Raw genomic sequence first — 72089 nt, 5'->3', positions numbered from 1 at the left:
CGTCTCTCCACTGCTTCTGCTCTATGTATCTGCCCCATAGGAAAGTCCTGGCTTTCAGTGTGTCTAAGGACATCCTGTGCAGATGCTCAGTCATGCAGAGGGTAGCAGAGACTCACAGGTTAAGATTGTGTCCCTACGTCAAATGGAAAGAGAAAGTCCTCAGCCTACTGGGATGACAGATGGTGCTGCAAAGGGTACTGCAGAAAAGTGCCATTGGGTGAAGAAGGCAAAGCCTTCCTGCTGAGATTTACAGGATTCTTGGAAAAATACATGTGAGCCTGCAATTGAAAGCACCTGTCATGTAGTAGGCACTTTAAACAGTTGGAGAGCTTGGGCAAAATCTGGCCTTCTCAGAAACTCCTCCCAGCAGTGAAGGCTGTTGTCATAACACCTTATAGCCGTTGCTTTTTGTTGAGCACCTACTATGTAACAGTTTGTGGCAAGGATTTTAAGTGCTCTTACACATCTTGTCTTCCTCTCCTTCCTGGACACATGGGAACAGTGCAGTCCACTTGTAACGAGGAAGGGTCATGTGACTTTCCTTTTTCACTGGATCACGAGCAGAGGCCTTGTGTGTCCCATCCAGGCACTGGAGGGCCAGGGCGCCATTTCCTCGCGTTCTCCCTCCATTCCATGGCAAGCAAGGCAACTCCGTGTGAGATGGGGGAGTCACAAGGAGGAAGCAGCCTGGGCCCTCGGGTCACTTGAGAGCCCCTGACAAACCACTTCAGAATTTATATGCACGGAAAATAAGCTTTTCTTGTGTTAAGCCATTCAAATTTCAGAGTTTGTTGCATGACCTTGCGGTTACTTCAAATAATACGCAGCTACTATTTTTGGTGTCAAGATTATTTAGATATTTCAATTGCAAAGGAATAGTGCCTGTATTCTTCTTACAAAAACTTCTAAAAATATAGATGAATCACAATTCCTCTCTTTACAAAGCTCACCTACAGTTCAGTCCCCTCCTTAGAGGTCACCGCTACAGTTCATCATAATATGGGTTGCATGATTTTAAGCCTTATTCTAGGATTTTTTTAGACGTAGGTGCACTACGAAAACATACAGTGCTGTTAAATACCCACAGGTATGATGGACATATAGATCTATCACATGCCTTTGCCACTTAATAAGATGGGTGCAGGACCTTCCCCCTCATTTTGTAACTGCTCCCTAGAACTGCAAAGTAGCTGTGTGTCACAGTTAACTAAACCTTTCTTCTCCTGATGGACACATAAGCTGCTTTCCATTTGTTGCTATGATTTATAGAACTGAAATAATATCTCTGAACCTGAAATTCTTGGGCAAATACGCATGCTTTCTAATAAGAAAGATACATTAACATGGACATTGGCTGAAAGAGAAAATGGTATGAATTGCTCAACTTTTTACAAATATCGTCAAAATTTTATTCCAAACATACTGTACCAATGTATTTTCTCAGAAATGTACGTGAATATCCTACACGCTAACAAATATCTTATTTTATCAATCTTTTAAATTTTGGTGAAAATTCTGAATAAAATTTGGTGAAGAAATATTGTTTCACTGTTATTTTAATTTGCATCTCCACTGTCTCTGATGAGGTTAATTTCTCCCCCAGATGAAGCTGGATTCAGGCAGTGATGTCCTGAGTAAGACCATTCCTCTAGGCTTGATTTAAGCATCTGAAATGCCAGCGTACCTTTTCCTTTAAAGAAGGAAAGATTTTGTCAGAGTGACCAGGAGTCAGGGAAGGAGAGCAGACAGGACTCCTTGGTGAGTGATGGGTGTTGGGGCGATCCCGAGGACAGCGGTGGCCAGAGTCCAGGAGAGAGACCAGGTGCAAAGCCACGGCCACAGAGAACCAGGCAGGCTGGCACTCAGAGCTCTGGCTCCAGAGCTCAGCCCAGTGGGGGAAGGACCAGAGGGAGGGAAGGGGCAGGGAGGAAGGACGACAGGACAAGGCCCATGAATGGGCTTGGGAAATTGGGGGCCCATCGTTCGTCCCCAGCTGGAAGCTGCAGTGTGATCTGACTGGCCAGGCCTGTTCAGTGGATGCAGACACCCCAGCCCCCTTAGGAGCCCCCAGCTCTGTTGGGAAGAGCGTAGCTGGCGCCCTGCATCACTCTGGGTGAGTCCCCTCAAGTCCCTTGACCCCTCTAGTGGTCCAGTGCACCCTGGCCAGGATGCCAGGCTGGGAGCTGTCTCGACACCTGTGGGGGCCGGGGTTTCATCCCCTGTGTACCCTGGGCCCCCTGAAACTCCACTGCATGGGTGGGTGGGTTGGCGATCGATACTGACAGGTGAGACAGGCCTGGAAGAGCACTGGGCGGGGGAAGGCAACAGTGCGGCTGCTTGGAGGGGAAACTGGAGGAAGGACGGCCAGGGGTTAATCACCCCAGACTCTGCCTATGAGGGGCTGGCTGTGGACGTGCCATGACAAAGGAGGTGGCACCCTTCCTTGTCCCACTGACTGGGATGTGTGAGGCCCAGTGCAGGAAGCATCAGGCCTCATCCTACTGGCAGCATCCACACCTCCAAAGAGTGATTGGGCCTGGGGAGGAGATGTCCAGGATGACACTCTCAGGGACAGTCCAGGGGAATTCTGAAGACAGATGAGCAGTTGTGGCACGTGCCTTCCATGAAGGCAGAAGACCCAGGCGGGGGGCAGGCTCCACACTTTGAATTGGCCAACGGGACCCTCTGGTATTTTGATCCATCCATTCCTTTCTTCATTCATTCATCCAGCAAAACCTTATTGAGCATCTATTGAGGACAAACACCAAGTAAACAAAAGAAAAGAAGGGACCAGTTACTTAATTCTGTCTGCTGTGGGGAGGGTGCTGAGGTGGAGACACACGTGAGAGGTTTAGGAAGTCGGAGTCTGTGAAATGATGGCGAGAATCTTTAATGATCTGACTTTTGGGACTGCTGACTAGGTGGAAGCCGCTCCCCTTAGCTGAAGGTGAGGGGGAAGAAGGAAGAGTTGGTCGTGATGGGATGAGGAAGAGTGGGGAGGATGAGGTCAGTGGGGACTGTGCAGATCATGAGGTGCAGGACAACAGCTATGTCATAGCAGGACAACAGCTATGACAAAGAAGACAGGAACAAGGGCTCGGGAAGCACAGAGAGGAGTGCAGGTCCAGCCTAGAGGAGTCCCTGAAGATCACCCTGAGCCGGGCACAATGGCCCACACCTGTGATCCCAGCACTTTGGGAGGCTGAGGCCGCAGGATCGCTTGAGGCCAAGAGTTCAAGACCAGCCTGGGCAACATAACAAGACCCTGTCTCTGCAAAAAATAGGAAAAATTAGCTGGGTGTAGCTGAGCGCACCTGTAGTCCCAGCTACTCAGGAGGCTGAGGCAGAAGGATCACTTGAGCCTTGGAGTTTGAGTTCCAGTGAGATATGATCATGCCACTGCACACCAGCCTGGGTCAACAGAGCGAGGCCTCAACTCTACAAAAAGAGAGAGAGAGAGAGAGAGTAAGAAAGAAAGAAAGATTGATTCCGTAGTGCATGTGACAGGTAAGCTGGATCTTGTAGAATAAGGAGTCTGCTAAGAGGAGACAGGAAATAAAGGGATAGTGCTCACACCAGGATATGCAGAGGCTTAGGGGTATCCAGAGGCTTAGGAGAAAGAGTTCAGAGTAAATACGGCAAAAGATGGCTCGTAGGGTGCCATCTGGGCTCAGGGACAAGATATGATCATCGTGAAATGAAATCGAGCTTCTCGTCTGACTTAGCAGCTATTTCTGAGGCCAGAACAGTCAGTGCCTGTCTCATGTCCGTGTCCGGTTTCATTGCTTGCGGTCAAAGGCCGTTGCCCAACACATGGAGCAAAGAGCAGGAACTGCGCGATTTTTCAGAGCAACATCCAGAATAAATGCAAATCTCTGCCTCAAATGGGACATTGCAGAGCAACTTACATAAACAAAATTATCCATCCAATAGATCACAGCACTAATTGATCAAGGGATCTACAATCAGCTCAGCACTGATGTTTAAAGCAGTCCGTATCAAAGAGATATTTAAAGGTATAAAATCTAAATGCATGTTTCCCTCATTGTCCCGACATGTCATTTTCTCCCTCCTTAAACATTTGCTTTATCCTGCTGTCTACAATGTATCTTTTTAAGCTGTTTTAAACCCTTTCTTGGAAAAAGAAAAGTATACACATATACAGAGACAACTGCACACATAGATGCATGCCTGTCTGCCTCAGAAGCAGTCTATCACTTCACACCGGTGTTTCATACCACCTATACCATAAACCAAATTACCATACACACTTGAGTCTGCTTCAAGACTATTTTTTCTGTTCCAATAGTCCGTTTACTCATTCCTGGGCCTATACCAGAGTTTTTATTTACTAGGGTTCCTTTCCTTTAGCATTCAAAGACCTCAAGTGTCTCCCATTAAAAGGATAATCCCCCCATGCCACCTCCACATGGCCACTAGCTACTATCCTATCTCTTGCCACCCTTTTACAGTCAAATTTCTCAAAAAGATTCTACATATGGTCCTCTATTTCCTCACCCACTTTGCAGCCCCAAGCCACTGCAATCTGATTTCTGCTCCCGCCATGCCACAGAAATTGCTCTTGCTAAGGTCACCAATGAACTCTTTGTTGCTAAATCCAAAGGGAAAATACTAGCCTGTAGCACCTTGACACAGTTGACCATTTCCGCTCTTTTGACACACTTTCCCCTTGCACTGTCCTCTTGGGTTTCCTGCAGTCACTTTCCTTATTTTCCATCTCCCTTCTTTGAATCTCCTCCTCTTCCCATTTCTTAAACAATGAAGCTCCTGGGATTTCAGTGCAGGGCTACTTTCTCTTAGCATGATCACTATACAGCTTCCCTGGGAGCACTCCCCCTCATCTATGGTTTCCACCATTGTCTGTGAGATGGGCCATGCCAGATGTTCACCAAACACCATTTCCTTTTCCTCCTTTATGTGCAGCTGAATCACATTTCCCAGAATCCCTTTGGATTATGTGCAGTAGCCATGTGACTTGGTTCTGACCAATGGGATGTTGGGAGAAGAGATGTTTGACACTGGCAGGTCTGGCCACTCAAACTTCATGCATGATCTTCCACATTTTGTCTCCTCACTTATCTGCTGGCCAGGTGCAAAAAAGCCAGTGGAGATCTCTGAGTGCCTTGGGGCCCCTGGAGCTACTGGACAACAGGAAGCTGGGCCCCCAATAGCTAGCATAGAGCAGAGCGCAATCTCTACCCCAACCCACCTCCACCAGTTTTGAGCTATAACATGAGTGAAAAATAATCCTTTATTGAGTCAGGTCACTGAGATACAGAAATTGATGCAATTAGCCTGGCCCAACTAATACACTATCTCTTTGCTAATGACAACCAAATATTTGAATACCAGGCTTGTGCTTCCAATTGTACATCAAATAATTGACAATAGGGCCAAAACTGATAGGATAGAGAGAGATTACTAGGAAGTCACAGAGATTCATACATTCATTCATTCATCAACAAACGTTTATCAAGTGCCTGCAGTGCACCAGACGCCGTGCTAGGCACTAAGATTGCAGTGACGAGCAATGACAGAACCAGCACATGCACTTGGGAGTTTACTGCGAACTGGATGACAGCAGATCCTCCTGTCTGCTTATATTTCCAGCTGTGAGAAGCTTCACACAAGCACACCGCCTGTAACACTGGGGCTGCCCCCTGTAGTTCCTGGAATCCACTCTCTCCCTCTCTGTGAAAGGGTCCAGCTGATGTAATAGTATAACATCCCTTTCTCTTAAGAATTTTCTTCAGGTGTTTTATTGTGATAAAATATATATAACCTAATCCTTATCATTTAACCATTTGTAGGTATGTAATTCAGTGGCATGAAACATATTCACAGCGTTGTGTAGCCATCACCACTATCTATACCCCAAACTTTTCCATTACCAACAAAAACTCTACACCATTAAATAGCAACTCCTCTTTCCCCTTCGCCCCAGCCTCTGGTACCCTCTATTCTACTTTCTGTCTCTATAAATTTCCTACTCTGGGTGCCTCACGTAAGCGGAATCATTCAACATTTGTCCTCTGTGTCTGGCTGTTTTCAGCCAAGTTGACACATAAAATCAATCAACACGCTGGACATATGGGCCATTTGGGGGGCCTAAATCCATAGCAGGAGGCTGTGGTGCATTTAAGCAATTGCGCTAATGGGCAATGTAAGCCATAAAAATTCTAAGTAAGATAAATTAAGAAAAGAAAGCATGTAAGTCAAACAGGAGAGAAAGAAAAGGCAGTGCCAATGCAAGTCATGCCACCTTCCTGCTCAGAACCCCATGATGGCTCCCCATCCCCCGTGGAACTTAAGAGCTTTATGAGGCCCACCCACCCCCTGCCTCCTTCTGCCAACCACACAGGCTCCTTCATTGTTCCTCACCTGTGCCAAGCCTGTTGCTGCCTCAGGGCCTTTGCACTTGCTGCTCCCTCTGCCTCGGCAGCCTTTCCCCAGTTCTCCACAGGGCTTCAGCTCTTTGCTCAGATACCATCTCCATGGCGAGGCCTTCTCTGACCACCCCGACCAAAATAGCATCCCCTCCATCCTTTTCTACCTCCTTACCTTTCTCTGTTTTCTTGAGCTTGTTTTCTGTCTGTCCCCTTCACTACATTGTAAATCTCATGAGGCCGGAGACTTTATTTTTGTCACCGCGGAGCCTGGTCAGAATAAATGCTAAGTGAGGGAATAAATGAATGAATGCAAAAGCTAGAAGGAGAGAACAGATCTAATGATGGTTAAAAAGCACACACACAGTGATGTGGATCCTAAAGGATAATTAATTTTGGGAAGGCTGAAGCCGAAAACAAATTGAGGCCTTCAAAAAATGCTGAAGACAGAGAAGTAAAATGGCTTTAGTCAGTGTAAGGAAGTGAGAGAGCAATTTCTTGGAAGAAAATAAATTCTCTTTTGTTGGCATTTTTCCTTCAAGAAGATTGATCTTCAAGCTAAAAAAAGTTGGAGGGGAGGGAGGAGAAAGAGGGGGAAATCCAGGTGGCTGGTGAGGTTGCTGGATCCCAGAGGCTCCACGGAGCGAAGGATTGCAGGGAGCATCTAGATAGGGAGAGAGACAGCATCCTAGAGATCCCCAGGCCCCCGAGCAGCAAGGAAGTGGCAGTCTCATACCCTCAGGCATAGCATAGAAATGATGCTCGAGCTGCCTCACTGGAAAAATCCAGGCGGGACCAGGAAACAGGCAGATCTCAGGGAATGCTGGTGTGGACAAAGGATCTCAAAACCAGGTGCTCCCTCCAAACACACACACGCTACTATGGCACAATGCTATGGGTTTGCATCTTTTTCTCCATGCCCCAAATGGCCATGTCTAATTTCAGGTCAGCAGGTCTGAATCCCTTTTGGCTCATGGACTCTTTGAATAAATTTGAAAAAAATTGCTCACAAATCATGCACGTCATTTCAGAAGATTTAAGAACCTTCTCGGGGTGATTCATGGACACTTGAAGCCTGGGTACCCCAGGTTAAGAAGCTTTGTTCTAAAGACATACCCCTAAATTGCAACACTGGGATTAATGACATAACTCCTGAACCCTAGAGTTGAAGATTACAGCCAAATTCTCAATTTATTCATTCAACAAATATTTATTGTGCCAGGCTCTCTTCTAAGCTTTTTAGACATGTTAGCTTATTTAATCCCCACAACTGCCCTAGAGGTGGGTTATATTAATACCCTCCTGCCGCCTTGACAGATGAAACAAACGAGGTACTGAGGCTTTAGGTAAGCTACTGGAGGTCATTCAGTAGTGGGAGTGGAGCTAGCAATGGACCCCAGAAGTCCAGCTCCAGAGACATTTCACCACTACCCCACAATGCCTCTTACAAGATTGGTGTCTGTTCTTTCAGATAGCCTGGTTCATCCTGAAAGCATATCTCTTAAACTATATACAGCAGATTAGAAACTACAAACCTGCCACAGTGACATCCAGAGGCTCTGTCACCCTGCCTCCACTCATTCATCTTTCCCATGCTTTGCTGACTCAGTTTTTAATCATCAGTTAAAAACTGATCTATTTGCATGAGGGCCTGCACAAATGTTTTCCCACATCCAACATCTCACAAGACATGGCCTCACATACATGTTCAAGCTCAGACTCCAAGGTGAGAAAAACGAGCTTTCAGGTGGCGATGCTGCACACCCCCAGGTGCTCACTGACCTCGCAGGAGCAGCCACGTTCAGCGTCCACGGAGCAGTGTGTTCTGCAGCACAGATTCCAAGTTCAGGTTTTGTTTCCGCAGCATCACTGTGTACTCTTCTGGTCAGGAAAGTTTGGAGCTAACAGAGGGAGTTCTTCAGTAAGAGAGAAGGATGTATGCCTCTTCTGTGGCTGCCATAACAAAGTCCCACAGACTGAGGGGTGAAACAACAAAAATGGATCATCTTTCAGTTCCGGAGGCTGGAGTTCAAAGATCAAAGTGTCGGCAGGTTTGGTTCTAAGGCCTGTGAGGGAAGGATCTATTCAGGCCTCTCTCCTTGACTTGTGGATGGCCGTCTTCTCCCAGTGTCTCTTCACATCATCTGCCTCTGTGTGTGTCTGTGTCCAAATGTCCCCTTTTTATAGGGACACCAGTCATATTAGATCGGTGCCCACTGTAAAAAACTCACTTTAACTTGATTACCTCTATAAAGACCCTGTATCCAAATAAGGTCCCTGTTAGGTCTGAAGACGAGAGGGAGACACAGAAAGCCTCATGTGTAGCAAAATGCTGTTTATTTGAGCATCTGGGTGCTGATGGGTGGAGGCCTAAAGAGCATCCACACTGAGGGAGAGGAGACCCTTGGGTTTTATAGAGGGTTTTCCCGAGGGGAGTGAGCAACTGGGCCAGAACAGCTGCTGTAATAAATTCTTTTCAAACAACAGGGAGGGATAAGCATTGTCCTTATCAGGAGGGTTAAGGAAAGTAAGTTTCCCTCTCGAATTCCATTCCTTTATCTCCCAGGGGTCTGGCAAAGGCTCCTGCCTAATACATCCCTAGGAAGGGGAGAGCGGTGGGTTTTACAGGAGGTTCGGATGGAAGTTTGGGGAGGGTGAATTCTTTAAGCCTAACAGTCCCATTCTGAGGTCCTGGGGTTAGGACTCCAACATAGGTATTGAGGGGACACAATTCAACCCATAACAAGGGATAATGGTCAGGAAGAAAAAGAGCCACAAAAAGCTAGAAAATTTTAATGAGTTAATAAATCCTTGCTATAGGATCGACAAACTTAGTGAAAGAGTGATGCTTCTGATGGACGGAGTTTCGCAGCAGGCACAAAGCCCAGCTCTGAAGAAATCAAAGGCACCCCTGCTCTGCCTTGAGAAGTGCTTGGTGTAGTTGGGGAGTCTTGATAAGTCCATGTAGCAGGTAAACAATTTGGATCACACATACTCAGAAATGCAAACATGCCATTTTTCTCTCTTTTAATTAGACTTAATAGGGCATCCATCCAAATGAGCTGTCATTCCATCAGTGCCCACAGCTGGTAGCTTTTTCCAAGGGGCCCATAGCCTCGCCAAGATTCTTCCCACTGTGGCATCCTCTCCATCATGCTCCAAGGCTATTCAGGACCACAGCCCTCTAGGGGCGCCAGGAAGATCCAGCTTAAATCACTGCTGAGCTTAAGAGATTTGGATCGGCACACCTGCTGCGTGCCCACCAGGCATCAGGCTCCACACTAGGCACCCAACATCTGTTAGCTCCCTTTGACCTCACAGCACCCCCATTTTCTAGATGAGCAAACTGAGACTCAAGAGGGTTAAGTTCTCTCTCCCCAAGGCCAAAGCTGCGGAGTAGAAGAGTTAGGATTTGAGCCAGGTGTGACTGAGTCTAAAGGCCAAGCCACTTCCCTGCGCAAGATAATGGCGTGGGAAAGATGGCACTGCAGATTGTCCTGGGGAAAGACAAGACAGAGACCTCAGCTAGGAGGACATTGCAGCAATCCAAGTTTGGGTTGAGGCGGTGGCTTCAGAAATGAAAAAGGAAGGGGTGGGTCAGAGTGAATACTGTAGGGAAAGTCTTGGTGACGTAGTAGGTATCCAGAACAAAGAGGAGAAATGAGATGAAACTGACATCAGAAAGCTAAAAGCAAACATGTGGTAGTAACATTCATCAGGTGTCGGGCAGGTCGGCGAGAGGAGGGGATGGGTATATTCACACCTAATGGGGGCAGTGAGGGATGTCTGTGGTTGGGCACGCTTGGAGCTCTGACTTGGGCGGTGCAAGGCAATATAGGTAATCAAAACATTTGTACCACCGTAATATTCTGAAATTTGAAAAATAAAAAAAAATATAAATAAATAAATTGTTTAAAAGGGGAGGCTTGGAAGGCAAGAAGACTGGGAGTCAGGGGGGGAAAGCTAGAGATGAAGGTGACTTTAGCTCCAGATACATCAAGTGCTGAAGGTGATGTTCTTGGAAATGGGCCTAGAGCCCCTGTAAGAGTTTGGGGGGCTGCTGACAGAGATGTGGGTCATCAAATGTGTCTGATATGTTCCAGCACAGCACACTAGGATGGCATCACTGCTTCAGAACTGCTGTCAGTGCAGATGGACTACTTTCGCTCCAGTTGAAGATGCAGGCTGTTCCAGCGACTCCCAGCACGTAGGATGGTGAACTGAGACGTGGAGTGGAGGACACAGCACAGTGGTGATGGAGGGGCTCAAAAAGGGGCTTTTCCTGCCCTGTGAGTGAGCACCATCCTGCAGCAAGCAGTTCCAGTTTGCTTCCTTTGAGTGTACTGCCAAAATTCTAGTATTTGAAAGTGTGGCGAAAACATCAAATAAAGTTGAGCAGCCCTGGCACACAGTCGTAGTCCAGAGCAGGAGCTCCCTCAAGAGGAGAGTTTGTCTGGGACTGAGTTTTGAGATTAGCCAAAGGAGAGTCAGGGATCCTGGCACTTGAGGTTGTGTTTGGAAGGTCACACTCTTAGAAGCCAGATTTAACTTGAGGGAAATTTCTCCCAGTGAAGAGTGGAGATTCCCTTAGCCCTTTCACGTGGCCACATGGTCCCTGACAGACCTGGGTCCAACCTCACAGTCTATTTAACACTAGGCTTCCCAAAGAGGTCATTAGCCAAGAAAACAGTAACACACGTGTTCTTTTCTGTCTTTCCGGTCATCCTAGAACTTAAAATATCAAAACAGCTCAAAACAAAGAAAGTAAAATCTGGTAGAGGGTGAAAGGCCCTCCAGCGGGCCCTAGGGAAGCCAGTGTGCATTTCAGCCCTTCAGTGCTTGCCGAGGTGCTGTGTCTGGCAGTTCTTCTGCGTCTTACAGTGAGAGCAACCGAACTGCCTTCTCTCTTTAAGCAACTTCCTTGCAGTCTATTCATGCCAAGCCTGAGTGTGTCCACCAATGCATGCAGCTGTTCACAGCGGCTCTAACACTTTGCAGCAAAGAAAAGACTAATGCACTGGACGGTCCTTTCAAGGAAACACAAGCTGACCTCTGCTCCCTTGCCATCCCTGCCACTGCCCCTAGATCTCTCTGGTCCGGCCCCACAGAAACTAATTTTGGCTTGAGGCCGGGAAGTGGAAGAGCAGAGTGTGGGACGTGTCTAGCAGAAACCAGCCTGAAATCGGTTGAGCAAGAAACATGACCACTACTTGACTTTATGCGCATCATACCATCATTGTAATAAAATTATCATAAGGAACTGCCCACTCCCAGCATGCACCTGATACCAGGACAGATCCAAAAACACCAAGCAAGGTCAAGAAAGGGAAGGACCCTTTCTTGGAACCCTCCACCTATTTCTCCGCCCCCAGCTTAGCATATTAGTAGGGATTAGCATAAAATGACAGGCCCTAACCCTGGGGTGGGACTGTTCCGTCTTGGATCAATCCACTCTTATACTTTTTCTTTTTCTTTTTTTTTTTTTTTTTTTTTTTTGAGACAGAGTCTCACTCTGTTGCCCAGGCTAGAGTGAGTGCCGTGGCGTCAGCCTAGCTCACAGCAACCTCAAACTCCTGAGCTCAAGGGATCCTCCTGTCTCAGCCTCCCGAGTAGCTGGGACTACAGCATGCACCACCATGCCCGGCTAATTTTTTCTATATATATTTTTAGCTGTCCATATAATTTCTTTCTATTTTTTTTAGTAGAGATGGGGTCTCGCTCTTGCTCAGGCTGGTCTCGAACTCCTGAGCTCAAACGATCCGCCCACCTCGGCCTCCCAGAGTGCTAGGATTACAGGCGTGAGCCACCGCGCCCGGCCCACTCTTATACTTTTTCTTAAGAGTGTACTCTGCTTTCAATTAATCTATTTCTGCTTATACTTCGTGTTTATTCTTTCTCTGACTTGTGCCCCTATGCTTGAATTCCTTCTTGCGTGGAGGGCAAGGACCCTCCCTGCCGCCGCGGTGGTCTGCGCAGGTATCAGGCTCACTCTCCTTCCCCAAACCCAGTCCAATGCGAAGTGACCGCTCTTGCTCCCCAAGCCCGTGTGCTCCTCCGCGTCTCTGTGGCATCTTCACACCAACTCACCTCTGCTGCTTCTACTGTCCACTTCCCCTCGCCTCCACCCACACAGCCCTGGCCCAGCCCATGCGGAAGAACCTCTGCTCCGTCTCCCTCCCCTCTTCCCTCAGCTCCGACTGAACTCTCCGGTTCATCCTCACATGAACCAATACATGAACCAATGTCTGCCGTCTCTAGGTCAAATGCCACCCCACGCCCCTGCAGCTCTCTGGGCCAGCCCCACACGAACTGCTCTCCTCTCCCCGCCCCCGTCACCCCCAATGGCACCCCTGCTCCACTGCCCCCTGCTGCCCTGCGCAGGAACTGCCTTTGCTCTCTCTCCAGCCCAAGCCCCATGCGCAACCCAGCCGACATTTCTCTGGGCCAGCCCCGCACGAACTGCCCGTCTGCTTTCTCTCCCTCCCCTTACCCACCGCCTCCCTACACCACCTGGTCCTACCCTGCATGAGCTGACCTCAGTCCCTCTACTTCGCGATCCCCCGTGTCCTTGTGGGCCAGCCCCACATGACCTGCCCTCTGCTGGCCCTCCAGCCCAGCCCTGCCCCACTGCCCCACATCTCTCTGGCCCACCCACAAGGGCTGACCCTACACCTCTCCTTTCCTTCCCCTCCCCTCCATACGCCTCGATTCCCTCTCCTTTCCTTTGCCCCATACCCTGGCTACCTCTGCAGATACAGCCACACATAAACCACCCCGGTGGCCTCTCTTTTTCCCTCCCGCCACAGGAACTGGCCCTGACTGCCTCTCCTGTGCCACACCAGCCAACCTTCTACATCTCTTGGTCAAACAGCCACGTGAACTGACCTCTGCTTCCTCTACCTTCCCATCAGCCCTCCATGCCCCTCCAGCACCCTGGGCCAGCCCCACTTGAACTGTCCTTGCTCCCACCACATCCTTTCCCCCTGCCCCACCACCACGTGACCACCCCACACAGAAACTCTACCGCACCCTCACATGAACTCACCCCTGCTCCCTCTCACTCTCTCCCCGCCCCCCACACTCCCCTATACCCCTCAGGGACACCCCACACGCACCAACCTCTATTTCTCTGTCCCCATGCCCCACCATTCCCCTAGGTCTCCTAGTCCTGTCCTGCATGAACTGACCTCGACTCCTTCACCATCCACCTCTGCCCACCCGCCTCTGGCACTGTCTTCTGCCCCCGCACGAACTCCCCAGCTCCCTCTGCTCCATCTTCCTCACCCCCTTCAACTCCCTGGTCCAGCCCCACCTCACTGACTCACACTGACTCACTGACTCGCACTCCCTCTCCATCCCCGTGCCCTACTGAGCCACTGCAGATCTGTCTTAAGATGGCTGCCAGGCACAGATGTGGTGAGCACCTAATGCTTGTTTCTGGCCCTAGGGATAGCATGTTACTGGCCACTCTCTGTCAAGAGATTCTTAAGGGACTTTGTCTCATTTATGGGAACAATTAAGCAGGAGGAAACAAGAATGTTTCCAGGGTAATTAGCTTGATTTAGCCATTCCACAGTGTATGTGTATTGCAAAGCATCATACCATATATACAATTTTGTCAATTTTAAAAATTAATTGTTTTACTAAAAAGAATGTTTCCAGGGTTACAGTGAGCAAACGGGAGGCAGGGCCAAGTCTTTCCACTCCTTTCCAATGCTGCGTGTCTTTTACTTGACCATATGCCTCTTATTAGAAAATAGCAAGATGACAAAGGACAAATCCTCCCAGGAAATGCTGTCAACTGACTTTGGGGACACTAATTATAAAAACGTCATGAACCCACATTGAACAACAAAGCTTATGTGATAACCATAACGAGGAAGGAGAGTAAGACTGAGCATTTCTGAACCCCTTCTTCTTGAACACATTAAAGCTAGGTCCTTTGTGTAAGTTTTCATTTGGCCCTCAGTGATTCTGAGTTAAGCACGACTCTTCTCTTCATCACAGAGAGAAGAAACTCTAGGCCCGGCCAGGAAATGGGGGAGCACTGTGAGGACCCAGATTGAGGCTAGTCTGGGCTCTTTCCCCCAGTGTTTCTCAAGGAATGGTCCCTCTGCAGGAGACTCATCTGGGGGGCACAGTCAAGTTCATATTCCTGATGTGAAAAAGGACCATAGCGAACGCTGAATGTTCTCAGGGCTGTCCTGTGTAGGGATTGCCAAAGGTCTTGAAGTTTCATACTGGTTTTATGGATTTTTTTAGTACATGAACCTTGGTTAAATGGTAAAGTTTCAAACCAGTTAATATTAGGGTAGCAAATTACAGGTTGGGGCTGGTAATACAGTTTGTTGTTCCTTTATTGAAGTGATAGTTGAATGCAAAGAAGTCAAATTCCGCATGTATTTTTAAACATTTACCTTTTGAGTAAATTCTTCTGCGAATCACCTTAGTTGGGTCCTCTTTTACTCTGTGCCCAAGGCAGTCTGTTTTGTCCATAGCCTGGTGTCAATCTAACACCTTGTCAACTGTGCCTGTCATGGCCCCTGCTAGATTTCAGTTGCCATAATCCAAGAACTATACCTGAAGGAGTTTGCAAAGGAAGTACACGTGCTGGGCTGCAGGTGGGAGCCGGGAGAAGATGTGTCTCATGCCGGTCTTCAGGAACCTGCAAAGTGACTTTGCCACCAAGAGTGCCTCCGCAGGAATGACTGGCAGGAAGGGGAACAGGAGTGTCCTCTGCCTTGGGACCCGTCAGGTTTGGTAGGGGTAACATGGTGCTTCTCAGCTGCCCTTGTGCTTCAGAGGTGCCCAGAGAGGCTTAATACAATGCAGATTCCTGAGCTACCAAGTCACAATCTCCAGGGCTGGGCTCGCCCACAGATAGGGACTTTGAAAAAGGTCCCGGGGTGACTCTTTTGCACAAGCAGCACTGAGAAAGGCATGCCATAGGATAGATGCTGCAGCAACCTCCCGTGCAGCTTTAAAAACCCTTGATGTAGGAAATAATGTGCACGATGTTCTCTCTTCTGCTTCTGAGGGAATTTCCCCAGTAAATTTCCCTCTGTTTCGCTGTGTTCATCTCTCACCCCGTTTCCATGAAGAAAGATAAGAAAGGGGGAAACACGGAGGAGCGTCTCTATGCCTCTTAGACCAGTGCTGCGTATTCCTTCCTGTTGTTTAGAGGAAAATATTGTCTGCATTTCCCATTTTTCTCTATGTGCAGTAGACACGGTAAACTTACCAAAGATCTGTTCTCTTCTCTTCCTCAGAGAACCCCAATTTTGCCCAAATATCCACCCATTTCCTTAGGGCCAGTGGGTTTCAGGGGCGTCTATGGTTATCTCCAGCCCCAGAAGGAAGATCCCCACTACTCTTGCCAAGGATTGGCTTAGGCCTGGGGACGCGAGACATGGTGGGAGTTGTTAGGGGCAGCACTCTTGTTCCTCCCTCATTGTGTGGACATTGTCACATCTACGTGTTACAAAGGACTACAACAGTTGTCTGTCACCATGAAGGAAGCGAGTCAAGAACAAAAGTGGCTCATTGAGGGCTGCAGAACAGAAAGAAGGAAGGAATCTGGCTACTAATGGCTTCGAGGGGCCGCTGCATTAACAATCTCGGAGCTTCTGCCTCAGGACGCTGGTGATGTGAGAGAGCAGACCATCCATGTTGCCGGCACCACCGAGAAGTGGGCTTTCTGTTACTTGCAGCTGAAAGCGAAAGCACCTCAATCTCTTTTCCCACCCCCCTTCCCATGTAATCTTCAGCTGGCACTAAAGCTGTTGCAGTTCAGTCGGAGAGTACGTGCTCAGACCGACGGAGTGTATGGCAGTGCCCCATCAACCAAGGCTTTGCTCCAAGTTCCTGTAGGAGGAGCTGCCTACCCGGGAGAGCCTCCCTGGATTCTGGGGTCAGATAAGGAAAGAAACACTTCTTTCCTGGACTTGCTGTGGCCACCCTGGAAACATGAGTCACCAGCCTCCAAATCCACTTTATGCTCTAACCTGGCAGAGGAGCCTCAGGACCCAATAGACTTGTTGGGCAATGAAGAAGTTGGTGTTCAGAAGGATAGGTTTTGTAGTTCATGGAGTCTTTTTGTTACTTCTAGTTATCTCTAGCTAACTAGTGTCTTAGATAACAATAGATATCCCCTGAACTAATATTTCTATCAGCAATAAGAATTTTTAATTCAAAGGATGATTATTCAAAATCCTTGGATTTGACCAGTTTTCATCAGTGTATAGTCTTCAACTAGTCACTCTGGATACTTCCAGTTATTCCTAAGTTGCTAATTATTAATTACCACTAGGTATTTGTGATAATTGTGCATTATTCACACAAGCACAAAGAACTTTGAGTGAGAAGGATTTTTCTACTTTTGGCATCAAATGATTATTCTAGATATTTGTAATTATCTCTTGTTAACTATTTACCTAGGTAACACTAACCATCAATAGCATTAAATTCTCATTCCAATAAGAGATGATCATTTTGAGTTGAGAAGAATGTGATCTTCAGCCTCTAGGCTTTAACCAGTAGTTCAAGATGTCTTTTATCATTGCTCCTTAACTAATCTTCCTGGAATATCTTATTATACGGAACTAACTCATTAATTCAATAAGAAAAAACAACTTATATTTGTGAAAAATATTTTCAACTACTTGATTTCCCATTGTTATTCTAGTTCTCTCTAGCATACTACTTACGTACCTCTACTTACATACAGAAATAATTCATTATTGCATCAATACACGAGAGTTAAATGTTGCTCTAAAAAAGTGATTTTTAGATTCCTGGCTTTGATTCTAGTTATTCTAGTCATTATTAGTTATCTCTTCTCAAATAATTTCCTAAGTAACCCCACGTATATATAGTACTGGCCTACTATCCAACAAGAAGTAAGACTTTACAGCTGAGAAGAATAAAATATTTCATCATTCAGACTTCACTTATTTATTCTAATTATCTCTAGTTATGTTTAGTCATCAGCTTATCTAGGTTCCATAAGATATGTATGATGTCAATTCTTTATTCCAACAAAGATAAGAACTTTTCACAAAGAAATGATAAATGTTTGAGGTGATGGATATGCCAATTACCGTGATTTGATCATCACATAAGTATTCTAGTTATTTCTAATTTTTTCTGGTTAACTGATATCCTAGATGCAAATACTTTTCTATAGTATTAATGAAATAATCCAACAGGAAATAAAGATTTAGAGTTAAGAAGAATGTGATTTTCAGCCTCCTGCCTTTTATTGAGTATTGTGATTATATCAATTTCTTTCTATTTAAATTGTAACTAGGGAACTCTAGGTGCCTATTGTACTAAGACAGCATTCCAAAATTATATAGGAACTTAGATTTGAAAAGAATGTTTTTTCAATGCCTGTATTCAACCAGTTTTTTGAATTCTGTCTAGTCACATGGGAACCAGTACTAGAAATAGTATTAATGAATTATTTCAAACATATAAGCAACGAGATTTTACAAGTATGCATTTTCTGTTAGCTGTATCCAGTTATCTTTACTAACATCTAACTAACTCTCAAATAGTTACCTGGGTACCAGTATTTATCTCTAATGCTCATACATTATTGCAATAAGAGGTAAGAATTTAGAGTTGAGAGTTCAATGTTCAAACTCTTGGATTTCAATATGTTCTCCCAGACCTTTCTAGAATCATTTACCTAGGTAGCACTAGATATCCCTAGTATTTAAGCTTTATTATTTATTGAAATAAGTTAGATTTGAAAAGAGTGTGTACTTCAGCTTCCTGCCTAAAAAATATATTCTGGTTATCTCTAGTTTACTCTAGGTTACTAGTTACCCAGGAACTGCCAGTTATCTATGGAACTATCTCCTTACCTTGGCAAGAAATAATGTTAGATTTCAGAAGTATGTGTTTCATATTTATTTCTGGTTATCTCCAGATTCCCCTAGTTAACTAGTTACTTATGTATAGACTTTATACATCCTTACATAACTCCTTATATAAATAAGATATAAGAAGTTACAATACACACACTCACACACATATAGAGAGAGAGATTGTTTTCCCCATTATTCCACTAAGTGATAATACTTTGGAGTTGAGAAAATTGTTTTTCGACTTCCTGGATTTAACATCATTTCCTAAATATCAGTAATTATCTCTAGTAAACTAGTTACCTAAGCACCACTGATTATAGTATTAATGCATTAAGAAATAAGGAATAAGAATTATGCCTGGGAAGCACATAATCAGTCAGCATTCTTACTTCACCTATTAATTCAAATTGTGTATAGTTGTATCTATTTAAATAGCTGCTGGTCCTACAAGATACGTTGAGTAGTAACTCATTATTCAATTATGAATTCAGACTTTAGAGTTCATAAGAATGCCTTTTATTCTTCTGCACTTCCACTATTTATTGTAATTTTTTTCTAATCATAAATGAGTCAACACAGAGCTCCTCAAAGATCCCAGTGCCACCTCAGCAGCACATTTCTTATTTGAGTAGTGTCTTCTCTGCCTTCCAAGGGAACAGAGTTCAGAGGCAGGACTTTGATCTCACATAATAACTCATATCGCATACCTCCTTCCCCTAAATTTTCTCACCAATTCATCAATCCTCTGCCAGGGCAGTTCCCATATTTCCATGTCATTTACTGTAGGCTGCTGTTGTCCAAACATAAAGGGGCCACTCTAGCAGGATATTAGGCCAGCCCCAGGCATGAAACCCCACGTCCTCTGTGCTCCCATGTCAATAAGTTCTCATATTGAATTATGTTCTGTCCCCTGTCATGCTGGCTCGACATTGTCAAAATCCATTCCCACCTATGTTATCCCAGTTCATGCAGGTGCATATTAGCCAGGTCCTGCAGTTCATCTGAATATAAGGTATTTCCCACGCAAACAGAAACTGTAGAGGTCTCCTGTGCTGTGATGTGCTGTGATCTCACCTATTCTTACCTTACACTTGTCATTAGTCCAATAGCAATTAGCAGGATGGACATTGACTAAGACAAGCAACATCTTTGAGGTAGTGTCCTCAGATGAGGTCTTTGTGGGGTCTCCAGGAACAAGGAGATTGCTTCCCAATTAGCAAGGGTTGGAGGTGCCTAATGCCAGGAAAAGTGTTCAGGGAATTCCAGGTATGCACACTCGTCCTGCTCAACACCTTTGCAGGTCTCAGGCTCTGCTCTTTCCTTCTCAGCGCCTCACGTGGATGCAGAGGCCCACGAGTGCTGTGCGTGCCATCTCTGTGCGGTCCTGCCAACCCACAATTGGGACCAGGGCCTGATGTTCAGCAGTCTGTCTTAGGACTGGAGAAGGGGAGAGACCCTTAATCTATTGGGTCAGGGTAGGTGGTGACCTGGGCTTTCCCATCAGACAGACAGACAGACAGACACACACACACACACACACACACACACACAGCCCTGTGATAGAGATCTGGGTTAGGGCACTCACAGAGTGGCCCTAGCAACTGCTTCTACTGCCAGGGAACTCAGAGTCCACACAGCCATCAATCCACCCCCACGCCCCAAATGCCTTTCAATGACCCTGATTCCAAAAGGAGGTGAACAGATGCTCGTGCGAGGCATGTCTGCCTCTCTTTGGTAAATGACATCCAAGAGAAACCGGGTCCCCTTCCTTCACCCCAAAGCAACAGACACGTATGATGTCACAAATATAGGAAGAGCCGGGAGTGTGGCTTCAAATACAGGCAGTCGGCCCATGACGCTGATAAGCATTTCTTGCCAATGGGATGAAGCAGTGCGTCCTTGTCATGTCAGAAAGCAGACTGTCACATGGGTCACAAGATTTCTGTGTCTTTCTATGGTACCTGAGGTTTATCTTCTGAGCAGAGCCTTAAGCCACACCTCACTTGCTCTCCTGACCTATAATACTATGAATGAACGAATGAGTGAGATAGTGAAGAAAACACTGGAACCGAGAGGTAAACACGGACCCACGAGAAAGCTGGAGTTGGCTGATGCACCGGACTCAGAGGGACACGGGGAGACAGAGCGGCTAGAGCATGTTCCCTCGTGTGAGGCCCACGCGGAGCATGGCTGTGGTCTGTTCCCAGACACTTGCCAGCACCCCGAAATGGCATGGGACGGCCGAGGTGGTGTGCCCCAGGGGTCGGGCTCTCACTCAGGCAGAGTCCGGGCGGGTTCCGTCAGGCCCGAGGCGGATACAGCTGGGAAGACCCTCTCCTAAAGCCAGAGTCCGGGTTTCCCCACAGACAAAGTCAAGCATGAAAGTGAATATTTATTTACAATGAAAAGAAAATTAACAACAGTCACAGCATAATTTCCCCAAACTACTATTTCTTTGGAAGTGTGTTCATATATTTTCTTAGCCACGCCACCTATGTAGTTGTACAATCTCAAGTGTGATGGAGCAGAAGTTCAAGGTGAGGGATGTGATGGTTTTGTTGTGAATCCAAACAGCTACTTGGCAAATTTTACTCAAACACATGGCCACGTGAGCACATGATGTGAGCGAACAGTTCACTGCCTCTCAGAACGAAAAACGCACTTGGGTTCGTGTTTATTTTCACATCGAGTTGGAAAAACAAACTAGATTTTCTAACATTTATCCTCAGAAACCCTCTCGTTGCAAGGTAGTCTAATCATTCATGGGCTTTACAACTTATCTCTTCATGGCGTCTGCTGAATTCTATTCCGACGAGGGCCACCTTCAGCCAAACGGGGGCTGCTTCTATAACCCATTTTCCAATCGGCAGCCCTGGGGCACCGACTGCTCTAGCAGCCTGGGATGCCTGGACAGTCTGCATTTATACCCTCGGGAGCCGTCGGAGCTGGCCGATGAGTAAGTCGGAAGATAAAGCTCGGTTGGTTTGAGGCAAATGAGTATGTTTTAGGGGCCAGGGGGATTCAGGACAAGGTGCTTGCTTTGCTACAGTTTAGACCGGAGTAGACGGGCCCCTGGGCAGTGGGCCTGGGCTCTCCGGAGGACAGCAGCCGGTCTGCGGGTACGATGACTCTAGCTGCCCTCCCCTTGGGGACAGACAGCAACAAGAGGAGGGTCCGGTCGCTGTCAGCTGTGAAAACAGCCTGAAGCCCGTTTTAGGAAATCGTCTAGCCATCGGAGAAGAACTACTGCCATAAACGGAATTTCAGGGAAACACAGGGTCAACGGTCTTGCATAGGGCTGACAAAATGCTTAACGCACGCTGAGATCTCATCCACTAAAACGTGGGCCACACGCAGGTAGGTGACCCAGGAACTTTGCGTTTCACTTTCAGCTTGCTTTTCAAAGAGGTATTGGAAGGTCGTGATAATATGTAGGAAAACATGTCTGTCATCGGATTTAACCCTCAGGGCTAGTTTTCAAAAGATATAAATAGGCATTGCAGGGAAAATTCAGGCATCACCTTAAAAAGGAATCCCATAGTTGATATCCATGTGTCTCCCAAAGAATGGAAACTCCAAGTGATGTCTCTGTAAAAGTATACATCGGGTTTTAAAAACTATTGTGACTTCATAGCCGGCATCAGTGGCTTTTCGTGTAAAAAAAGAAAAAGAGTGTGTGTCCCGTGCCAGAATGTCAAGTAGGGTCACAAGAAATGGTATGAAAATCAACGGTATTTTCCTGTGGAACTATCTGGGCAGCCACACGTCCAAAAAAGGTCGAGGGAAATACAACTGTTTGCAATCCTTTTACAAAAAAGCTTGAGGAGGGTTTGGGAAGAAGGAACGACGGTGAACGTGCCACCCACAAACGCTAGAGATGGACCCAAAACGAGTTATGCACGTTCCCAAAGTCTCGAATTTCCAGAACATATTTACACGGCACAGAGAAGGGGTCACGCATTTCATACAGACGGGTTTTCCAATGAATTCTCGGAAGGAGGAGGCTCCCCGCTAACGCCTGCTGTGCATGGGAAGACACCTGAGAGCTTCCCTGGCGACTGCTGGTTTCCTTCTCGCTTTCTTTAGGATATTTTTGTCAAACAGCTCTTTCTCGCGGTAGTGCACGGGTGGGCCTCGCAGGTACTTCTCTTCCGCTCCCTTGTAGTCCAGCCCCTCAAGCGTGGCAATGGAACAGATGATGGCTTCTGGCAGAAGAACTTCCAGAACAAGGTCGATTTTGTCACGTCTTACCAGAGCCAGCATGGTGCCGTCTATGTGTTTGTAGACTTCTTGTAGGTGCTTTACCACGAGATCCAGCTGGTCCTCATCCTCCAGGTATGTTTCAACGCAGAACAGGCGCCTATTTGAGTTCAGAAACGACGTCAGCCAGCTGGACTGTTTCCTGCCTTTCAAGATGTCCAGAAGGTGGGGGTCGGCCCCCTTTCTCTTCACGATGAAGTCCACCAGCTTCTGGTTGGCTCGGTCCCCGGCGGCCTTCATCCGGTCGGGGAGGATTTTCTTGCAGGGCCGCTTCCCCCACAGGGACGCCTCCTCCTCCCAGTCTTCCAGGTCGGCGTAGTTCACCTTGGGAAAGTCGAAGTCCAGGTCGCCCTCTTGGACGGCTTTCCTCATCGGGTAACTGACGTCGGTGGCGTAGTACTCGAGGAAGGAGCCCGAGAAAGAGCCGCGGCCGAGGCCTTCCCGGTAGTGGACGATGAGGGAGAAGCACCAGTTGACGCTGTGCTTGTACACCTTGCTGGCTCTCTGCAGCAGCCTGTCTTTCTCTTTGCACTCCAGGGGCTTCAGTCTCCGAAGGGGCAGGCGGATGCCTCTCCTCTCGCGGTGCAGGTTGGCCTCAATCAAGAGCACCCTGGCCGTCTTGTCTGCCTTGCTGACACTCTTTACCACGGCCGGCCAGAATGGATGATCCTGAAATTTAAACCACACCATCATCCCCCTTTCAATGGGGCATGGCTCCTTCCGAAGAGCGGAGTCGGCGCGTTGCCTCGCTCCTTTACCACCAGCTGCTCCTTTGCTGCCAGCTGCTCCTTTACCGCCAGCTGCTCGTTTACAGCCAGCTTCTCCTTTACCACCAGCTGCTCCTTTACCACCAGCTGCTCCTTTACCACCAGCTGCTCCCTTACTGCCAGCCGCTTGTTTACTGCCAGTGTGGATGGGATTCTTGGCCTTTGAGTCAGCGAGAGGCTGAGGTTCTTTCAGTACCTTCTCAAAGGGTGGGACTGGAAGCTTCCTCTTTCTACCTGCAAGATGGAGTGAGGACCGCTGCTTCGCGGGAGGGGACCAGCAGGCCGCTGCCATGCCTTCCAAGCCTGGCTTCCAGGCACCCTCTGCAGGGAGCTCAACATTCCCTGCCGAGGTGGGGCATTCGGAGGCAGCGGCCGGGGTCTGCGGGCAGGTGTCTTGTGCCTCTTCGTTCAGACCTGTGGGCACAGCGGACATGAGCCCCAGTGGCCGAGATGGAGCCGCCTGTTGGTCCTCAGCATGCACAGCCTCCTCCGTGACAGTGGGACCCGAGGACGTGACTGTGGAGCTGTCTGCCTTTTCCTTGTCCTCTTTCTCACCGCCATCCTCCAAAAGCATCAGGGAATCTTGGCATACACTGGAGCTTGACGATGCCTCTGAGTGCACTTCACCTGGGGTGGGGGCAGTGGCTGTGTGCCCCTCTGACTTAGCACCGTACGGGGCATCCTCGCCCTCTGAACGCAACAGCAGTGATCCCGGCTCTTTACTCTTGCCTAGACGGCTCCGTAAGTCCCCTTTGCATTTCTGATACCTTTTACAACGTAAGTCCCCTTTGCATTTCAGATACCCTTTACGAAGTAAGTCCCCTTTGAGTTTCCAATACCTTTTACGAGGTGGTGGCCTGGCTCGCTTTTCCGGCACCTTGTGGGAGAGCATGGTGGTCTCCTCCTCGTCTGGTTTTCTTCCTGGACCCGAATTTATTCTCTCATTCAGAACCTCCAGGGCCACTTTAAGGGCTCTTCTGTAGTGCACTCCCTGTCCTGCTGGGGCTCTGACCCTCGCCCGCGGCGCCACTGGCGAGGTGATGGCTTCCATCGCAGACTCAGTTAGGGCCTTTATGTCTGTGCTTTTTGCTTTAATTTTTTCATCTATCGAGAGGATTTCAACTTCCACAGAAAGGGCCCTCTTCCTCTTATTTTTCAGTGAAGTCCCAGATCTGGACAAAACCTTTGCTGGCCACAAGTGGCCTCTCCACTTGCACAGGACATACTCAGAGTCCATTGTGATTTGAGTCGCGTGTGAAGAGGCCTCTAAGAGAGGCTGAGGTGCGTGGCCGTCATACTCACTGCTACTGCAGCTCTTCCCCAAAGCACGGTGCTTTCCGACGCCTCCTTTGCCTTCACACCGCAAGGGCTTTCCCTCCACCTGGATCTCCCCGAGACGCTTGAACTCGCGCCGCGGACGGAGGACACCGGCGTGCACTGGAACGTGGAAAAGGAACAGAAGAAACGTGTCAGAAAGAATTCCTTTGGTCAAAGCAGAAGCACCCTGCTCAATGGCATTGATAAGAGGTCCAATGAGGAAACATGAAAAGTGTGTCTTACAGGGGTTGATAAGTGGGAGTGTTTGGGGAAAAAACGCAGAGGGTGCCCCAGGACTTTTAGAGCACTGCAAACCCGGCGTCTTGCCCTGAGTGTACCGAGTGAACACCGAGGAGCATCTGTGTGAGGGACGTGTGTGTGTCCTGTCAGGGACCCCGTTTTTCTTACAGGACACTCAGTGACTTTTGGGTTCCTTGGGCTTCAGCCTATGGAAATGCTTCCTTTTTTCCTTTTCTAGGGTGCCCATGCTGCTCTGTGCCCCCCAGGAAGCCTGAGACGATCTCCTATGCACGGACGCTGGCTGTCAGCATGGCGTCACGTGCAAGGGCATGAACTTAGAAGCTAGAGGTCCACAAGGGTCATGCTGACGATGACTGGCTGTCATGGCCAACAAGTATGGCCACAGCATCGGTCATTCGCTGCGACCTGCACCTCTCTATTGTGGTTTAAAACATTTGTCTCCTAACACCAAATCTGTGATTCTTATCTTGAAAACAAGCGTCAGTAGAACAAGGTGCAAAAGAACATTGCACCCCAAAAGGTCAACACAACATGGCTGCAAATGAACGTTTAGTAAATGGGAAAGTCTTACCCAACATCAGGCAGGTTGCTTGGTTCTCACACTCCAACTGCTCCTGTGCACACCCTCAAGTGGTGCCAAACGAAGATACCCAGGGCCTGTGCACCGCTAACGTCAACCTGGAAAATCCAAAATGGATAAGAAATTAAGCCAAGTCAGTGGGGATGGATTTATCAAGTTCCCCTTGCCGACTCCCTCGTGCATGCCTTTTGGAAACAGAACTGAGATCTCAATCTCATCCATAAAGTAGATGTCGTATATATTTTCTTCCTTCTTTTGCATTCGAAAATACTTTCACGTTATGCTACTTTGTGGATGCTAGTCTCCTTCTATTTCAGAACAGCGGGAACTATGTGCTTTCGTGATAGCATCGGCCTCGGACGTATAGGTTCAATATTGGCAGGCTTTGTGTGTGTGCACGCACGCGTGCAAAGGTGTGTGTGAAAGAACAATGGAGTTTTTAATGTCACTGTGTTTTTCCAATTCTCAAAGAACATTACAGGGGCTTGCAGGGAATATGAAATGCATAGAAAGATATATAAAAAGGACAGCATGTTCCAGATGCTCACTCCTCACAGGATGACGCGTGTCCTTCTAACACGCTACCTATGCATGCGTGCACACACACACGCACCGGTTATGTTCAACTAGAGTTCCTACCATAAGAGCACATTTGGACACATTGTCTCGTGAATGCCCATTTTCCTAAGTCGTTTTCTGTGGCTCTCTTTACAACGAGACTGCCCTGATATTTCCAAACTTTATGTAATGAGATGTCCAACATTATAGAAGCATTTCCACAGAAGGTGCTACCGTTCTCTCAGTTCTTCTCTTCCCACCGTCTCCCCTCAAATACTCTGTTACCTTGCTGTAGTTTTCTCTATATCTTGTACAATATATATTATAGCTCATTTGCATATTTTAGCCATGACTAGCTGTTCTTTGGAGCTTCTGTTCAGCTGTTCAGCCCTCCCTTTCCCTCTACTTACTAACCTCCAGGGGGGCGAACCAGGTGTGTCTTTCAGAACCCATGGATGGCCCTCCATTCTGCATAAGGACAAAGAGTTGCCTGGTTCACAAGGTAAGTCATTGCATCGTAGCTCATCATAGCAACAACAAAACTGCACAAACCCGGGTGATATCCGTGGGGAGAGGCTAACAAACCTATCGACCGAGCCAAAGATCCTACGTTATGTACCCAACAGAAGGCTGATGCAGACCTGAATGTACTGACAGGGGGAAAATTCAGTGGAAAAGTCTGGTTAGCGACCGATTAAGTACAGATCATAGAGTTTAGGTCAAATACATGATCACCTGGACAACAACGCTATCTATCTTGTCATAGGGTAAGGAAGACATTTCAAGGGAAGAGAAAAGTCTGGAAAGATAAACAGAGATCTCATGCCCTGGTTACACAGCAAAAAGGAGATGAAGGAGGCTTATGCGGGTAGATGGTATTTTTCAAGTCATGTTTAAAATGCTACACGGAGGACACATGTATCTGTATGTTCACGTGCCCCAATGTATTACGGCAAAGACGCTAAGGAGATATGGAATGAAACATCGGACAGAAGGAAAGCAAAGGAAGCGAGTTTGGCGAAACCGTGCTATCTGAAATAGAATTTAGGGGGAATAGATTTGAAATGTTCTTGGAGGGATATTTGTAATTGAGCAAAGGCTATATTCGTTGTTAAAGTTTGTGTACGCAGGCACATAAGACATAGTCACTGGGAGTGCGAAGAGAGAGAGAGGAAGCCACAGTGGGGAAGTTTGCACAAGAAGGGAAAGCATCGAGCGGCACATGCACACGTGCCGACCCCCAAGTGTAATGCACTCTCTCACGCACGCCCGCACACATGCACACAACAACAAACCGGGCCGAGGGTAATCCTGTAAAACTACCAGAAACCAAAGTGAAAGGGGCACCTTCAAGGGAAAGAGAGAAACAAACGACATTATTAAGCAGGGCCCTCTGTTGTTGTTGTTGTTGTTGTTGTTGTTGTTGTTTTTTAATAAAGGAGAAGTTGGTAAAATGATGTGGAGACCAAAAAAATGGTAAAAGAGAACGACGTGCTACCGAAGACAGCGCCACGGTGCGAAGCTGCAGGCCCTCCCAGGTGCGGGGAAAGCAAGGGACCGCGTGGGGCCTGCGCACCCACGCGCGGGGAGCAGGCCCTCAGAGCCTGGGCCTGGACTTCGGTGGAAGGCGGGCTGCCCTCTCCTCTCTAGAAAGAGGTTTCTAGAGAAGGTCAGGGAAGGGACCCGTGGAACCTGAGACCCCTGGCGACGGCGCCTGCCGGGGAGATGAGCAGCTCCTGCCGCAGTGGCAGGATCCCAGAGGCAGCCTCCCTTGGCCCCATGTCTCCGGAGAGAGCGCACCAGAAATGACCCCGCTGGCGCTGGTCTTTCCACAGGGACACGACCAAGGGCGTGCTTGGAGTTTGAGGACAATCTACATTATGAACTGTCTCTCCCTACGGCAAAGACACGTCCCTACTGTGTGAAGGAACTCTGTCGGGGTGACACCGAGAGGAATGGCTGCAGAGCGGAAGGCACAGCCAGCCCCCCTCCCTCTTGACCGCCTGCCCCCTGTGAAGACCCCAGCCGGCCGATCCACACAAGGAGCCAGGTGGGGAAGGGACAGTGGGGCGGGCAGGTCCCAGTCCCACAACCACGGAGCAGCACCGAGGACTAGAGTCAAGAGACGTAGATACCCTGGACATGGCACCTGCTTCTGCCGAGACGCAACAGCATGTCCCGTAGAGGCTGGGCTGCTCTTCACAAGCACAGTAGACACAGACAGAGCCATGTCAGCAGCGTCCACTTCCAAACACGCAGCCACACGTCCCAGAACCTTGGTGAAGGGCCTTGCATTTTCTGCTCATTTAATAAAGAGGGGGCCCTTGCTGGGTTTAGCTTCATTTACCCAGCTCTCATTAGTGGCTCGATAACAGGACTTTCTCTTCCAGAGAAGATGCTTCTTAGCTCATGTGTCAGCTGCCCGGATGAGCACATCATCCCCTACCCCCGACCCCACCTTGCTCGAGGTTACAACGGCCCTTCCAGTCCTACCCGTCTTGTCTTTTGTCTACTGACCACGAGTTTCTCTCTCCCAATGGACACATAATAACGGTTTACGATGAGGAGGGGTAAATGAGTAAATTCACATCATTAAGGGAACGTGTGACAGCCGTTTCAGTTCAGGAATACTTGAGGATTGGTGCTTTACAGAGCTTAGATGACAGTCCTCTCACCAAACAGGTGTCACCTCGGGACAATGAGCTGGGGCTGGCAGACGACATGCCACTCAACCTCCTCAGCCTCCCTTTCATCAGCAGCTGCCAGCCTCGCTAATAAACACGAGGGATTAGAGCCCTGAATGGCCAACTAAAAGCCACACACACACACACACACACAATCACACTCACACACTCACACTCACACACACACGGATTGCGGACACCTACTAGTCCTGATGTTTCTACAGTTACTCCATCCCTCTGGTCTGAAAATATCCTTGTGAAATGTGTCTGCCGCCAGGAAAGAATGGCTTACTCCGGTTGGCATGGAGACCAGAATGTCATCAAAAACGTTCTCCTTGACGTTAGCTTCCTATGGAAACCAGGAAGTACAAATGCATCCTCGGAGGCACAGTGTTGATCTCGATCTCAGTCAGTTACACCCCGCCCCATCCAAGGCGTGAATGAACGAGTGACATACCAGGGACCTTGCTCGAAATCCTCTACGGAATAGGAGTTGGGGGCAGGGGGACTGTCACAAAATGGGCTATGGGGGAAGGCGAGTGAAAGGATGACAGGAGCTGTTCCCCCTCGAGACACACAGGCTCGGGATGCAGGTCCCGTGAAGCACCACTCTCCACGCTGCCTGAACACACAGGGCCAGGGACATTTGTGCAGGGGGGATCAGGGATCCTTGCTCACTTCAAAATGACCTTCACAGGACAAAGCCTGTGAGGATAAGGCACCCGCAGGCCAGAGGAAGGCAAAGCCAAACCTCAGGCTGTGGCAGGAACAAAGGACCCTGGGTCTACACTTGGCTTGGCAGCACACAAAGGTGCCTGTGAAGAATAATGACCCTGCAAAGTGCCCGTGACCTGGGACGACAGGGAGGTAGGGATGACCTGTCACATGTGGGATCCAGGCTCGGCATGTACTGCTCAAACCACAGGCCAATGCTAAATATGCTCAGAGGCAGGTCTCTTACCACTGGGGACACAGCACACACGTCCTGTCTCACAGCCAGCCGCTCCTAGCAGAGAGACGGAGCTGCCCTCAAGAGGGGGGGGTGGCGAGGGGGGAGAGGTGCGGTTCTGATGTCCAAGTTTTCCCCATTTCCATGGTGAAAATACTCCCCTCACGGCCGATTTCAGGCCCCCAACGTCTGGTCCCTGAGTGCTGAGTTGGCAAGTGGTGCCCAGAATCAGCTCTCTCGAGATGAAGCCTGAGACAGCCCAGCACAGCACGGGACTCAGGGACTCCAGTCTAGAGCAAGCACAGCCATGCCAGTCCACGCGCCACAAGGGAAGGGCCAAGCCGGACTCCATTTGTACCTGCGGACAAGCTGAATGAGGAGTTCCACCAGGTTCTTAGTGTGGAGGAACCACGGATACCTCTCCAGACCTGCCATCCGGCCTATCTACTTCCCCAGGCAGGGCAAACAGTGGCCTGCATTCACCGAGATCTTTTCAAATCAGAGAGAGAGACTCTCTGAAAGAGAGATGTCGGTTTGACTCTGAGCTCTGCCACTCACCAGCCTTGTGACTTTCACAATGTGCGCTAGCGTCTCTGTTCCCTAGCTTCCACTTTGGTCGAATAAACTGTTAATGTCTCTACCCTCAAAGGGTTGATTAAAGATCACCAAAGAAAACTGGTTTGAGCAGCTCCTAAATGGTCAGTTCAGGAACCCCGTTGGGGGATCAGCGAGGTCTTCCTTTCCCAACTTGCTATCTGTGAGTCCAGAGGGCCTCACACACTTCATCAGCGCATGCAACACATTGCAAGCAAGAGGTTGAATGAGGAAGCAGGTGGGAAAATACAGCTCCTTCCGCTTCTGGCACATATTAAAAAGACGTGCCAAAATGTCACACAACGTCATGCTTTTCAATATTTGTTTTGTTTTCAAAAGATAGATTTATTTTTCACATACTATGTTTATATGTAAGCATAAATGGGCTAAATATTGTTTTTAAGTGAAAACGTTTAAAAATTGGTTGCTTAGTTTTTTTTTTTTTTCAAAACACTGGATGATTCCATTACATTGGTCTAACAACTCTTATGTGTCTCTTAAACACTGTTTATTGAAGTGAAATTCACATAATGTGAAACGAACCATTTAAAGCACAGCACTCAGCAGCATTAAGGAAATTCAGAATATTGTGCAATCATCCCCTCTGTCTACTCACCCAACATTTGCACCTGTCCCAGAGGAAGCCCTGTGCCCACCAACCAGTCACTCCTGAGTCCTGCCTTCCCACAGTCCCCGGCAACCACCGATCTGGATACTTGGGGTGTTCCCATCTTTTGCTGTTGTGAGTAGGCATGCCAAGAACATTCGTGCACATGTATTTTTTGAGTACCTGTTTGTAATTTACTGAGGAACACAATGAGGAGTGGAATAACTTTGTCATGTGTTAACTATATACTTAACTTTTTGAGGACCCACCAATCTGCTTTCCACACTGGCTGTACTCCTTTAAATTCCCACCAGCAATGTACAAGGCTTCCAATTTCCCTACATTCTCGACAACAATTATTATTTTTCTGTTTACTTTTAGAAATTATAGACATGCTAGTTGAGGGTAACTACTATTCCTGATATTGATTTGCATTTCCCTAATGACTAGTGATTGTGAGTGTATGAGCATGTGATCGTCGGCCATTCATGTATCATCTTCGGAGCAATGTGGAGTCAGATCCTTTACCCACTCTCATTGGTTGTTTTATTGTGCTTTGCTTTGGAATTGTCAGAGTTCTTTTTATCTTCTGCATACTAGACCCTCACCAGATATGTATATCACTTGCCTTCATGTCCTCCCATTCTCTAGGGTACCCTTTCTTTCTCCTGATAGTGTCGCTTGACGCACAACCTGTTTTAACGTAGTCAAATCGATGAAGTCAGAAAGCAAGGTGGTGGCTGTCAGGGGATGGGGAGGAGGGAATGGAGAGTCAGTGTTTCATAGGTACAGAGTTTCCGTTAGCCAAGGTGAAAAAGTTCTGCAGAAGGTTGGTGGTGATGGTGGCACAAGAATTGGAATATACTTAGTGCCAATTAAATACACCCCTAAAAATGGTAACTTGTATTCTATGTATATCTTATTACAACAAAAAAGCACCAGAAAACACAAGCATAAATATTGTCATTCAGCATATATAAAGCACTTCAAAAATCTGTAGGAAAGTCATCCAAAACAATTGAAAATCCTCAAGACACTCACAAAGATATTTCAACGCAAAGGAAAAGCAAATGGCCATTATGAAAGAACTCTGTCTTATTAGTAATTGGAGAAATGCAAAGGAAGACCCCACGTGAATGTTAATTTACACCCACTAAAATGGCAGCGTTAAGAAATCTACTAAAGCAAGTGTTGGTCAGTGTACCTAAGAACGGGAACTCAGTCTGCCCTTGGGGCTGTAACTTGGAAACAATAGGGACATAGAGAATGTTCCCCTGGCCCATGATGGAGCAACTGCACTCCATCATACTGTGTAAAGCCTTGGGAACCTATGCCAGACATTAGAGTACTCACAGCATCATTGCTTAGAAACGGTCTAAACTTCAAACAATCGAGACATCCATGGACAAAAACTGGATGCCTATTTTGTGGACTGGGCCCACAATGGCACACCATCCAGTAGGGAAAGTGAAAGCCCTATGTCTACAGGTAGCGACATTTGCTCTCAACGAGAGCGGCCCCTGCTCTGCAAGAGCCCTGCCCAGAGGTCAGCGGGCCAGGAACCGCCGCATGCCGGCTGGAGGAGCCCCGGGGTGGTCCACGCCAAGGCAGGGTAAGGAAAGCAGGCTCTGTGAGGGACACACTGTGGAGCCGGCCAGCAAGTGGCAGAATCCTACCTAGAACAGGAGACCCTCTCCAGCGAGGTCCGGACCCGTGGGACACCAAGCCACGGCAGGTAACTGTACAGGCGCGTGTGCAGAACGCACACGGCCACGGGAGGGGGTGACCGAGCCACCATCTCCAGGGTGATGGCTGCTCCTCGCGCAGGGCCAGGGCCGGCTGGAAGGAGCCCAGAGGCGAGGCACTGGGGAGCGGCCCCTTGTCGTCGCTGCCCAGGACCAGGACCTGGGGAGCCCATGCTCAGGGCCCAGCTACTCTAAGCGTCCTGCAGGTGAATTGCTTCCCTGAGGGGGCGTCGCTCCTCGTGGCTCCGCCTCCTGAACACGTGCCATGCCGGCCAATCAGCGAAGCCGGCTGCTATCGCGTGGACACAGGCCAGCAGAGGAGCGTCCGTCCTCGCGGTGCCTGGGTCGCCCGCGTCTTCTGAGGGGGTTCTGTCGGGATCTGTCAGGTGAGGTGCGACTGGGTGGGGAGGTGGGGGAGGCCTGGGCCCCTGGACCTTGGGGACGTGGCTGTGGAGCCCGGCAGGCCCGGGGTTGATCTCTGACAAAATGCCCCCTGTGTCACCTGGGACCCGGATCAGGGCAAGGCCCCTGAGGGCGGTCCGGGGGGTGGGCCTGAGGGTCCCCAGGTCCTCTGAGGCTCACTGCGGGGCTCTGCATGTGTGTGGGTGGGGTAAAGGACGTGGCAGGGGCGGCAGGACCCAACCTGGACGTGTCCCTCTTGCCCAGCTACCATAATAACGGGACACTCGGATCACGTGGGATCCCCCTGGCGTCTGCAGTGGCAAGTGGGCAGGGCTCTCACCTGAGTGTCCCGAACAGGTGCAGATGGGTTCATTACCCATTCAGAGGGCTGGAAGGATAAGGAGTCACTCCACCACGGTCTGTGCCCCCAGACGGACAGGCAGACAGGGCATCCCTGGGGCCCTGAGGGCCAGGGCCCCAGTTTGTCCCAAGGGCGTGGTGAGGGGCAGGCAGAGGGCACTGAAGTTGGGGTGTGCGGGGCAGGGGTGCGCTCTGTGGCCACAGCATGGGACGGGTACTGAAGGGATGGGCCGGGGTGGGACTGGACGGGACCGGGTGCTGGCACCATCTTCCTCGTCCCCTCCTGCTGTGACAAGAGGCAGGAGGGTGAGCCAGCCCCACCCTTGTTGAACCTGGAGAGCCTCGCCCTCACCCGTGGGCTCTCACTGAACCGGTCCCCATTTCTGTAGTGTGTCTTTGCGCTCACAAGGGTCAGGAGTCATCTCTAGCGTCTGAAGACAGCCAGCCATGGCACCCCCAGGAAGGAAGCGCGTCAGGAGGAGGGCTGCCGAGGCCCCGGTGGAGGCTCAGCTTATGGCAGCCTATGACGTTCAGCATGGAGGTAAAAGCGCACAGAGGGGCGGCGGGCTGGGCGAGGGGCTCCCCGAAGCCTGTGCCCGTCCAAGGGCACGGTCTGTCTCGTCTCTTGGCAGACCGAGCACGTGGGCGGCCCAGGGCCCCGTCATTGCTATGGATTCCACCATGCAAATGCACCAGAGCCCCAGGTTTTTTCGAAAGCGGGTTCATGCTCCCACCCCCTAGCAGAGTTACAGAAGCTTTTAGCCCAGCTCTTCTGGACGGGTGCAGCCCTTGCTTCCAACGTGTCTGATAGGCAGTACACGGTTTGCCGTGACTGTAACGCCCAAAGGCTTGCAGAAGTGCCTCGGTGAAATGGTCTCAGACCCTGGCCTCATTTCACGCGACCTACACCTAAACCGTTCCACCTGTAGGTCTGCTTTGCCGGCTCTTGGCGGCCAAGAGGCCAGGAATTCCACCGATAGGACATGCCTCCCGCATCCTTCCTTTAAACATCTTTGTCCTTTTTGCTTTCAATGCAGAAAACTATCTAGGAATGGGTGACGGTGGAGAAAACAGCTCCTGTTCAGGCACTCCTGAGCAAGATACAGGGTAATGTGTTCAGAGTCATTTTTGCCTGGTAGTAAAGTAATTAAGGAAAATCAGCTTCCACTCATGTGGCAGGCGTTGTATGTAAAGCACTTGGCAGAAGGCATTTCTTCTAATGCACACATGGTATTTCACTGACCAACAATGTAAATGTGAATGTAATGTCTTCGCAGGAATGAGGTCCAGAATATGCTGGAGAGATTTGAAGGTATGTTTTAGGAGATATTTGTAGGTGAAGACACTTTTCATAAACCATATAACGTTTACAGCAGGAACTGTCAGTCAGTGCGTGGCACTCCTGTCGTTTACTGCCTTGTTCTCAGGTACAGGATGTTACCTAAGTCTTGAGGGTGATTCAGCTCCATAGATTACTTGCCCCTTCGAATTGTTGATGTGAAGAGAATGGCACTGACAATGGTACCATCACTGGTGAGAGGTGATGCTTTTATTTGATGCACTGTGGAACATTAGAAGAAACTGATGAAATAATCTCTTCCACACTGTGCCACGTAGCGAGTCATAGATCCAGTTTTAACGTCAATGTTTCATTTTCCCGTGTCGGTTATTTCCCATAACTTCCCAATTACTTCTCCATGGGTGGCAGGAGTGCCGGTCGAGACCCCTAAAATACCTGCCTATCGTTATATTCACCTTAATAACCCTGGTAATGGAGAACGAAACACAACGTGGCTAGCAATGGAGTGATGTATGATCAGAGTCAATGGCAAGTTTTAAAGGAACATGTCCGATATCAATTACCTTAACTGTGTTAAAGGACATAGTCTTAAGTCTGAGAGTCAATTTTTGACTCCTCTGTGTGGATAATTCATACGAACAGGTGAGTTTTGATACCGTTGCTCAATTTGTTTGGGACAGTGTGCTTGATTTGTGAGCTGTCTTATAATTTGATCAATATACATGATAAACTATATTTCCAAATTATTTGTAGAATGCTGCAGTTCATTCATGATTACTGGAAAATAAGTACTGATGGTAGATCTGTTACAGAGAGTCAGTCGTAGGCTTGGCAAAGCATTATTTGAAGTAGTAAAAGTATTTATAAGTTTAGCAAATTTGAATTTTCCACAATGCAACCTTTTGATGACAATGATACGCAAACCCTCCACGAAATGATGTGGAAAGTGTTCTTGAATAAATTTTCTCATTTCCTTGTCTTTTAGTCTAATTTATTTGAAAGGTTCACTGGCTAAATTAAATTTTTTTATTCATTTTTCATGAAATTTTCTGTATCTTTTTGAAGGCCTGTTAATTGGAAAAATTTTCTGTGTCTCATGTAACAAATTCTAACAATCATTCATCTAACTCTGTCCTTTCAGTTGGTGAATATTTCATAAAATGTTATGAACCAGCCTTTATAGCCGTTATCTCATGACAAAATAAAGGGGTCAGTGTCACCCTTTTCTCACATTTTGGAAAACAGAAACTTTCAATCTTTAGCTGTATTTTCATCTTAAATTAAAAAGCGATGTCCCGTTAAGGCACACTGAATTAAAGGAGTAGCTGGAAGCTTTCACAAAAATATAAATAAATAAATAAATAAATAAAGCGAAAAGGAAGCAAAGTATCTTGCTTTTTGAAATGATGCCTATTTGTTAGTGCTAAGTGTCTTTCCAAATACTGCGGAACCACCGTTGCCGGAATTGACTTGAACATATAGGACGGGAATAGTTTCCAAGAGTATATTTCAATGGGTATCTATTTGCAATGCAGGGGACATGAAAAAGGTTCTTTATGAAAAGAGAAAACATTTCAAAATGAACACCGAGGCTTCTGTCAACACCATGCAGCAGACAATTGAGCATGCTTGGAAAACCCATCAAGAGCAAACGTAAGGTGGTTGGAAATTTCGAGCAAAACCATTTGTCTCATTTCTTAGTATACTCATGAGTAGAAACTACGGAAGAAACATACTATGTGCTGTATTTGGAGGATGCTCAAGTTGAAAATACATCTGGCTTGATTTTCCCCTAAGGAATTAATTCCTTTAGTCCTCTGACCTCACCCCATACCCCATAATTGAAATAAGATGTATTTCCTCAAGGTCAATAAAGGTGACCTATTTTGCTCTTGGCAATCACAGTTGATGTGCTTAACCTAAAGAAGTTTTTATTCCTTCCATGAATGTGCTTCCTGAATTAGAGTTAAGTGTCTTTAGCATTTAAGACTGTGTTCGAGCATATAGAAAAAGGTTAGTCTTATGTTGTCAATAATTTGTAAGTTTTACTGAATTAGTCTCACTACTTGTACAAATAGTTGTCACAGGAAAACATGGGGAAAAATGAAGTGTTTCTGGTGGGAGGTCACAGATGATAAGTGGGTACAATATTCACATGGAATTTATTTGTGACATCACAACCTGTGTGTTATTCAGGAAGAGAAAAGGAAAAAAGAAACCCATGTCAATAAAATGCATTTTCCTGGAAAATTTATAACACAGTAAATGTTCCGTGGTTTTGAAGAGCTAAGACATGTGAGGTAGCTTCTCTCTTAGCTGGTAACAAACAAAGATTCTTGTCATGAGAGTAAATCCTCTGTTGTATCTTCCCATCAGAGGATTGCAGCTGATGTCATCACCTTCTCCCTTCACGGTACATGTCGTGACAAAATAATTTTGTTTCGAAAGTGTTTTCCCTTTTTGTTATTGGTAGGAAGTGTCACAGCATCCATTATTCTGTTCTGCAGGCAGAAGCTTTGTCTGGATTATTCTCAGCAGTTCCAGGCTTTGATTCAGGAGTGGGATCTGGGTGCGAAGAAACTCAAAGAAGAGGAAGAAAAACTAGCTGTTGGTATCAGGCTTAGCTTTCTAATTAATTAATCTCTTGTCTCAGACTGTCAGGGATGAATCATTCATGCAAAACTTCCAGGAGAGAAGGTAGAGTCCAAGAGTACAGATGGACAAGGTGGGTGGGAGATGTGGCGACGGGAGCCAGGACGTCCTCTTTGGATTGGTCCTGTCCCTTTAGAGAGACACTAAGGTCATCAGTTAGAGGTAGGGGCAGGAGAGGAGGTGTTACCTTTAGGGCAGGGGACAAGGCCTGGAATTGTGTCCTGAGAGTGGGCCAGGGAATGGACTAGGGGACTCTAACTGCCAAGTGGCATTAGGGAGTCCATCTTAGGTTAGGGTCATAGCGATCATGAATTGACAATGAGACCAGTCAGCTTGCTTGAGTCAGAGCTGCTGTGCAATTGGGTTTTTCTGGGCTGGGGTCTAGCTGAGCACGTTGGCCAAGGGAGAGGGGTGCAGGGTGTAGAAGCAAGGACAGAGGTATGATGACTGACGATGGAATTGAAGCTGGAATTGAGGAAAATGAGGACACGGGGGTGGGGAGTTGAACAGTCCAAAGCGCTCACCCACTGGATGTTAGGTCCTGGGGACTACTGGGCTGTAGTACTGAAGTGAGTGACCTGCCAAGGGTGGGAAGTAGTGGCTGGATGTTGGGAAAAATGGAGAAACAGCACAGTACCGTGGTCCAGGGAGTGGCCTCTGGAACCACAGTGCTTGAGGTCCAACTCTGATTTGACCATTGGAAGCTGTGAAGCCTGAGCACATCCTTTGTGTGCCTCAATTCCCTCAGCTATGGTGGGGACATCATGAGAGAACCTATGTTGTGGAGTTGCTTTGAGCATCAAGTGAGTTACTACATAATAAGTTTGTTTAACATGGTTTAGCAGTGTATCCATGACCTGATTCCTCTGTGAGATTTTGGTATCTTTTATATTGTGTGGATGTTGCAGTTACTGGGACTGACCAAATGTAGGCTGTGACCTTGCGAGTGGCCAAGTTCAGAGGCGTGTTCTATGGAGGAACAGAAAGTCCAGCATTGTTGAAAAGAACATGTGTGTGGATTTTAAAATCATCAAGAATAAGACATACGTATATACTGTTGTTAAAAGAGAAAATTTGCTATTCTACTGAAATTTAATATAGAACCATTTTTTCCTAAATCTTCAATTTTACTCATAGCACTATTACAACTTTTCCCTTTTATATTTGCAGAGTATACTTCTACAGCTACAAAAGGCTTGTGACCACTCTAGAATTGTTGAGAGCTGGAGAATGAGAGAATTGAAAGAGTTACATGTGGCATTCCTAAAGGTCTGTTGTATTTGGCAACACAATGTAGCTTCATAGCACATAATTTGTATATTTTGTATAGAAATATTGTTTTTCTTTTCTAACTTATATTAATGTGATTCTATTTTTAAAATTCTTTTTTTTTACTTCTTTTCATTTATTCAGGATATTATGGGGGTGCAAACATTTTGGTTACATGTAATGCTGTTTGCCCCGCCCAAGCCGAACAACCCAAATGCCCTTCAGTACCTGAGTGGATTAGTAAAATGTGGTATATGCATACCATGGAGTACTGCTCAACTACAAAACACAATGGTGATCTAGCACCTCTTATATTATTCTGGATAGAGACTGAGCCCATCCTTTGAAGTGAGGTATCACAAGGATGGAAAAACATTCTCTCTCTTGAAAATTCTTAAGCATTTACCACTTTGGTATCATTGGTCCCATTTTAAGAAAAGTAATACATGTATTTTTACTTTTAGGATTTATTAGTGGTAGTGGGTGATAGTCATGCCAGGAAATGGTAAATCAGCACTTTTACCAAAAATACACATATGGTGCAGGATATTCATAGGTTACTAAGGGTCTTCATGGCTCTTTGTTCCACAGTGAGTTTTGTAGCAGAGTAAATAACTATAGATGAACACGGGAGGAGTAGGTCATTGCTACATGTGACTGCATTGTCTGCCTACTGCCAATGGTTCTCAAAGAGCAATGACACAATTGTAAGGAATGAGTATTTCTTTTATTTCAAATTGATTTCCTGAGTAGTTCGTGGCATATTTGCTTGTACTATTGCAGGATTGCAGTAGTATTGCAGTACTGCAGTATTACTGATGTGATGACAAATTGCTTTTAATTTTTTTATGGATACCTAATAGTTGTCTATATTTATGAGATACAAGTGATGTCTTCATACAGGCATGCAGTGTGGACTCATCAAATCAGGGTGACTGGGCTACCCGTCACCTCAAGCATTTCTCGTTTCTCTGTGTTAGGAGCATTCCAATTTCACCCTTCTAGTTAATTTAAAGTATACGATAACTTGTTGACTGTAGTCGCCCTGTTGTGCTGTCTTATGCTAGATCTTGTGCATTCTGTCTGGCTATATATTTGCACCCGTTAGCCATTCCCACTGCATCCCCGCTCTCTGCTGCTACCCTTCCCAGCCTGTAGTCCTACCATTCTACTCTCTAGCACCATGAGAGCAATGGTTTTAATGTTTAGCTCCCACATGGGAGTCAGAACACGGGAAGTCAGTCTTTCACTGCTTGGCTTATTTCACTTAACATAATGTCCTCCAGTTCCATCCTTGTGGCTGCAAATGGCAGGATTTCATTTTTTTTATGGCTGAATGATACTCCATTGTGTGTGTACACATTTCCTTTATCCATTCATCAGTTGATGGACACTTCGGTTGATCCCAAGTCCTGGCTATTGTGACTAGTGCTGCAGTCAGTGTGTGGAGTGCAGGGATCTTTTCCACAGACTGATTTCCTTTCTTTGGATACATGCCTAGCAGTGGGGTGGCTGGGTCATAGGATAGATCCATTTTTAGTTTTTCTTCTTAACATATGACACTTGACTCTTCCCAGCCTTCCAGTAGCTTCCCCTCCTGAATTCTTAGACATTCACAGTCCAGCTCCCCCCATCCCCCGTTAGATGACCCCTTTTGAAACTTCGTTGACTGTGTTCTTTCTTTCATCCCCCAGGGAGACATCGCTCTGTGACGCAGCTCAGCATCACCCCGTGCTTTCCTGTGCTTTTCCTGCACAGTAGCTACGACTCGTTTTTCTTGTCCTGTCGAAATCTCATGCCTTTTCCTACTAAGCAGCTATTAACCTCCACTTTTTTACTGCATAGTTCCAGCAAGTTGACCTTCCATTCCTAGTATGCAACGTTTATGAGATTTCTATTTATGTGTTTGCTCCTGACTCCCGAATATGGAAGAGATTGTGTATTTATCTTTCAATCCCTCCACAGCACTCGACACACTTTGCTTTACGTAGGATGCACTATTTCACTGTTTGTGGAAGGAAGAGTAATGATTTAAATCACAATTTTTTTTAATGACTTGAACAGGTCGTATTACAGGTCAGAATATTCCCTTTAAGGATATCATGTTCTGTTGACCATTAGGGATGATAAATGTTTTAATACCCGGTGTTTTGGAAACTTACTCAGGGATTTCACGATTATGGCATTGATTGATAGAGAACTTAGCTCTTTTTCCATTCTTTGCTCCACCTTGGCCTCAAAAGTTCATTGTCTTATAGTTTCATGTAAGGTGTGTTAGCGTTGTAGCTCCTATTATAATAATATTTTGCTCAAGTCACACATTTCTATGTTTATGCAGTGGGTATTTTGGTGTTCATGCAGTACTCAGTATGTTTTTTATTTGGAATAAATAATGACCATCATTTGAAGTTTAAACTGTACTTCTTTTGGAATGTGTCTGTACGTATTTATAATGTAATGAAACATGGAGGTTTGGAAGTGAACTAGGCTTGTTGTTTTAGAGTGTCCAGGACCTGGAGGAGGATCATGGAAATCTTATTGGTGAAGGAAGTGAACTTAGAAAAGAATTGGCCGCGTTGCAAACAAAACTGATGATGCAAAATGTAAGTATTGTGTATTTGAAACTCAAAACTAAGGATTGATTAAGCACTAAGGTATTGTATTGGCTGAAATTTTCATAATACACAAAGATGAAAGAAATGATTAATATCTCTTCCTGTAACAGCAGTGGGAAGAGGTGGCCAGTGTTCAGATGATTATACTGTCCCTGTTATTCTGATGACACTTCGAAGTTCGAAGCTGAACCTGTGTGATAGGATACAGTCATAAAATGAGCTACATGAAGCCAATGTGGCCTAAAAAGTCTAGTTTCAATTATTACATGTTCTTTGTTCATGTGTTTGTTTAGCGCCAGACCCCCTTTCTGTTAAAACTCAAGTAAAAGCTAAAGAGTTCTGTGAGTAGCAGACGTTCCAAAGTTGTATGTTTCAGGCTTTCAGCCCCTTGATAGTATTGCGGACTTTGTTTCCCTAGCACTGTCAACTAACTTTTAGCAATAAAGATGATTCAACTTTACGTTTGGCCTCAGTGGATCTGTGTCAGTCTCAAATGGCAGAAATCACAGGAATGGAAGGTTACGCTGTTCTTCCTTAAGAAAAAAGTTAAAGAAGATAAAATCTATGCTATGTACACCCTTTTTTTTGCAAAATTAGTAAGTTACAAAACCTATTCTAATGCCAGAAACCTGCAGAGGAAATATGTTCTACAGATTTACAGGACTTAATAAAAGCTATACAAGTTTGTTCCCCAAAAGAAGTTACACTGCCAAAAATCATTACACCACAGAATAAGATATATAAATGTCACTTGTGGACATAGATTTGTGAAAAATGTCACTTTCACAAAAAAATCAAAATTTCATTTAATTCATTTGTGTCCACTGTTATTGATAAATGACACCTGCCCCTAGCAGGAGTAAAAGTATTTAATTAATGTGTATATGCCTAATGACCTATGCTTCAATATCGTATACCATTCTGTAGAGACAGAATTTTTTTTAAAGTGTGGTGTGTAGTTACCATATGCAAAATTGATTTTATATTCATCTATATATGTGAAAAATTAATTCACTCCCTTTGTCTTTTATAATGTGATTGATGGTTTTACACATGAAACACGAAATCTTCAATTGTACGTTTTGCATTTAATGAACCTGAAGTTGTTTCCGAATTTGATGTGCGTAAGTCAGTTAAACGCTATCTGTTGCTGAGTTACTCAAATTGCTTTCACGCCGTTCAAAAATCCACTCCCACTTAGAGAAGAGGAGTGACTTTCTCCCAAGTTTCTGCATGTTGACAATTTTTATTCTGGCCCCGAACACATTCTTCACTTCATTTAAATTTTTTTCCAAATTTTTAAATACAAGTGCACTCATATTCTATTTTCCAAACTCTGATATCTTACATAGGAAGAAGTGAGGCCTCCACCATGAATAAATATTTAATACTCTGGGTCAATTTACTACCTGACTTTTGTAAAAGATTTTCCCCTTAATCTAAAGTATGTGTTGGAATATATGTCTTCAGTATGATGTCAAAGTCCTAAGACGTCCCTCATTTGAGAACTTTTGCCAATAGGTACAGACGTGAAATAAATACTCCAGGCTGTTTTCTGTGTACCTAATTCTCAGGAGTATATTCTTTTACCTTTGAGGAATAGAAACGATCACTATTTTGTATTTTGTTCAACATATCTTTTACTGAAGATGGATGAAGTACATGTTAATTAGTCTCTGAGTTTTCTCATTATTTCATTATGTATCGTATATGCTTGCTCTATACGTAGGAGTCAGTGTCCGTGAACACAACCTTCACCCACATCGCAGTCTCACAGTGTCCGTGGAGCACAGGCAGCTGACCATTTATCCTGTGATGGCACCGAGGAGGAAAGCCATCCATTGGATGAGGAGTTGGCAGCCCCGTGTGGGAGGATTAAGTCCTTTCTTGACACCAGGGCTCCTCAATTAAAAGAATGCCTTACCCCCAATTGCACGAGACTTTAGCAGAGACAAACTCAGACATTGGGGTGTAAAGGCAAGAAGGCTTTGCAAACACAATGGTTGGTGATGGCCTGTAGCTCTTTCATGGCACAAGGATCCTTAATCCTACGTGGATGGAAGGTGACACTGGGGCCCCAGGGGATACAGTAGAAAGCATCACGTTGTCATATTGCATCTATCACTCAACACACTGGGGACCTAAGGAAGGGTACGCTATAGCTCATGGCCTAAAGGAGAGTCCAGAGCAGGGCTATGCTCTTCAAACTCTCACAGGGCCTAGGGTTACGCGAAGGTGATACAGTGCCACCGAGGTTTGACTCCAATTTTTATACACCTGATGTTTTACGCTGGTGACCAGCTAACAAATACCCATGAGATTTCTTCTATCCAAAATTTACTGTGTCGAAATCCATCAACATTTGTATGCCAAGGTTACTAGTTTTGTGCAGATATCTAAATAAAGCTTATCTGTCTGAAGTTGCAAAACACCTTCATCCCTGCCTAAGCAGTGAGAGGAGATCAAGGCTGCCCTGGCATCTGTGCACACAGCCCCTTTATTGCACCCAGACTGCAAATGCTCTGAGATGTCAGGTTGAACCAGGCAGCCAGTTGAATTTTTGCCCAGTTGAATGAGGATCCTCTCAGTGCTGCTCATCCAAAACACATTGACACCAATTAGGTAGTAAGGCTTCCCAATCTGGAACCCTCAATTCATACATCTGTGTCCCTTAAAACAGATTTGTTCTCATTTCATTGTAAATCATAGTGGTGACACTACCTACGTCACAGGACCATCCTGAGGGTCAGTGCGGCAGAAATGGGAGGCGTCGGGCTCCTGTCTCCCCAGTCTTCCTCCTGACACCAAGACCATGCATCTGGGAGTCACCGAGCCAGGCCTGTTACCTCAGAATGGCTTGTGTCTTCCTGAGATTTCCTAGTACACTAAGCTTGAATTGAAGACAGTGACCTACTAAGCACCAACTTCTATCAAAATACCGAAAGGTCCCCAACCAAGCAGACAGTAAAAATACTCCTCAAGGTGAGAATCTCCGCCTCCCGGTAGTCTACAAAATATGCAAATTAGCAACTTTCTGTCCTGACCTTGAGTTACAAGTTTCAAGTGAAGAATATCATGAGCATTTATTTGTTTAAATGTCTAACGTAGCAGATAAATTTTGACCCGCAAAAGGTACCAACTGATATGTTTAATTGTTTGTGAGGAAAATGGGATCATTTACTTCTAAGGAATGATATGATCATGCATAGTGGGAAATGCCATAATAACATCTATGGGATAAGAAAATGAAGAGTATAATCACACAATGGTATGAACATATAAAATGAATAAAAGGGGGGAAGAGGTAAACTTAATATTAAATCCAGGGCAAGGGTTTCTGAAAATACCAACAGTGCAGTATTGTCTTTCTGAATTATTTGAAACAGGCTTAAGTGAAATATTAATTTCAATACCTACGTTTACCATATAGTGCCGCATTGTTGCTCCTCAAAATTAAGACTTTGCAAAAGTGATCGTGGAGCTACCTGAATTTCAGTGACATCAGGTGTAAAGAGGAAGGACAACCAGCAGGTAAGAGTTTATGCACGAGATTCCTGAATGGGGAGGACTGCTAGTGCTGTCTGAAGCACCGAAGGTGTAGACATGCCTATGGGCTTAGTTTATTCTGACTGTCAGTCCTGTGATGGAATCATCATCTGGCTGCATGGTTAAGGGAAGAAGGCTAGAGAGCAACATAAGCTCCCTCACGTGGTCGTGAGGTGCACATTAGCGTGCAGACTGGGGGGAAAGGGACCCACTGAGAGCATAGATTAAATTGCTGATAAAAGTTATCAGTGAGGTGACAGAGACCGTTACTCTCTACATCACGTGCCTCTATAAGGTTGGAATATGTTTTACACAATCTTGGATCACTCTTGTAATTAGGAAAAAAATATAACATTGAAAATGATATAACTTGAGGCACATTGTCAAACACACACAAGCCAAATGATTTAAAAAGTCAAGTATTCGCTTTGAAATACTCGAGTGGGCCGGGGCACCACATCAGATTTGGAGAAGGCAATACATAAAGCAGACTCAGCTGCCTTTGGGCAGTTGTTGAAGCCAGGTGATCAATACACGGGGCCCATTATATTCGTCTCTGCAATGTGTACGTTTCACAAGTTTCAAGAGCCTCTCAGGTTGTGAGACTGCCAAGAAACACTCCTACATCGTGGCTGGATTTGACAATATCGTGCTAGGTGAAACAAACCGATAACAGGTCCAGAAGGAGACATACTGCACGCTTCCACTTTAATGAGGTATTAAAATAGTCAAATTCATACAAGCAGAAGGTAGAATGGGGACTGCCAGGGGCTGGGCGAGGGGTAAATGGGGAAGCAAGGTGCAAGGGACATAGAATTTCAGCCTTAGAAGTTGAGAAAGTTCCGGATATTCACCAACTAAAGAATTCAAACGAATCCGCAAGAAGAAAACAACACCAGTAAAAAGGTGGTGAACATGAACAGAAGTTTTTCAAAAGAAAATAGACAAATGACAAGCAAACATATGAAAAAATGATCAACATCAATAATCATCACGGAAATGCAATTGAAAACCACAATGAGACACCACCTTAGCCCTTCAGAAGGACCGTTATTAATCAGGTAGAAAACAATGGATGTTTGCATGGATGCAGAGAGAAAAGAACGCTCATACACTTTCAGTGGGACTGCAAATTAGTACAACCTCAATGGAAACAGTATGGAGATTCCTCAAAGAAATAAATGTAGACTTACCGTTTGACCCAGAAATCCCACTCCTGGGTCTCTACCCAAAGGAAAAGAAATCATTTTATCAAAAAGACACCTGCACTCGAATGTTTACTGCAGTACAATTGCAATGATATGGAATCAACCTAAGTGCCCATCATTTCATGAGTGGTTAAAGAAAATGTGGTTTATATACACCATGGAGTACTACTCAGCCACAAAAGGAATGAAGTAATGTGTTTTGCAGCAACTTGGATGGAGCTGGAGGCCATTAACCTACGTGAAGTATCTTAACGGAAAAACAAACACCACATGTACTCTCTAATATTTCGGATCCAAACAATGGGCACACACAGGCACAGAGAGATGGAAAGGACATTGGAAACCAAGAAGCAGGGAGGTTGGGAGGGGGTGAGGGGTAAAATGTGACCTGTTGGGTGTAACGAACACTGTTGTGGTGATGAGCACACTAAAAGCCCTGACTTAAGCATTATACAAGGTATCCATGTAAGAAAAACCTTTGCACCCCCCCCTAATATTTTGAAATAAAAACAGAAATATATTTTGAAGTTATCAAATTTAATAAGGTTAAAATCTTTTTAAAAAATTATTTCATCTAGGAGATATCATATGCCGGACTGTTATTATTAATAAAAACAACTTAATATTTTCAATAAAATATTTTACACTGGAGAAAAGGGAAGAGCACACTTGAATATTATTTGGTTTTCTTATGTGACCACAATAAAGAGAGAAACCTATAAAATGACATCAAGAACCATGTATAATGTTTTACATACCGAAAGAATTGTCATATATCGTTTTGACATACAGAGTTTTAATGAAAATGTCATGGCATTAAAGTCAGGTGCCCTTATCTCAATTAATCCCTGAAATTGATTTTTAAACACACTCTGCAAAATTACTCCCTAACGTACACCTGTCCAAAAATTGACCACAGAAACAACCCAATTCATTTCAGTTTTTAAGTCTTCATTATGAAAAAGAAAAAAAAAAAAACGTAGCAGAAAGTTCACTAATTTACCTTTGGAAAGAAATGCACAACCTTGGCCAAAGCGCTTCCCTAAAAGAGAACAAGAATTTGTTCTTCTGACTTACTTGTTCCCCATCGATAACGTACAAATACTTATTGTTCAGGGTTAGTGCAGACTTTGCAAGTAAACAGGCTTTCCGTTCTACCCAGCATGCTCATTAGATCATTGGCATCTCCATATGAGAAATATACAAGGAATATGAGATAGTACATAAGACAGTGTTTATGGCGTGTGCTAACACCCTGTTTCTGTGGTGCAGTGTCCTAGGTTTTACAGAGTTTCATGGGAGGCGGTTACAAGTTAAATACACAAAGCTCTGAAATCCATTCCCTGGTTAATTACTGGAATCCCTGACTTCACCAAGGGAAGGGCTGCAGCATAACCCATACACTGTTTCACAAATGAGGCTACCATTTCTTCAAAACTGGCATTAACTAGGACATCTTTCAATCTACCGTTGAAATGAGTAGAAACAAGTGGAAAAGGCTTGTAGAATGAGCGCTTTCCACCTCAAGCCCTCCTTATGTCATACCTTCATAAGGACATAAAAGTTTCAGATGCTAGTCATGATGAGATTAAAGGGCATGCATTACTCTATCAGTTATTAATAACTGGAAATGGAATCACGATGATAGTCTCTTTCATTCCTTTTAAAGTGATAATTCCCTTTCTCCTTTGGCCTGTAAACTGGGCTTCAACAGTAAACATGTTGGTTGCTAAAATAAATGATTATATATGTGTGTTAGAAGAGAACTGTGTTTCCACCCTATGGAAATATGAAATGTACTACCTCTCCTCTATTGTAAAAATAAACATCTTCAATCAAGCAGATGAGTTTTACTCTGCTTTGAATTTTTTCTCTTTCCTTAATTTTATATACATATATATATATTTTCTCTTGAAGGAATGATTTAAACAATTCTACTGGATTACAATAGTTATGTTAGCAATCAAACATAGGTAGGTAGACTCCAGTCCTTGGTACTTGGTTTAAGTGTTACCAGGCTCCCACGAAGCAAGGAACCTCACAAGAAGCCGTGTCACATTGTTGAGGAAGTTTGTGTCCAGGGCTCAGCCCTGCCCCAGGGTTTATCCTCCGTGTCTGGCTCCCCGTGGACCAGCTGGTCTGACCCCAACCCCGCAGGACCCACCCCCTCCCTTCCCACACACCCGCCTCTTCCCTCCTTCCTCCCTCCCCACCATCACAGAACACGCAGACAGACTTCATTTCACAAGTGGTTGATTTTATTCTCATCGCCACGGTGTACCCGGTTAGTGAAAAATTCCTCGTCCACACGCTTGGCCATGTCCGGCAGCCAGACCTCTGGCGACTTCGCAGATAGCTCTGAGGTCGCTGGCCTCACTCCAAGGTTACTTACTGGCTGCTGAGGGTGACACTTGAGGTGGTGGAGCTCTCCCCGCTCTCTGGGGCCTGCTCTGGCTCATTTTGACCGAGTCCCTCTGCAAGCTGGTGACAAGGGTCGAACGGTGTCGGTCCTCTCCCCTCCTTGGGTTTCATTGAAGGAGGAGTCACTTTTGGAGAAGCTTTTCTCTTCAAAGTCCCTCGAAGGGGTCCTTTCGTCTTCCTGGGCACCTGCAAGGACAACAGGGAGATCACAGAAGGGCACTGGTTTGGGGGAAGAGGGTGGAGGTGGGGTGGGAGCATGGGAAGGGGTGTGGGCTGAGGGGGGTTTGTGCCGGGCGAGGGCAGGGGGGGAGGCTGGGGGGCAGGACTCGAGGGGAAGGCGGGGAGGAGCTTGGGTGGGTCGCTCACCTTCAAGCTGCCTCTGGACCTGTGCTGACGAGGGGCCTTCCTCTTCTTCCCCCTTTTCCCTGCTTTCACATTTGTAGTTGGTTGTTTAGTGACGGTGCTGGAGGCTTCTGGTTTTCTGGTCATCTTCACCGTGTCACGGCTTCCCAGAGGTCTACCCAGGCCACCTGACCTCCCTATATATACCCTCCAAGGGATATGGCCAGGCCACGCCCCTGAGCTTTGTTTGGTCACCGAGCCACTCTCGAGCCAATGGGAGCCCTGGGGGGAGGGGCTTTGACATCACAAGGCACCAGCCTGACATCAGGGTGAGGGAGGGGGATGCTGCGGAGAAAAGGAGGATTTCCTTAGCAACCCTAAAGCGCTTTCCCACACTGACCTGCCACCCCTCCTCATTTCTTCATTTTCAGTTTTGGTGGGTCCCATGGCACAGATCATGTGTCTCTTCCCCACGTTTTACGTGGACTTCCCATACAGTGGTACATTCTGTTCTCTCCCACCTTCCACCATTACTTAGTTTTTGTATCTCCTGCCTAAAATCTCCCCATGCTAACCTGGCCCTCTTTAAGACTTACATGGAGATGTGCACCGTCCCTTCCTCCTACAAATTCCTCTCATGTACTTTGAAGACCATTCACTTCTTGGCTGTTTCATTTCACCTCTCGTTCTCAGTGTCTGCTTACGTTGCCTCGGTTTTCTGTTTTCATGCTTGAAATTACTGACTTCAGGCTGTCAACATCAGCTGGGTGTCTGCCGCAAGCTGGCTTCTCCAGAGAAGGAGAAAGAGAAGCAACAGCATACGTGTGTGTGTCTGTGTGTGTGTGTAATTGTATATAGCTTATAGGTCTATTTTGTATTGTATAGCATTTGTATATGAATATTGTATATATGTAATCTGATTTAAATTAAGGAATTGGCTCACACATTGCTGGAGGTGCCAAGATAAAATATGCCAAGCAGGCTGTGAGGCTGGAAATTCAGGAAAGACTTGATGTTGCATTCTTGAATTTCAAATATATATGGCAGCCCAGCAGTTCCAGTAGCTAGAAACTGAAATGGGTACTCCTGAGTTAGAGATGTGTAGAGTAGGCTCACATCAAAACAGACACGTGGAAGAATTGAAGAGACATAAACCCAAGCATATACAATTAACTGGTTTCTGACAAGCCCAGCAAGAATAGACAACGGGAAAAGAATAGCGTGTTCAATAAATTGTGTGTGGGAGACTGAATATCCACATGCGAAAGGATGAAACTGGGTCCTTATCATAGCCCAGCTCTGCTGGACGGATGCAGCCCTTGCCTCCAACATTTCTGATAGGCAGGAGAAGGTTTGCTGTGACTGTAACCCCCAAAGGCTTGTAGAAGTGCCTTGGTGAAATTGTCTCAGACCCTGGCCTCATTTCCCATGACCTGCACCTAAATGGTCCCACGAATAGGTCTGCTTTGCAGCTCTTCATGGCAAGGAGCCCAACAATTTCACCAAGATGACATTTCTCCATGAAACCTTTCCAGAATAGTATCCTTCATTTAAAGTGTTTCTCCTTTTTATTTCAATGCTGGAAAGGATCCAGGAACTGATAAATGTGGGTAATGTGTTTATCATAATTTCTGCCTGTCAGAGAAGGTACTTTAGGCAGAGTCTCCTGTGGCATAGGTAATAACTATGCTATGTAAAACATTTCACCTGAGACATTTCTTTTCCACGAAACACTAGTTTATGTAGCATTATTTAAAAATCTTGATATAACTCACAGGGACAATGTACAGAAGATGTTACACGGATTCAGAGGTATGTTTTGGGGGCTATTTGTAGTTAAAGAAAATTGCTTTCAACCGTGCAATTTTTAGAAAAGGAAATGTTAATTACTAGACTGTTAAATGCCTCCTTCTCACATATCAGATTTAGCATAAGTACTTATTGTGATCTGCCTGATAGATTTCCTTTCTGACCTTTTTAACTGTTGTTGGGGAAAGTGAGAATACTTCTAACAATGGTGAGGTAAGAGTGCTCCTTTTGTTTTGTCCACAGGGAAATTTAATCGATTGTGACATACTAGAGGAAATTGGTTGAGACACATCTCTCCTTCTTTTAGTGTGCACAGATTAAATGATATATCAGTTTTTTAATATCAGTTTTTCATGCTCTTAATTTAGCTATTCTGCTTTGCAGCTTTCTGATGTTGTTTTCTTTGGAGTAGCAGTAAAAATTGAATTTTTATTGTTAGTTTTATGAGTAAACTATGTAGGGGAAAACTTAAGACAACTTTTCTAGCTAGTGTGTAATTGGATCAAAAAACTCATAAATTTTATATTGGCACGTTAAATGCTAGCTGCACTAACTGTATTGTGGGACCATACTCTTTAAAAAGCCTTACTGATTTCCTGGCACTTCTATAGAGACCATATTCTTATAAAAGAGTCCTATTCAATTTTTGGCTCTTCTACAGAGATAATTTGTATAAGCAGTATATTTTGAAAGCTTTGTTCTACGTGGTGGTTTCAAAGTGCTGGTTTTGTGAGCAGTCTAATAAATTGATTGTTATAGATGATCCTGTAGGTATAAAATACTTGTATTATGGTACAGATCCTTTATGAGTACTTGAAATCTAACAATTGATGGTACATCCCTGATGTTAAATCATATGTTTAGTGAGACATTACTTATAGTAGTAAGACTTTATTAAACATGACACATATGGATAAACATGTTATATAAAAAGCTCCCAGAAAATATTTCAAAAGTGTTCTTGAGTTTGTTTATCTACTTAAACTAATATTTTTACACCCATGGACGTTGTCTCTTTTAGTAAAATACAGTTAAAAGCATCACTCCCCTAGAATGTTTAAAAAGAATTTTCTTCTTGTATATTAAATAATTTCTATCCTTTTCATGGTATTGTTAAATAAAATACTTTTGTGTATTTTATGTAATGAGCTGTGACAATATTCCATCTAAACTTGTCCTTTGAATTGGGGGATATTTTATAAATGTGAAAATTAAAATTTGTGTTTGAGACCTTTTATACACATTTTAAAGATACAAACTATTTTGATTATTGGATTTTTTTATCATCTGTAAATTAAAAGTGATCTGCAGGCCGGGCGCGGTGGCTCACGCCTGTAATCCTAGCACTCTGGGAGGCCGAGGTGGGCGGATCGTTTGAGCTCAGGAGTTCGAGACCAGCCTGAGCAAGAGCGAGACCCCATCTCTACTAAAAAGAGAAAGAAATTATATATCGACAGCTAAAAATATATATAGAAAAAATTAGCCGGGCATGGTGGTGCATGCCTGTAGTCCCAGCTACTCGGGAGGCTGAGACAGGAGGATCCCTTGAGCTCAGGAGTTTGAGGTTGCTGTGAGCTAGGCTGACGCCACGGCACTCACTCTAGCCTGGGCAATAGAGAGAGACTCTGTCTCAAAAAAAAAAAAAAAAAGTGATCTGCAGTCAGAACAACTAGAATTGGAATACTAATACCGAAGGTTTTCACAGAAAATAAGTGAGCAAGTCTTCTTTTTTGAAATGATACTTATATTATAAATTTTAAATCTTTCTAATATTTTTGAAGCAAAATTTCCCATATTGTTTTGAATATAAGGGAACAAAATACTTTTCAATATTGGCTTTTAATGACTATTTATTTTCTATGTAGCTGACATTAAACAGGCTCTTCCTGCAAAGAGAAAAATGTTTGTAAGGAACACAAATGCTTCCATCAACACCACTGATGAAAACGAGCATGTTTGCAAAACACAGCAAGAGCAGGGGTAAGGTTGTTTACTTCTTTGAACCATGATATTTGTGTCATTCTTAGTATTCATTGGTGCAGATAATTTTAGACAAACACTATCTTGTATTTGTTAGAGTCTCCAGTGAACAATATATTTCACGTGATTTTTCTCTAAGCAGGTAAGTTTCTTTAGTTCTATAAACTCAGTTTAATCAAATTGAAATATATTAGCTAGAAGCCAATGAAGGTGATCTATTTTCCCCTTTCATATAACAATAGGGTTTTCCTGTAAAACTAATTTAATATACATTTGTAGGAATATGCTTGTTGAGCATAAGGTGACACTCTTAAACATTTACTCTTGTGATAGTTAACAATAATCAGTTACATAGAAAAGGGTAATATCGTAACTACATTACATATTTTAGTTGTGTTCACTATTCTGTTTACAAAATCATTGTTGTGCCAAAGTGAGGAAATATCAAATGAAATATTCCTGTTTGGAAGTCATGTAGGATGAATGGATATGATGTCCTCATTGAATCTACCTAGCGTGTCAAAGTCACATGTTATTCAATGAGAGGAAATGGAAAGTAAACCACTTTTAGATAAAAGAATATTTCTGGAAAATTTTTAGTACAGTACATCTTCCTTTGTTTTCAAGAGGTAAAGAATGTAAGATAACTTCTCTGGTAGTCAGTCAGGAAGAAATACTTTTAGAATGAAAGTAAATTATTTGACCTTTTCCCCATGAGAAAATGTCAGCTGCTGATACTCCCCTCTCATGTTGTGATATAAGTTATGCCAATTCAATTGTTTTGACTATGTTTATTTTTTCCATACTATTATGAAGTATGACTGTGCTCTTTATTACGCATTGCAGGCAGAGTCTTCATTAGAAATATTCTCAGAAATTTCTGACTTTGTATCAAGAGTGGGATATAGATGCACAGAAAGCTGAAGAACAAAAAGAAGAAAAGCTGTTGGTATCAGGCTTTGCTTTCTAATTAATCAATCTCTTTTTTTTTTTTTTTTTTTTGAGACAGAGTGTCTCTCTGTTGCCCAGGCTAGAGTGAGTGCCGTGGCATCAGCCTAGCTCACAGCAACCTCAAACTCCTGAGCTCAAGGGATCCTCCTGTCTCAGCCTCCCGAGTAGCTGGGACTACAGGCATGCACCACCATGCCCGGCTAATTTTTTCTATATATATTTTTAGCTGTCCATATAATTTCTTTCTATTTTTAGTAGAGATGGGGTCTCGCTCTTGCTCAGGCTGGTCTCGAACTCCTGAGCTCAAACGATCCGCCCACCTCGGCCTCCCAGAGTGCAAGGATTACAGGCGTGAGCCACCGCGCCCGGCCCTAATTAATCAATCTCTTGTCTCAGACTGTCAGGGACGAATCATTCGTGCAAAAGTTCCAGGAGACAAGGTAGAGTCCACGAGTACTGATGGACAACGTGGGTGGGAGATGTGGCGACGGGAGCCTGGACATCCTCTTTGGATTGGGCCTGTCCCTTTAGAGAGACACTAAGGTCATCAGTTAGAGGTAGGGGCAGGAGAGGAGGTGTTGCCTTTGGGGCAGCGGAGAAGGCCTGGAATTGTGTCCTGAGAGTGGGCCTGTGAATGGACTAGGGGACTCTAATTGCCAGGTGGTATTAGAGGGTCCATGTTAGGTTAGGCTCATAGCGATCATGAATTGACAATGAGACCAGTCAGGTTGGTTGAGTCAGAGCTGCTGTGCAATTGGGTTTTTCTGGGCTGGGGTCTAGCTAAGCACGTTGGCCAAGGGAGAGGGGTGCAGGGTGTAGAAGCAAGGACAAAGGTATGATGACTGACCATGGAATTGAAGCTGGAATTGGGGAAAGTGAGGATGCGGGGGTGGGGTGTTGGACACTGAAAAGCATTCCATTCAATGGATGTTAGGTCCTATAGACCAGCAGTCCCCATCATTTTTGGCACCAGGGACCAGTTTCATGGAAGACAATTTTTCCATGGAGTGGGGGTGGGGGGAGTGGTAAGATACTCAATTGCCACTCTAAAGCCTGCCACCAGATGCAGCTTAATTGTTACTTGCCACTCACTGATAGGGTTTTGATATGAATCTGCAAGCAATTGATTTATTATGGTCTCTGTGCAGTCAAACCTCTCTGCTAATGACAATCTGTGTTTGCAGGTGCTCCCCAGTGCTAGCATCACTGCCTCAGCTCCACCTCAGATCATCAGGCATTAGATTCTCATAGAGAGCACACGGCCTAGATCCCTCGCACATGCAGTTTACAGTAGGGTTCGAGCACCTATGAGAATCCAAGGTCACTGCCGATCTGACAGGAGGCAGAGCTCAGGTGGTGATGCAAGTGATGGGGAGCAGCTGTAAATAAAGATGAAGCTTCACTCATCTCCTGCTGTGCCGCCTGGTTCCTAACAGGCCACAGATCAGTACCAGTTCATAGCCTGGGGGTTGGGGACCACAGCTATAGACTACTGAGCTGTAGTACTTAAGTGAGTGACCTACAAAGGCAGGAAGGTAGTGGCTGAATGTTGGGAAAAGTGGAGAAACATTATAGTGCAGTGGTCAAGGACCTGGACTCTGTATTCACACTATTTGGGATCTAGCTCTGGTTCCACCATTTTCGGCTGTGAAACATGAGCAAATTATTTGTGTGCCTCAGTTTCCTTTTGTCTGAGAGGGGACATATTAAGAGTACCCACTTCAGTGTTGTTCTGAGCATTAAAGAGTTCCTATAGGATAAGTTTATTCAAAATGTTCAGGACAGTATCTGCTATATGGTTCCTCCATATCATTGCTAGAATTAGTGCTATGTAGGTGTGGCACAATCTAGAGGATGACTACGTAAGCGAGTGGCAAGTAGAGGAGAGGACCAAGTTATTGCTGGAGAGTAGGTCAAGGAACAGAAAGGCAAACGTTATGGGAAGGTTCATCTGTGTGCATGTACAAATGACCAAGAATTAATACGTGTTTTGAATATTGGTAAGAAAGAATATTTCTGCCTTAATTTATGTTAGGTAGAATTCTTACATAGATCTTACCTGTTTGTGGAGACCAAATTATTGTAAAGGTCATCTGTGGGTTTTGAAATCCAGAATTAAGACATTTTAAATATTTGTAAGAAGGACAATTTCCTAATCAATGTCTGATGGAAACGATTATTATATTGTTTTAGCATATTAGCAGTGAACACAATCATTTAAAATTGGTCATACAAGTTGTTAAACAGACAATGTCAACAAGTATAGATTTAAAGACTATTCCATTAACTTTAATGTAGAATTATGTTTCCTTCTTATTAAAATTTACCTAATTTTTATCACTTTTTGTTTTATACTTGTAGAAGATATTTTGAGAGCAATGCAAGATTTTTCTACAAACTAGAATTGTTCAGAGGCAGAAAAAAAATATATAAAAATTTATATGAGAAATTCTTAAAATCCTGTTGTATTTGGTAACAAAATATGTTCTTATAAAATACCCTGCATATATAGAAGTAGAAGACAGTTGATTGGCAAATTTATGGAAAAAAACATTTTGGTTATACATTTTAACTTGTTAATTGGCTTAATTTTGAATTTCTTCTTCCAGATTTAATATAATTAGTAAGTGTATTTTTATTTTGAGGGTTCATGAATGGTTTTGTTGGGTTTACATAAAATAGGAAAAGGTAAATTGTGAAGTATGCATATAGTGTATAAAATTGATACTTCATTAACATAATATTGAAGATTTTATGTTCAACAACCAGTTTTTAGGAGATCAGCAACAAATATATAGTGAAAAGAATGATATCCATAAATCCTTTGTAGATATCTTTTATTTGTTTTGACAGATTTTTTTAAATAGGAATTAGGCAGGAGTAACGATTGGGTATCACTTTTATTTTATAATGAAATATACGAGTATTCAGGCCCCGAAATAACATAGAACAAAAGGGCATGCAGTGCTTAGCAGCAGTTGACTTTTAAAATGAAATAATGGATATCAAAGCTTCATGATCTTTTTAGGGAAACCTTCCTGTGTCCCAAAAGGGAGGACCCCCTTGATAACGATCACAAAGGACAGATAATTATGAGGCTCTCAGCTGTCATGGAGTATTGGTGAGACAATATGGAAACACCTTATAAATATTAAAGAGCAATCATTACTCTTTAATCATATACAGATACGTGTGAGTGTGTGTGTGTGTATGTTAGATTACGCCTCAGGAAACAGCACACATGGTAGGAAGACTAATCTCTATTTCCCTTGCCCATGTAGATTCCTCTGCTCCTCATTCCTTAAGAACTTTCTGCCTTTTCCTCATTCCCACCTTTGGCTTCCGGTGCCCACTGAATCTTTTTAGCCCCATGTCAGTTTTGCATAGGGCAAAGAGTGGCTCTCAACAAAAATGTCCGGAATTTATAAAAGAGAGGAGAAGCTCAAAACCACAGATAGTAATCAGTGGGAAGACCTAGACCACTTTTAACCTTGATTCCAAATTCTAGAATAATTGCAGCTGCAGCCTAGTGGATACGGACTGTCTGAGGCTCAATGGTAAACACTTCTCTGGTATTATTGATTTTAGTCTTCACATTACCCCTATAAAGTGGGTACCCTTATGTCTACATTTTCCAAGGGAAGCAGGGAGTGTTGGCAACTTTCTTACAATACTTACAGCTTATCGAGTCAGGATTAAAACTCAAATCTCCAAACATCAAACTGCACACGCCACCCTCATAAGGACTGTTGCTCCATGCTGGGGAAACAGAACTATACTGGATACTGTGGAAGGATGCAAAGGACATTTCCCAATATCCCCTGCACTAGCAACCAGATCCTACGCCGAGTGTGTTAAAGACAGGAGACATATTTCTTTGACTCTACTAACACACCCCGTTTTAGTCCGTTTTGTGCTGCTATAACAAAGTAACTGAGACTACATAGTTTCCAGGTAATAGTAATTGATGTTCTCACAGTTCTGGAGGCTGGGAGGTCCAAGAGGAAGGCACTGGCAGGTTCGGTTGTCTGGCAAGGGCTGCTCTCTGCTTCCAAGATGGCACCTGTGGCAGCAGCCTGTAGAGGGAATGAATGCCGTACCCTCACGTGGCAGAAGGCTGAAGGGCAACCTCAGTGAACACTGAGTAAAGCTTCTTTTATAATACAAGGGGCTTAATCCCATTCATGAGGGAGTAGCTCTCATGGCCAAAGCACCTCTTAAAGGCCCCACCTCCTACCATCATCACATTGCCCGTTAAGTTTCAACACCTGGGTTTTGGAGAAGAACACGCATAACTAAGCATGGACTGGCTTGCTTCAGGTTTGCCCTCAGCACTGAAGAAATCCTAAGTAAGCACAAGGTAATTCGATTCCATTAATACAGGAAAGACTTTTATGGGAACTGTGAGTCTTTAGCCAATTCCTAGAGAAATAAAGGACATTTATTGGCTGAACGGAGGAATTGTGCTGGGGATTAAGTAGAGGAAGGGCCTTTGGGATGGCGGGCAGACACAGGTCCGGGGAAGTGCTTTATGAGCTTACAATAGGAAGAGGAACAGAGCTCAGGATCCTTTGGGGGGAGTAGTAGGAAAGGTGCTAGATTCACAAACTGACAGATAATTGTATCTAGACCGAGAACTTGAGAAGTAATCCAAAGTTAAAGTAATAGCGCCAAAAAGTGGAGAGGAAAGTGTGAATTCAGTGTTCTTTCAATAAGGATTCATACATGATGAATTAATTCACTCAACAAATATTTGTTGAGAACCTTCCATGGTCAGGCATTACCCTAGGTGATAATAAAAGAATAATAATGTCTGTCCTTATTGGGCAATATCTAATCCTGGCAACGATTGTGTGAGATAGAAGGGGTTATCTTATTTTATCCTCACTTTACAAAAGATGACACTGAGGACCAGCCAGCTTAAGTAATCGGTTCCGGATGACCTAGTATTTGAGCAGGAGTTTGAGTTTGTGTGACTCCAAAGCCCACACATTGCCCAGTACACTGTGCGGCCTACATAAGAGGGAAGCCGTGAGAGGTTGTGTGAGGCTTTGAATATAGAGAATGAGAAAATTAGGTGGTTTTTTTTTATTGTGGTCGACAACACATTACATGAAATGCACGCTGTTAAAAATTTTCCGGTGTACTATACAGTATTGCTAGGTATATGCACATTGACTTACAGCAGACCTCTGGAACTTGCTCATCTTCTGTGGCTGAAACGCTATGTCCCTTGTTCCTTGCTTTCCCATTTTCCCCTCCCCCAGCCCCTGGCAGTCCCCATTCTACTTTCTGCTTGTATGAATTTGACTATTTTAATACCTCATTAAAGTGGAAGCGTGCAGTATGTCTCCTTCTGGACCTGATACCAGTTTGTTTCACCTAGCACGATATTCTCTAATCCAGCCACGATGTAGGAGTGTTTTTTGACAGTACAAAACTTGAGAGGTTCTTGAAACTTGTGAAACGTACACATTGCAGAGACGAATATAATGGGCCCCATATTTTGATCACCTGGCTCCAACAACTGTCGAAAGGCAGCTCATTCTGTTTTATGTATTGCCTTCTCCAAATCTGATGTGGTGCCCGGGCCGACTCGACTATTTGAAAGCAAATACATGACTTTTTAAGTCAATTTGGCTTGTGTGTGTTAGACAATGTGCCTCAAGTCATATCGTTTTCAATGTTATATTTTTTTCCTAATTACAAGAGTGATTCAAGATTGTGTAAAACATATTCCAACCTTATAGAGGCACGTGATGTAGAGAGTAACGGTCTCTGTCACCTCACTGATAACTTTTATCAGCAATTTAATCTATGCTATCAGTGGGTCCCTTTCCCCCCAGTCTGCACACTAATGTGCACCTCGCGACCACGTGAGGGAGCTTATGTTGCTCTCTAGCCTTGTTCCCTTAACCGTGCAGCCAGATGATGATTCCATCACAGGACTGACAGTCAGAATAAACTAAGCCCATAGGCATGTCTACACCTTCGGTGCTTCAGACAGCACTAGCAGTCCTCCCCACTCAAGAATCTCGTGCATAAACCCTTACCTGCCGGTTGTCCTTCCTCTTTACACCTGATGTCACTGAAATTCAGGGAGCTCCACGATCACTTTTGCAAAGTGTTAATTTTCGTGCATAAACCCTTACCTGCCGGTTGTCCTTCCTCTTTACACCTGATGTCACTGAAATTCAGGTAGCTCCACGATCCCTTTTGCAAAGTGTTAATTTTGAGGAGCAACAATGCAGCACTATATGGTAAAGGTAGGTATTGAAATTAATATTTCACTTAAGCCCGTTTCAAATAATTCAGAAAGACAATACTGCACTGTTGGTATTTTCAAAAACCCTTGCCCTGGATTTAATATTAAGTTTACCTTTTCCCCTTTTTTATTCATTTTATATGTTCATACCGTTGTGTGATTATACTCTTCATTTTCTTATCCCATAGATATTATTATGGCATTTCCCACAATGCACGATCATATCATTCCTTAGAAGTAAATGATCCCATTTTCCTCACAAACAATTAAACATATCAGTTGGTACCTTTTGCGGGTCAAAATATATCTGCTACGTTAGACATTTAAACAAACAAATGCCCACGACATTCTGCACTTGAGACTTGTAACTCAAGGTCAGGACAGAACACTGCTAATTTGCATATTTTGTAGACTACAGGGAGGCGGAGATTCTCACCTTGAGGAGTGTTTTTACTGTCTGCTTGGTTGGGGACCTTTCGGTATTTTGATAGAAGTTGGTTCTTAGGAGGTCACTGCCTTCAATTCAAGCTTAGCATAGTAGGAAATCTCAGGAAGACACAAACCATTCTGAGGTAAAAGGCCTGGCTCAGTGACTCCCAGCTGCATGGTCTTGGTGTCAGGAGGAAGACTGGGGAGACAGGAGCCCGACGCCTCCCATTTCTGCCGCACTGACCCTCAGGATGGTCCTGTGACGAAGGTAGTGTCATCATTGTGTTTTACAATGAAATGAGAACAAATCTGTTTTAAGGGACACAGACGTAGGAATTGAGGGTTCCAGATTGAGAAGCCTTACTACCTAATTGGTGTCAATGTGTTTTGGATGAGCAGCACTGAGAGGATCCTCATTCAACTGGGCAAAAATGCAACTGGCTGCCTGGTTCAACCTGACATCTCAGAGCATTTGCAGTCTGGGTGCAATAAAGGGGCTGTGTGCACAGATGCCAGGGCAGCCTTGATCTCCTCTCACTGCTTAGGCAGGGATGAAGGTGTTTTGCAGTTCAGACGGATAAGCTTTATTTAGATATCTGCACAAAACTAGTAACCTGGCCATTCAAATGTTGACGGATTTCGACACAGTAAATTTTGCATAGAAGAAATCTCATGGGTATTTGTTAGCTGGTCACCAGCGTAAAACATCAGGTGTATAAAAATTGGAGTCAAACCTCGGTGGCACTGTATCACCTTCGCGTAACCCTAGGCCCTGTGAGAGTTTGAAGAGCACAGCTCTGCTCTGGACTCTCCTTTAGGCCATGAGCTATAGCGTACCCTTCCTCAGGTCCCCAGTGTGTTGCGTGATACATGCAATGTGACAATGTGATGCGTTCTACTGTATCCCCTGGGTCCCCAGTGTCGTGTCACCTTCAATCCACGTAGGATTAAGGATCCTTCTGCCACGAAAGAGCTACAGGCCGTCACCAACCACTGTGTTTGCAAAGCCTTCTTGCCTTTACACCCCAATGTCTGAGTTTGTCTCTGCTAAAGTCTCACGCCATTGGTGGTAAGGCATTCTTTTAATTGAGGAGCCCTGGTGTCAAGAAAGGACTTAATCCCCCCACACGGGGCTGCCAACTCCTCATCCAATGGATGGTTTCCTCTGCGGTGCCATCACAGGATAAATGGTCAGCTGCCTGTGCTCCACGGACACTGTGAGACTGCGATGTGGGTGAAGGTTGTGTTCACGGACACTGACTCCTACGTATAGAGCAAGCATACACGATACATAATGAAATAATGAGAAAACTCAGAGACTAATTAACATGTACTACATCCATCTTCAGTAAAAGAAATGTTGACCAAAATACAAAATAGTGATGGTTTCTATTCCTCAAAGGTAAAAGAATATACTCGTGAGAATTAAGTGCACAGAAAACAGCCTGAAGTGTTTATTTCACGTCTATACCTATTGGCAAAAGTTCTCAAATGAGGGACGTCTTAGGACTTTGACATCATACTGAAGACATATATTCCAACACATACTTTATTTTATTTTTTTATTTCATCTTATTATGGGGGATACAGAATTTCAGGTTACATACATTGCCCATGTACCGCCTGTCCCCCCAAGTCAAAGCTCCAGGCATGTCCCTTCCCCAGAAAGTGTGCATTGCACTCATCATGTAGGTATATACCCATCCCCCCTCACATCCCCCCCTTTCTCCGAGTGAGCACATTCAAGCACCAACACATACTTTAGATTAAGGGGAAAATCTTTTACAAAAGTCAGGAAGTAAATTGACCCAGAGTATTAAATATTTATTCACGGTGGAGGCCTCACTTCTTCCTATATAAGATACCAGAGTTTGGAAAATAGAATAGGAGTGCACTTGTTTTTAAAAATTTGGAAAAAAGTTAAACGAAGTGAAGAATGCGTTCAGGGGCCAGAATAACAATTGTCCACATGCAGAAACTCGGGAGAAAGTCACTCCTCTTCTCTAAGTGGGAGTGGATTTTTCAACGGCATGAAAGCATTTTGAGTAACTCAGCAACAGATCGAGTTTCACTGACTTATACACATCAAATTCGGAAACAACTTCGGGTTCATTAAATGCAAGACGTACAATTGAAGATTTTGTGTTTCATGGATAAAACCATCAATCACATAAAAGAAAAAGGGAGAGAATTAATTTTTCTCATATTTACATGCATATAAAATCAACTTCGCATACGCCAACTGAACATCACACTTTTAAAAATATTCTGTCTCAACAGAAAGGTATACAATATTGAACCATAGGTCACTAGGTATATATACATTAATTAAATACTTTTGCTCATGCTAAGGGCAGGTGTGATTTATCAATAAGAGTGGACACAAATAAATTAAATGAAATTTTGAATTTTTTTGTGAAAGTGACATTTTTCACAAATCTATGTCTCACAAGTGATATTTATATATCTTAGTCTTGGTCTTAATGATTTTTGGCAGTGTAACATCTTCTGGGGCACAAACTTGTATTGCTTTTATTAAGTCCTGTAAATCTGCAGAACATATTTCCTCTGGAGTTTTATGGTATTAGAATCAGTTTTGTAACTTACTAATTTTGCACAAAAGGGTGTACATAGATTTTATCTTCTTTAACTTTTTTCTTAAGGAAGACCAGTGTAACCTTCCATACCTGTGATTTCTGCCATTTGAGACTGACACAGATCCACTGAGGCCAAACGTAAAGTTGAATCATCTTTATTGCTAAAAGTTAGTTGACAGTGCTAGGGAAACAAAGTCCCCAATACTATCAAGGGGCTGAAAGCCTGAAGCATACAACTTTGGAACGTCTGCTACTCATAGAACTCTTTAGCTTTTATTTGAGTTTTAACAGAAAGGGGGTCTGGCGCTGAACAAACACATGAACAAAGAACATATAATAATTGAAACTAGACTTTTTAGGCCACAATAGCTTCATGTAGCTCATTTTAAAACCGTATCCTATCACACAGGTTCAGCTTCGAACTTCGAAGTGTCATCAGAATAACAGGGACAGTATAATCATCTGAACACTGGCCACCTCTTCCCGCTGCTGTTACAGGAAGAGATATTAATCATTTCTTTCATCTTTGTGTATTATGAAAAATTCAGCCAATACAATACCTTAGTGCTTAATCAATCCTTAGTTTTGAGTTTCAAATACACAATACTTACATTTTGCATCATCAGTTTTGTTGGCAACGCGCCGAATTCTTTTCCAAGTTCACTTCATTCACCAGTAAGATTTCCATGATCCTCCTCCAGGTCCTGGACACTCTAAAACAACAAGCCTAGTTCACTTCTAAACCACCACGTTTCATTACGTTATAAATACGTACAGACACATTTCAAAAGAAGTACAGTTTAAACTTCAAATGATGGTCATTATTTATTCCAAATAAAAAACATACTGAGTATTGCATGAACACCAAAATACCCACTGCATAAACATAGAAATGTGTGACTTGAGCAAAATATTATTATAATAGGAAGTACAACGCTAACACCCCTTACATGAAGTAATATGACAATGAACTTTGGAAGCCAAGGTGGAGCAAAGAACAGAAAAAGAGCTAAGTTCCCCTCGATCAGTGCCATAATCGTGAAATCCCTGAGTAAGTTTCCAAACCACCAGGTATTAAAACATTTATCATCCCTAATGGTAAACAAAACATGATTTCCTTAAAGGGAATATTCTGACCTGTAGAACGACCTCTTCAATTATTAAAAAAAAAAAATAAAAAAAATTTGTGATTTAAATCATTACCCTTCATTCCACAAACAGTGAAATAGTGCATCCTACGTAAAGCAAAGTGTGTCGAGTGCTGTGGAGGGATTAAAAGATAAATACACAATCTCTTCCATATTTGGGGGTCAGGAGCAAACACATAAATAGAAATCACATAAAAGTTGCATAATAGGAATGGAAGGTCAACTTGCTGGAACTATGCAGTAAAAAAGTGGAGGTTAATAGCTGCTTAGTAGGAAAAGGCATGAAATTTCGAAGGGGGAAGAAAAACGAGTCATAGCTATTGTGCAGGAAGAGCACAGGAAAGCACGGGGTGATGCTGAGCTGCGTCAGAGAGTGATGTCTCCCTGGGGGACGAAAGAAAGGACACAGCCAACGGAGTTTCAAAAGGGGTCATCTAACGGAGGGCGGAGGGACTGGTCTGTGAATGTCTAAGAATTCAGGAGGGGAAGCTACTGGCAGGCTGGGAAGAGTCAAGGGTTATATGTTAGGAAGATAAACTAAAAATGGAGCTATCCTATGGCCCAGCCATCCCACTGCTAGTCATGGATCCAAAGAAAGGAAATCAGTCTGTGGAAAAGATCCCTGCACTCCCACACTGACTGCAGCACTAGTCACAATAGCCAGGACTTGGGATCAACCGAAGTGTCCATCAACTGATGAATGGATAAAGGAAATGTGGTACACACACAATGGAGTATTATTCAGCCATAAAAAAATGAAATCCTGCCATTTGCAGCCACAAGGATGGAACTGGAGGACATTATGTTAAGTGAAATAAGCCAAGCAGTGAAAGACAGGCTTCCCGTGTTCTGACTCCCATGTGGGAGCTAAACATTAAAACCATTGCTCTCACGGTGCTAGAGAGTAGAATGGTAGGACTACAGGCTGGGAAGGGTAGCAGAGAGCGGGGATACAGTGGGAATGGCTAACGGGTGCAAATATATAGCCAGACAGAATGCACAAGATCTAGCATAAGACAGCACAACAGGGCGACTACAGTCAACCAGTTATCGTATACTGTAAATTAACTAGAAGGGTGAAATTGGAATGCTCCTAACACAGAGAAACGAGAAATGCTTGAGGTGACGGGTAGCCCAGTCACCCAGATTTGATGAGTCCACACTCCATGCCTCTGTGAAGACATCACATGTACCTCGTAAATATAGACAACTATTAGGTACCCATAAAAAAATTAAAAGCAATTTGTCATCACATCAGTAATACTGCAGTACTGCAATACTACTGCAATACTGCAATAGTGCAAGCAAATATACCATGAACTACTCAGGAAATCAATTTGAAATAAAAGAAATACTCATTCCTTACAATTCTGTCCTTGCTCTTTGAGAAACATTGGCAGTAGACAGACAATGCAGTCACATGTAGCAGTGACCTACTCCTCCCGTGTTCATCTATATTTACTCTGCTACAAAACTCACTGTGGAACAAAGAGCCATGAAGACTCTTAGTAAACTATTAGAATTCTAGAAGAAAACGTAGGAAAGACTCTTACAGACATTGGCCTAGGCAAAGAATTTATGAAGAAGACCCCTAAGGCAATCACAGCAACAACAAAAATAAATAAACGGGACCTGATCAAATTAAAAAGCTTCTGCACAGCCAAAGAAACAGTCTCGAGAGTAAACAGACAACCTGCAGAATGGGAAAAAATTGTCATATACTACACATCAGATAAAGGACTGATAACAAGAATCTATTTAGAATTCAGGAAAATCAGTAAGGGAAAATCAGTAAGAGAAAATCGAACAACCCTATCAAAAAGTGGGCAAAGGACATGAATAGAAATTTTTCAAAAGAAGATATAAAAATGACTAACAAACATATGAAAAAGTGTTCAGCATCTCTAATCATCAGGGAAATGCAAATCAAAACCACAATGAGATATCACCTAACTCCAGTGAGAATGGCCTTTATCAAAAAGTCCCAAAACAATACATGTTGGCATGGATGCGGAGAGACAGGAACACTCATACACTGCTGGTGAGACTGTAAACTAGTGCAACCCCTGTTGAAAGCAATGTGGAGATACCTTAAACAGATTCAAGTAGACCTACCATTCGATCCAGCAATCCCATTATTGGGCATCTACCCAGAAGAATAAAAGTCATTCTATAAAAAAGACACCTGCACCCGAATGTTTACAGCAGCACAATTCGCAATTGCAAAGATGTGGAAACAACCCAAATGCCCATCGATTCATGAATGGATTAGCAAAATGTGGTATATCTATACCATGGAATATTACTCAGCTATCAGAAATAATGGTGATATGGCATCTCTTTGTTTGTCTTGGAGAGAGTTGGAACCCATTCTATTAAGTGAAGTATCCCAAGAATGGAAAAATAAGCACCACATGTACTCACCAGCAAACTGGTTTCCCTGAGTGCACATTTGGGAATAACACCAATTGGGTATCGGACAGAGGTGGGGGCTGGGGGGGAAGGGATGGGTGTATACCTACTTGATGAGTGTGATGCGCACTGCCTGGGGAATGGACACGCTTGAAGTTCTGACTGGGGGGACGGGGGTGGGGGAAGGGGATGGGTGCACACCTACATGATGAGTGAGATGTGCACTGTCTGGTGAATGGACACATTTGAAGCTCAGACTCAGGGGGATTGGGAGGCATGGGCAATATATATAACCTGAACTTTTGTACCCCCATAATGAGCTGAAATAAAAATAAATAAATATAAAATAAACAATCTGTAGACAGAAGTGGAATTGTTGACATTTCCAGAGAAACTATAGCCACATTACCTAGGCAGGATTTTAGGTAAGAAATATAAACAGCAGGTAATGCTGAAGGGTGGGAGAGAACAGAGTGAACCACCGAATGGGGTGGCCACGAAAAAGAGCTTGTGGGAGACACCTTCTCCCTGCCATGTGACCCACCAGAATTTAACAGGGGAGATGAGGAGGGTGGCAGATGTGTTAGCAAGGATCTTTATGGGTGCTAAAGGAATCTTCCCTTTCTGCAACCAGAGTATATAGGCCTTCCAGCATCCCCCCATCCGCATGCAGGTGTCAGGATGGTGCATTGTGATGTCTAAGGTCCCCCAGGGCTCCCATTGGCTGGGGAGTGGCTCAGTGACCAAACAAAGCTCAGGGGGCGTGGCCGGGCCCTGCTGAGACGTTCCCTTCTCACTGGCCTTCTCAGGCGGGATGCCAGTGGATGGAGAATTAGAGGCTGAACTGCCTATCGGTCACCGCCCGCTCCGTTGTGTGCCTCTCCACCCTGCAAAGCCCCTGGGCCCTGCCACACTGACATCAGTGTGTCTCCTTGCCAGGGTCTTATGTGCGCCTGATACTCAAGTTCCAGGTCCAGAGGGAAGTCAGCAGCTACCTTGGGCAGGTCTACTGGCCTACGGTCCTCACCACTATTCTCTCCTGGATATCGTTTTGGATGAACTATGATTCCTCTGCAGCCAGGGTGACAATTGGTAGGTCCTGTCTCCATCCCAGGGAGGAGCGTGGGTTGTCTTCCTCGGAATAAAAAAGGCGAGTGTAAGGGAGTGGTTCCTGGCGCAGCGTGTGACTGCATAGGCAAGGAAGCAAGGGCTTTTCCGGCAGGCGTATGTGTAGGTGCTCGGCCAAGCCCCGGTGGAGAGACTGACATTGGAGACGGGTGTGAAAAACACACTAGACTTGCAATCCTGGTATGTTGTGCCCAAAGTACCAGAATTCATAGTTTGTTGAGTCCATAACTCAATGGACAAGTCACACATTTAGAACAGAAATACAACACAATAAACATTGATTTAATCCAGGCATCATAACGCATTACCAGGCAACAGGGCTTCAAGAGGAGCTGCCCTGAAGGAGCCTCTAATGGGCCCCAGATCCAGGCCTGCTTTCTCTGTCACCGTCTTTGGGGCAGACTCCTAGGCCTCCTTCTTCAGGAGATCATTCGGGACTAAACCTTTGCACTTGTGTAATAGTTTAGGGCTCACAAAATTTTCCCAGGGACTAAAGGAAGACAAAAGGGGAAGGGGCAAGCACAGGGCAAGGGGGATCCACAGGTGTTAATCACGGAGAAGCAGCCTTGGCTGGGGTTTTGGCACTTGACCGTAAGAGCGATGGGATGTCGTGGACTGCTGAGGCAGAGGCTGGGCTTCAAGATGGGGGAGGAGGAACAAAGCCAGCACTTCAGCAAAGGCGCTCCCCGGCCCAGAGAGGGGAAGGCTTTTGATGAGGGCCCTCCTCACTCCAGAGATGGCCAGGGGCCCAGTGGCTTGCCAGGAAGCTCAGCCACCAGAGGAGACTGAGCCGGTGCCGTTCTGTTTGTAGGTCTCACTTCGATGCTCATCCTGACCACCATCCACTCTCATCTGCGGGATAAGCTCCCCCACATTTCCTACGTCAAGGCCATCGACATCTATATCCTCGTGTGCTTGTTCTTCGTGTTCCTGTCCCTGCTGGAGTATGTCTACATCAACTATCTTTTCTACAGCCGGGGACCTCAGCGCCCCCATAGGTGACGCAGGAGGCCACGAAGAGTCATTGCCCACTACCGGTACTAGGAAGTGGTGGTGGGGAACGTGCAGGTTTGACTTTTTGACTGACAATCAGCTTTCCCTGAGCACCTCTGGAGCCCCGGCTTAGCGCTTTTGACCCTTCCGCATTTCTTAGTTCCTTTAATCTTCACACGCACAGACACACAGCACACGTGTGTGCGCACACACACACACACACACACACATGAACAGGTAACGAGGAAGTAGGACTCTTTATCATCACTCCTTGACACATGATCATTGTCCAAGGTCACAAAGCAAGTACACGGCAAGGCTGAATTTCTGCAGACCTTTGGACAAAATCTAGTCCACTTTGCACGCGTCCAGGGCAGGCACTGAAGCTGGAAGGGAAGATGGGCAGAGGGAGGCTGAAAGGAAGACAGATGCCAGAGAGGCTGGCCTGCCTACCCTGCCTTCTTTGGCACTTCTGACTCCCAAGGCAGTGCTGAGGCTCTTGCTGTGGGCGGTACGTTAATGTCCAACAACGTCCCTCCTCCTTCGCAGAGAGCCCAGCCCTGCCTGCCTGAGCAGGCCTCCATCCACCACACAGCACTCCCGAGGGAGCAGCTGCCCCCAGGCAGACATCGGCTTGGCAGCCGCCATGGCCTGCCCTTGCATGCTGACAGCCTCTTGGTCCTGTTCCTCAGCCCCCTGCACACCAGAGACCCCTAGAGGAGACGGCTCTGTCTGTCAAGAGATCGACAGTAACAATGCAAGTGCTGATGAGGAAAGACCCTCCCCTCTCCCTGCCCCCGTGCATAGCCACCTAGGCCACAGGAAACTGATGAGCCTATCCATTATCTCCTCAAAGGATGGCCTGATTATCGTGGAAGACGGAGTCAGCTCTCTTCCCAACACCCCGGCTCAGGCCCCCCTGGATAGCCCGGAAAGCCTCAGTTCTCTGATGTCCATCTCTGAACAGGCCCAGCTGGCCACCTCGGAAAGCCTCAGCCCACTCACTTCTCTCTCAGGCCAGGCCCCGCTGGCCACCGCAGAAAGCCTGAGCAATCTCCCCTCCACCTCAGTGCGGGCCCGCCTTGGCTACGGTGTTTGCTTTAACGCTTTCCAGAACAGTGACAGTGTCATTCCCACCGAAATCCGCAATCGTGCCAAGGCCCATGGCCGTGCTGAGACTCGTCACTCCAAAGACTCTGATGGGAGCTTGAGCTCAGACGAGAGCCACGGCCGTCACCCCAGTGGGCGGCCCGTGCTTCGCCGTGGCCAGGGCTGTGTGCAAGAAGCAAACCGTGAGCTGGAGGAGATCCACAGCTTACACGATGACGTCAATGTTGAGAGCAGCTGCCTTGGCCTTGAGGAGCAGCCCGAGTGTGATGCTGATAGTATCTGGAGCCTGGATGATGATGACCTCATGGCCAGTGGCCAAGACAAGGACAGTAGCTCAGAGTCTGAGGACAGTGCCCCCCCTGAGCCCTGGGTGCGCCTTCCCCGAAGAGTTCTCCTTCGATCTCTTCAACCCCGACTACGTCCCTAAGGTTGACAAGTGGTCCCGGTTCCTCTTCCCTCTGGCCTTTGGGTTGTTCAACATTGCTTACTGGGTGTACCACATCTATTAGGCCCCCAGTGGCCCCAGAGCGGCAGGGACACTGTGCTCTGCTCCTTTATGGTTTCTTTTGGTTTTATTTTTCCCTCTCTCCTTCATTCCTTTTATTTTGTGGCTTTCCGGGCAATCTGATCAGTTCCACACTTCTCTTTATAAACATGAGTTGCCGAGTGATTGGAAAGCGTGTATTCTGGCTGGAAAGGAAGGGACTGAGGAGGATCTGGAGGTAAAGAGCACATTGATTTCCTTTCCTGCTAGAAGGCGCTCACCTTTGCAAAGACTTCTCACGGCTAGTAAGCATGGAAAGGCCCCTGGGAATGTTTAGAGGACAGGGGGCAGCCAGGCTTGGGGACAGGGGAAGGATCTAAGCCTTGCTCACAAACGTTTCTGGGGGCTTTTCTGTCCCCCTGAGGTGTCAAACTTTCTTTTTCATGACTTTTTCTCTTCTTCTTTTTTTTTTTTTTTTTTTTTTTTTTTTCTCCTAGGTCTTATGGACCTTGCTCACCCTCTGCTTAGGGCTTTATAGGAAAAAGTCAAGCTGGGCTGGGCTGGGGTGCACAGGGGAAGAGCTAGCCATGGCTTGGAAGTTCAGGGAACTGGCCATGGGAAACTCGGGAGCATTTGTAAGTGCCTTTTTCCCACTCTTTTTGTCGTATTTAGAATGCGGCGTGGTGGTGCAGGGTTGGGAGGGGAATGTAGGTGGGTGAGGCTGCACAGCTACCTGTCAGGGTAAGTGACGGAGCACACACCCAACTGGAGCTTGCAGTGGGGACAAGGCCAAGTTGGAGGTGACACTGTTGAGCTGGCCTCTTTGGAGGAATGGGAACTTCTCTTGCCTGTATTTCTGCTTCACAATGCCTGCCACCAGGGACTTGGTACATCTGTCTGAGTCGGGAGTTCGCTTGCTATCAGACGCTGAGTTGATCACGAATCCCAGAATAAGCACTTGGGAATAAGCACTAGGGTTAGGAAAGTTCAGACTTGGGAGTTCACCGTCTGACCCAGATTAGCAGATGAACATCTACTGTAAATCTATGTGCTAATCCTTTCTATTGTCTAGTGCACAGTGTCAACAAGCTCACTGACCCACCACACCATCGGACCCTCACAGGAGCCCTGCGAGCCAGGAAAGGCAAAGCACATTGTTCCCAGTGTGGCAAGGAAAACAAACGGAGCTTGTGTGTCGTGCTTCAGGGCGTGCAGACCCCCACCCCACTTGCTCTTCCTTCTCCTAACTCTCTAAACCAAAGAATTCCCCCTTTCTTTTCTCCCCTTCGCAAAAGGGGATGCTCCAGCATGGAGTCTGCCTCTCTCCCAGGCCCCCAACCTTACTCTATGGTACCGGTACCGGGGGTGTCTCTACAGGAACTGGCTGGCGGCCAGCCAAGGAGGGGGAAGTGAGCAGATGGTGAACATGGTCACTGCCCACCCAGCAGGGCCCCTAATGGAAGTAGGCTTGGCCTGCGCTTCAGCTTGCCAAGCAGCTACACCTCATTGATGGAGGCCATGAGGGAGTGAGCGTCACCAAGCACTCAACCTGTACCCCCTTTTCTCCTTCGGAAGCCTCTCCTGAAGCCCCTCACCCCTCTGCCCTCCTCCCTTTAAGTATGCTTCTGTGTTTGTGTTTCCTTGTATACCTGGATGTGTTCGTATGTATCAACGTAGGTCTAGGTGCATGTACGACCTTTTGAGAAGCTGCATACTGCTGTGCCTATCGCTGTAAATCTATACTGCCATGCATGCAAGTGTATGTGCAACAACGTTTGGACCTGTGCTTGTGGATGCATCCCCATGAAAGTGAACGGGCCATACCTAATCATTTCAAAAAAAAAAACTTTTAAAACAGAACAAGCCATTGTGGTGTGAAAATACAAGGTAGACATCTGGTTCCCTTTTACGGGGTAAGGGGCATGGGATAAGCCATCTTTATAAAGAAGAAAAGTGTTTGCAAAATCTCCTTTGCCAACATGGATGTGCAGAATAGAGAGCAAGAAAGCCTTCTGAGGGTGAGAATAGAGCATGCTCAGGATTAAAACGTTTGCAAAGTCACATTC

At 45.3% G+C, this 72089-nt stretch overlaps 1 pseudogene; it reads left to right on the top strand.

The window, feature by feature from the left end:
- The first annotated feature begins 33811 nt into the window (after positions 1 to 33811).
- LOC138378825 (gamma-aminobutyric acid receptor subunit theta-like) lies at positions 33812 to 70048 on the top strand (annotated as a pseudogene).
- Positions 70049 to 72089: the final 2041 nt, after the last annotated feature.

This window comes from Eulemur rufifrons, chromosome 30, assembly GCF_041146395.1.
Source record: "Eulemur rufifrons isolate Redbay chromosome 30, OSU_ERuf_1, whole genome shotgun sequence".
NCBI classification, from domain to species: Eukaryota; Metazoa; Chordata; class Mammalia; order Primates; family Lemuridae; genus Eulemur; species Eulemur rufifrons.
This window is presented reverse-complemented; position numbering and strand designations above follow the sequence as displayed.